Source organism: Camellia sinensis, chromosome 7 (genome assembly GCF_055761805.1).
Source record: "Camellia sinensis isolate YWXY chromosome 7, ASM5576180v1, whole genome shotgun sequence".
Classification (NCBI taxonomy): domain Eukaryota; kingdom Viridiplantae; phylum Streptophyta; class Magnoliopsida; order Ericales; family Theaceae; genus Camellia; species Camellia sinensis.
In genome coordinates, this window is record NC_138967.1 from 195,657,896 (window position 1) to 195,729,984 (window position 72,089).

Here is a 72,089-nt window from a genome sequence, read left to right on the forward strand (position 1 = left end):
TGTTCTTATGAAATTTAATATGTCTGTTGCTTAACAATAATACAATAGGAAGGATGAAACAAACAAGAAAAAAAATGTCAAATAAATTAAAATTAAGGACAAAAATTTTAGAAGCATTTGAGAAATGTTAAAAAGCTTTTAAGTTCACTCTCGAAATCTCAAATCAAACAACGAAATCCCTAATCCTTATATCTTTTAATCAAAATAAGCTTTTAGCAATACCCATTTCAATCTATAAAAATTGAAAAATTGCTTACCCAAATCAAAGTGTGAAATCTTTTCGATTCTCCATCGACTTTCATTCGTCGACTATAAGATATACTCTGAATTTAAAGAGTTTTAGCGGGAGAGAGAGAGAGAAGGGAGAGGTTGAACAGTGATGATTTCACGACTGCAAAATTTGATTCTCCATCGACTTTCACGACTTTTACGAAATCTCTAATCTTCTGAGGGAGATGAATGAGAGGTTGAACATAGATGTGATTGAACGGAGTAATTCTCAGAGAGAGAGAGAGAGAGAAGGATTCGTCATTTTTTTTTTTTGGGTCTCTACCGGAGTAATTTTAGGAAGGCAAAAGGTTTTGGGTTTAAGAAGCGTAAGCAGTGGAGCTATGGTCGTCGCGGGGTTACGAGTGGGTTCGCCGTCTGGGTCGCCGTCGGGACTAGTCGCCGGTTCGTTGGTGAGGATGGGTTCGATGGACGAGCGGTTGAGTGAACTGAGAGTGTATGTGAATTCGTGAATGTATAGCCTCTGATCTGTGTTTTTGTATTGGGTGGAGATGGACGAAATTTCATTTTTGATTTTTTTTTTATAATCTCAGCCGTTGGATGACCAACGGCTCATCTGATGCAAGCAGGGAATGGAGGACCATCCTCAAGGAGAGGATCCGGACTCTATTTTTACACCAACCTCGACAGAATCCTTAAACGTTGATTTTGATTTATTGTTTTTTTTAATTTAGTGAATTCTTTTTATATCTTAATATTTTTTTTGTACATTTTAAATCTATTTAATTTAGATGCACTCAAATAATAATGTGTGTGAGAAAGAATAAAAATACATTTTGGTATTTTTGTATTTAATAAAAAATTATAAATTTTCATAAATATTTTACTTTCTAAATATATCTAAATCAAGTGCATTTAAAAAATATTAAAACATGAGAAAAAAAAATTTAAAATAATTTTTAAAAATGTTTTCTGGGAGAGTAATTATTTGAGTGATATTATATAAAACAACAAATTTTATAATAATAAAATAAAAATCTTGGTGTGCCACCTATTATTATTGAAGTGAGTCATATTTTAAATTTTAATTTTTTTATTGCATGACACAGTAATTAGCAAAAAGGTTTGGCTTTCCTCCACTCTGTGATCGGAATGGGGGGTGTTGTTGGGCTTGTAGGAGCCCACCACGAGATCCGTTTCTATAATCTGAACCATCACTGTGAAGAACTCGTCGAGTATTATATATTAGTAAAAAATTACGTTGATTAGATATCAATAGTTATGTGATCAAATCAATTTTGTATAAAAAAATTTGACGGTGAAAAAATAAATAGTTGACAGAAATCTGATCCGAAAAAGTAGCTATCGATATTCGATCAACGTGATTTTTTATAGACATATAGTACTTAACGAGTTCTACATATTGAACGGTTCGGATTATCAAAACAGGATCTCTGATGAGTCCCTATGAGCCCAACAGCACCCTTCAGTCGGATCACAAACGGGAGGGAAGCCAATTCCTTAGCAAAAAGAATCACCTAATCAAGACAAATGACATTAATTATTTTTGTCCGCTCCCTTAGCGTTTAATATATTTTATGATTACAAAGAAAATATCACATAAATAATATTAAATGATAGAGTTATATTAGGAATCTTAAATAATCTATTAAATTTTATATCAAATCTCTCATATGAGTGTGAGACGCACACATGTAGATTTGTGTAGATTTCATATCCATTTGAGAAGTTTGGTAAAAAATTTATTATATTATTTAGAATTCATAACATTTTCTTAAATGATATTTTGAAATTATTTTTTAAAAAATTCTCTAAAAGGTCATTTGGGAAGTTTAGTTTTGGGCTTTCTTTTAGCTAAAACAACCACAAAAAATAAAATAAATTTTTTATTTCAATTAGACAAAATATCACATCTAATTTATAATTATTATATTTTTTTTTCTTAAAAAAAGTCAAAAAAATTAAAAATCGTTTCTAAACAAAACTTTTTAGTCCCGAATCAAAATAATAAAAAAAAAAAAAAAAATTAAAAAGTTTGCAGACGTTTTTGTTGATGTACTGATAGACCGAGAGAAAATTCGGTGTGACGTAGGGAAAAGGGCCTAAGGGAACAAGTATGGCCCATGCCGTATCCACACCAGCTCACCTTTTTTCCGTGGAAGACAAATGAGTTTATATGAAGATGCACTAATAAATCTCAAATTAATAACTTATGCACTGTTTAGTTTTAAAAGTTTTTTTATAGACTGAAAGGTCCCATTACAATGTTAATAACATCAGATACAATGTTAATAACATCAGAGTCATGTTACAAACATTGGATTTCAAACATCTAATGTTCATCAAATTTCAATAATGTTTGAAAATATAGGATGAAAAACATCTAATGTTCATCAGATTTCAATAAATTTTGAAATTATAGAATGAAACATCAGATCATTTACATCATTCACATCATGTTGATGTAAAAATGGGACTAAATGGAGCATAAGAAAACTTTTAGGACTAAATGGTTCAACGTTTCAAAAACTAGGACTTATGGGTAAATTTTTTAAATTTTTTTTTATTTCTTTTTGTTTTTAACAATATTTAAAAAAAAATTATAAACATTTTAATTTTTTAAATACATTTAGATTACGGGAATAGTTTATCTCTATACACTTGCATCCATACTCCTGTTATAAATAGTTGGGAAAATTTTGGGTAACATTAAAATTTTTTTCTAACTTTGGTTTATTATTTAGAAGGGACCCGAGCGTCAAATTTGGCTGGTCAAAGTGGTAACGCGTTCTATGTCGCGTTGTGATTCGTGTGGTATATTTGGTTGCTCAAAACAATTATCGAGTGAATGGGAAATTAAAACCAAAGTGAACTCTATGGAAATAGAGTTTTGGTGAAAATTCCTTAAGGTTGGAAAATGACTTGTTTCACATTGATTTGGTAGAAAGTTTTGAATGGGTTTATTAGGCATGGGATTGGAACTTGGGGTGTGCCCTAAGGGGTACCCAAGTTTTGTAGAAAGGGAGGTTATGGGCAAAATGGGCTTGACCCATCGGACCCAAAAATCACCACGCGCGCGCGTCCGTCCGGTCGGGCTGGGCTTGGGCTTCGGCGCAGGTGCAGGGTGTATGGTTGGGTTGGGCTTGTTCGGCCCAATACTAATCTTTTTGGGCCATAAACATTTGGATTTAATTTTATTTTTTGAAATAAAATCTGTCCAACTGTCCAGAATTCAAATTAATTCCAGAATTAATCTGTTCCGATTTTTCTTTACACTCAAACAGGTCCCTTCCGGTTTTATCTGTTTGAATTTTGAACCCAACAGATTTAAATCTGTTTAATTCAAAACCAAACAGGTTGCATACCTGTTCAAAACAGGTTAGCACCTGTTTAATTCAAAATCAATATCCACCACTACATCTATAAATAGGTAGCTCTCATTTGATGTTTTAGATTAAAAAATTTTGTACTTCTCATCTGCAAATTTATTCTTTATTTTGTTGCATTTAATTTTTGTGAGAAAGAGTGTAAATATTCAAGATAAATTGTAGTGCTGCATTTATTTGTAAATTTAGTGTGTTCGTTGAACAAATAAATTGTAGTGCTGCATTTATTTGTAATTGATCATTTCATCCTGGAAGATAGACGTCCATATTCTGAAAGTATCGTGGAGAGGACGAATCTGTCTTAAGGAGACAGTATTGAACACTGGACTTGATCAGAATAATATTCAAGATATTAATCAAGTAAGTTATTTATTTATTTTATGTTTTTATTATTTATTTAAATCAGATTTTAATTTTGTTTCTGTAACAAAATAAAATCAGCTTTTATTTATTTAATTCTATTTCTAGTTTGATTTTTGTAATCAAACTTTCTCTCTCATTTCCTATTTTTCTTTTATATTATGTTTGTCGTTTAGTATCCAAACAGAATTAATTAATTTAATTACAGTGAAAATTGTCCAACAACTCCTGCATCCACATTCTTCCATAATTTATTTTGTGAGTTCCACTTTGGATCACAACGATGATTCGGACATTTTTTTTTTTGGGGTAAATTTTGCAATAAACATTATTTGTGCAAAAAAATTAGTTTGATTAAATAGTAATGAAAAATAAATAAATAATATTTTATTTTGTAAAATAAACGGTTTAAGTTTAAATTCATAGTCACTATCTATTTTAAAAAATAAAATATAATTAATGTATTTAATGATGGAAAAATGCTTGGCATCCCCAATTTTGAGGACTCCTACAATTCCAAAGTGATCCACACCACTCATGTATCTGTGGGGCTCACATCATGAGTGATATGAATCACTTTGGCAATTGTGAGGCCCCCAAAATTAGGAGTCTCTATCATTATGGTTCAATGATGTATGATGAATTTTTTTTTTTTTTTTTTTTGACCTTACCGTCAAGGTTATGAGATAAATTGTTCAAATTATCATTGTGAGCTCAAAGTGAGACCCGCAAAATAAATATAAAAGAATATGTAAATTAGTAATAGGGAGTGGAGCCACACATTTTGTATTGTCTTTTAAAATAGGAAAATGTTTGGTAGCTCAAATTTTTGTGGCTCAAATGGCTCAAATCTGTCAAAACGACGTCGTTTTACACTCAAAATCTGTCAAAACGACGTCGTTTTGACAGATTTGAGCCATTTGAGCCACAAAAATTTGAGCTACCTAGCATTGTCGTTTAAAATATTAATGTATAAAGGATTTATTAAATTTTATACTCTTAACTATTACCAAATTGTTTATTTGTGTCTAAACTATCAACTGAGTCTATTAAATCCTTAAATTATATAGATTAAAGTTTATTTAGTCCTTAAACTATTAATTGAATCTATTATGTCCGTAAAGTATTTAAATCAAACTTATTTAGTCCTTGAAATTATTACAAAAATAAAATATAAGTTCATAAGTATTGTAAATTAGTAAAATACCATATCTCATTAAAATTTCATTTTAAAAAAAGTGGGCATTAGTTGCTATGGTGAATTTTTTTTTATGCAGATACGGATAATTAGTTATAGTATTTTTTTACTTATCTTCTATTGCTACGTGTGTTTGCCTTAATCTAATATTATATGTTGGATTTTGTTTATAATTTTTAATTGATTGTTTTTATATTTTTTGCTAAGTTCTTTTTACAATTTGATTAATATATTATTATTATTATTTGTAGCGAAAAGTTATTTTTTAAATTATCTACTTATATTGTTTTTAGTATATTTAATACTCATATAATTTTATTGGCAAGACTGAAAAATCAAAATCTAATACTACTAATTTAATCACACAACAAAATAAAATACTTTTTAAAGACAAAATAAAAATTTAAGATTTTTTTGTAATAAAATTTTAATTAGATAAGGTTTTTTGTAAATTTATAATACTTGTGGGCATATATTTTAATTTTGTAATTTTTCAGGGGCTAAATAGGTTTTAATTAAATATTTTAGGGACTTAATAGATTCAATTGATAGTTTAAGAACTAAATAGATTTTAATTTATATACTTTAGGGATCTATTAGAATCAATTGATATTTATGAACTAAACAGACAATTTCGCGATAGTTCTGGGATAGAAAGTATAATAAACCCATATAAAAATGATAAGTTTATTTGAATAATAATAATTGAATTTTAGTATCATTTGAATTTGTTCAATTTCTTACCATGTTTGGTTTTAAAAACTTGAGTTCATTTTTCAGGAATTTGAATTTTTTATTTTTTGAATTTTTTTGTTCTTATTTTTTTAAAAAATATTTTACGCAATTTTTTTAGATACATCTAATTTAAATATGCTTAAAAATATAATATTTGTGGGAAAAAATTCAACAACTACAAAAAATTCAAAAAAAATATGAAAATTAAATACATTTTCATATTTTGTTGCGTTTAATGAATTTTTAAAAGATTTTTGTACAAATTTTTTACTTTTTAAGTATATTAAGGTTAAATGAATTGAAAATATAAATATTGATTAAGGATTAAAAAATTGTTTTTTGCTTTTTTTACTTTTTTAATCTAAAAGATAAAAAAATGAATGAAAATATTTTAAAAATTATTAAAAATATGAATTAAAATTTAAAAAAATTATTCTCAAAAATTGGAAACGAAGGGTGACAAGTTGGTTAAAAGTTAATTTTTGACTTTTAATCCATTTTAAGTCACATCATCTCTTACATTTTTTATTCATAAAATAAAAAAAAATAAAAAAATTAACTTTTAATTAATTTCTTAAAACATGGCTAAACTATGTAATTTTGAATTCAATTTCTCTCTCATCCATAAGTGGACAAGATATCTTCATTTTCAATTCTAGAAAGACATAAGCGTGTTCCACGCACATCCTCAATGCAACATGACAGGCGGGGCATGCTCGCTTCCTTTTATCTTGGTGGTTGTTTGAAATAATTTAAATTTGTATTTTTTATTTTTTATAAAAATGTATCAAAAAATTAAAAGATAATGTAATATTAAAAAAATAAAAAAATAAAAATATATTTATATAATAAATTCCAAACTAATTAATCTCAACATTAAAAAAATAAAAAAATATATTTATATAATACATCCCAAACTAATTAATCTCATCTCTAATTGTGTATTTTTTTTTTTTTTTTTTCTTTTTGAGTAACAAGACAAGAAGGGGGACAAACCACCCAATTTACGGGAAAAGACCCTCGCAGTCGAGCTCAAGCTGTCCAATGTGCCGTCCCGTTGGTACATCTTGAACGCCACCTAGGCGTTGAGCCAAAGTTGATATCCGCAAAAAATTATTGTACTTTACACGAGCCTTTTATAATTTTTTTTTTCTTTTCTTAAATGTTTTGTTATTTGTTTAGTACCGTATAAAAAATTCTCCACAATTTTTAGTACTGAAATAGAAATGGAGTTGTGATAGCATGGGGATTAAATCAATTTGTTTGGTTTTAATTTTTAAAAAATAATTTTTAAAAAAAATTATATTTTTATTTTTCAAATTTTAATATTTTCAATGAATTTTTTTAATATTTTAAATAATTTTTTAAAATTTTTAAACACACGTAATATAAATACACTTAAAAAGTATAATATTTGTAAAAAAAATCTTTAAAAAATACACTAAATACCTAAAAATATAAGAAAATAAAAATTTAGTACATTTTTCTTATTTTTGTATATTTATTAATTTTTAAAAATATTTTTTTTACAAATATTTTACTATTTCGATACATCTAAGTAAGGTGCATCTAAAAAAATAGAAAATTTGCTTAAAAATTTAAAAATATTCACTAAAATTTTTAAAAAATAAAAACAAAAACAAAAAATTCAGTTTTCAAAAAATTGAAACCAAACACACTAAATATTTTTGTCCTAAGGTTTTTACGGATCGGGTTTAAGCGGGTGACTTATTATTTATTATCTATTTGAATTTAGGCTGATTGAAAAAAATTATTTGCATCTGTCTATTTAGCTAATGGGTGCGGGTTGGTGGGTAGATGCAAAGGTTAAGTATTTGTATCTGTCTATTTACTATTTTGGAATTTTTTTTGTCACGACTCGCTCTCCATACCCAAAAGTTAAGTATCATGATGGCTAGTAACTGAAATTATCTACAACTAATTCTTGAACAAATTAATAAACGTGAGCGAAAATAATATTTAATTGAAGGTACTAAAATAGTCATCGGAGCTTCTAAGACTCTCCAAAAGTTATTTCTGAATTGTATTGTTTCCTGAAAATTAATAAACAGCTATAAGCACATGGCACAATGAGAAATATAATACTGAGAGCATAATTATCACGGATAAGCTTTAGGCTTAAAATGGATAAAATAGCATACTTTTCTATTAGAGTAAATAAGTTGCTTATATTATAACAGAAATCCGTTTCAGAAATCATATGATATTACACGAAAATATATAATCATAACCATGGTGCAGAACATAACAGAGGTCAATGAATTCATGACAATACAGAGGTATGGACTCAAGAGGTGGCTCGTACAGATTCTAGAGGTGGCTCCCACAATAGTGTAGCACTTAATTCCGTACAACACTTTGCTCCATGCAAAACAGAGGTCAATAGATCCATGACAACAGATGGTCATTAAAGTGACTAATCAGAGGTCGATGGTTATTTAAGTCTCTCATGGCATGTGATTCCTTTGGTGGTACTAACAGAAAATAATTATTTATAAAACACTAAAAAAAAAATTACTTTTTTGTGACGGCAAAACGTCGTCGCAAATACCCCAAACGCCGTCTCAAAAGGTTTTTTGCGACGGCATGTGGGGGGTCGCAACAAAGGGGGTTGCAAAAGGGTTTTAGCGACGGCATAACACTGTCGCCTTTTGTTTGCGACGTCAAAATGCCTTTTTTGCGACGGAAAAATTCTGTCGTAAATAACGCGTGAAAATTTGAATTTTTTTGAGACGACACTGTGTTGCTGTCGCTAAAAAGGTTTTTGCGACGGCAAAAATACCGTCGTTAAAAGTTTATTTGAGACAGCACCTAATGCCGTCGCTAAAGGACTATTGGCGACGGCAATAACACCGTCGCTAAAGGCCCTACTTTTCAACCAATTCCCCTATCTTTTGCGACAGTAAAGCTGCCGTCGCAAAAAATCCTGGTTCAATTTTCTTTTTGAGACGGTGTGTGTCCTGCCGTCTCAAAAAAAAAAAAAAAACTGTATTAAAATTATTAAAAATATGAAAATAACCTGTATTAAATGAAAAATAACTAAAAAAACAACTAATAATTACATAATAATATAAATACATACATAAACAAAAGTTGGCACATAATGAAAATTCATAATGTTGTTTCATTCATAACAATATATAAATAAAAATTCATAACAATAAAAATTATCCCACTACATAATGTTGCATAATACATACATAATGTTGTTCAGTAATCTAAATAACGTAAATCAAAACCAAAAGTTTTCGTCATGATTCTTCCGTGGGTTACAAAAATAAAAGTTGGTCATAATCTTTACACGCTTGCATTCCACAAGAAGCAAACTGCTACTCAGGAAATATCTGAAAATAACAAAATAAAAATAATTAATGACAATATAATGGTATTAATATTTTAATTACAGAAAAACATAAAAAATTAACTACTATATAATTACAAAGATAGTTTAGTAAATAATTTTGGCTAGACAGAAATCCGACCCTAACTCCCAAACCGGAAACCCGATTGGAGTCCCGTCTTCTCCCACAAGTCTCTTGTGCCTAGGGGGTCGTGTGTGCCAAGTTTCGTGCTAAACCGACGTCGTTTGGTGATTTTGGGGGGTCAACACCTCGAATTCAAGTTTCTTAAGGAACTAGTTTGCCTAGACCGAAATCCGACTTTAACTCCCAAACCGGGAACCCGATTGGAGTCCCTTCTTCTCCCACAAGTCTCTCGTTCCTAGGCGTTCATGTGTGCCAAGTTTCATGCTAAACCGACGCCGTTTGGTGATTTTGGGGCATCAACACCTCGAATTCAAGTTTCTTAAGGAACTAGTTTGCCTAGACCGAAATCCGACTCTAACTCCCAAACCGGGAACCCGATTCGAGCCCCGTCTTCTCCCACAAGTCTCTCATGCCTAGGCGGTCGTGTGTGTCAAGTTTCGTGCTAAACCGACGCCGTTTGGTGATTTTGAGGCGTCAACACCTCGAATTCAAGTTTCTTAAGGAACTAGTTTGCCTAGACCGAAATCCAACTCTAACTCCCAAACTGGGAACCCGATTCGAGCCCGTCTTCTCCCACAAGTCTCTTGTTCCTAGGCGGTTATGTGTGCCAATTTTCGTGCTAAACCGACGCCGTTTGGTGATTTTGCGGTGTTAACACCTCAAATTCAAGTTTCTTAAGGAACTAGTTTGCCTAAAGTGAAATCTAGCTCTAACTCCCAATCCGGGAACCCGATTCGAGTCCCGTCGTCTTCCACAAGTCTCTCGTGTTTAGGCGGTCGTGTGTGCCAAGTTTCGTGCTAAACTGATGCTCTTTGGTGATTTTGGGGCGTCAACACCTCGAATTCAAGTTTCTTAAGGAATTGGTTTGCCTAGACCGAAATCCGACTCTAACTCCCAAACCGGGAATCCGATTAAAGCCCCGTCTTCTCCTGCAAGTCTCTCGTGCCTAGGCGGTCGTGTGTGCCAAGTTTTTGCTAAACCGATGCCGTTTGGTGATTTTGGGGCATCAACACCTCGAATTCAAGTTTCTTAAGGAACTAGTTTGCCTAGACCGAAATCCGACTCTAACTCCCAAACCAGGTACCTAATTCGAGCCCCGTCTTCTCCCACAAGTCTCTCGTGCCTAGGCGGTCGTGTGTACCAAGTTTCGTGCTAAACCGACACCGTTTGGTGATTTTGGGGCTTCAACACCTCGAATTCATGTTTCTTAAGGAACTAGTTTGCCTAGACCGAAATTCGGCTCTAACTCCCCAACCGGGAACCCGATTGGAGTCCCGTCTTCTCCTGCAAGTCTTTTGTGCTTAGGCAGTCGTGTGTGCCAAGTTTCGTACTAAACCGATGCCGTTTGGTGATTTTGGGGCGTCAACACCTCGAATTCAAGTTTCTTAAGGAACTAGTTTGCCTAGACCAAAATCTGGCTCTAACCGCGAACCCGATTCGAGTCCCGTCTTCTCCCACAAGTCTCTCGTGCCTAAGCGGTCGTGTGTGCCAAGTTTCATGCTAAACCGCCGCCGTTTGGTGATTTTGGGGCGTTAACACCTCGAATTCAAGTTTCTTAAGGAACTAGTTTTTCTAAAGTGAAATCCGGTTCTAACTCCCAATCCGAGAACCCGATTCGAGTCCCGTCTTCTCCCACAAGTCTCTCATGCTTAGGCGGTCGTGTGTGCCAAGTTTCGTGCTAAACTAACGCCGTTTGGTGATCTTGGGGCGTTGTAGACACCCCATTTTTGACCGTCCTCAAAACTTGGACGTCATCGTTTGAACACTCGATGATCATCCGTGCCTGTGTTCGTTTTGAGTTCCTGGAGGCCTCGGTCGCACGCCTTGCCTCAAGATCTCTCAGCTTGCCTGTTTTGTGCTTGGTTGTGGACCAATCACTTGTGTTTTTGCTTCTGAGGGAAGTGGGTGGCTTGTTTGCCATCCCCTTAACCCATCGGCTAAGGCATGAAGCCATCGGCCTTGTTTTCTTGCCATCGGCCAAAAGCGTTGGCCGATCAGCACTCTTTTTAGTCGATCGACCCTTGTGTTGGTCGATCGGCCATGTTTTCTGGCTGAACCCTGTTCATCTACTTTATGTAGATATTTTATGCCAGCTGTCACAGTTGGCATGCACAATTCACCCCATCTATACACGTGTATGGAGGGATTTGCCCCTTGGCTTAGCTTCCTCAAGAAGCTTTGCTTTTGGTTCTCTATAAGAGAGAACCATCTCCTCCTTCCGCAAGGGTTCAGAAAATTTAGGGTTGAGTGATACATTTAGTTTTGTATCTATATTCTCTTTTTTGTCCTTATTTTGTGTTCAAAAGTGTAGTATTGTCTTACTATTGTACACAAACACACACTAGAACACCCTTCTCTTGGAGCTGAGGTCCCTTGAGGTTGATTTCAGAGTTCTTGGAGTGGTTTAAGCTTGGAAAAGTTACTGGAGCCTTGTTCTTGAAAGTGTTCTTCAAGGGTGAGCATTTTTGCTTTTAATACCCGTTTCTTACTTAAGATTTTAGACCTTCTTGCTTATTGTTTTAAGCTTAAGTCTAAACTACAATAAGTTCTGATTTTTGATGCTTTAGATCTTTGTTTAAGATCACTTTTTGGTTTGGGGTTGTTTCCCCCCTCTTAGGCCTTGTTTTAGGCCATCTCTTTTGGCCCTTGTTCTTGGCTTTGCATGACCTCCCTACCACTGAAATCCAGAGAATTTTCAGTGGTGGGAAGGTGGTTTTGGAATCCTAAATAGAAGAGGGTCATCCCCTCTCCTTATTGTCATGAATGCTAGTATAAATGGCTTATATTGGTAGCATGTTTGCTTGGCTTGTTTTAGTTTCATTTCAGTATGTATTAGGCTTTGTTTTGCCATGATATAATACTGTTTTGACTTGGTTTGAACATACCATGTACGCTTCATGTACTTGCCTTGCAATCCTTTCATTTGCCTTAACATGCATCATGCTTTAAGCCATGTTTCTAGCATGATTTTGGCTCGACCCTATGAAGCTTTTAGCCTTATTGTAACATGCTTAAGCTCTTATTTGAGTTGTTTTGACCATCTATGCCATGCTTTGTATAGCCATAAGGCATTCTAGCTTGTTAGCCTTAAGTGTCCAAGTCACTAGCATGCTTTACTTGGACCATTTCAATGATTTGGCATCATTTGTTATACTATTTTAGTCCATGTTTCATGCTCAAACACTTGCACTTGTCACTCCTTTAATGCTTTAAAGAGTTGATGTTTTATGCCTCATGAATGAGTCATTGTGTGTGCCATCATGTTTAGGTCTTTGGGATGCCATCTAAGTGGATTTTTGGTCATGTTTTACCATGCCATAACTCTGTTTTTCATTGCGTAAGTCATGCCATGTTTGGTTTTGATAGGTGTAGTGTAACACCTCTTTTGTAGTCTTGCATGCCTCATGCTTTCGGCCCTTTGTTCTAGCTTATTTTGGCTTTGGTCCTTGCATGTTTTAGGCTCATTTTGGCATGATCTAGGACTATTTTGGATTATACTTGTCATTTGCTTCAGATTTTACATAGCCTTGGTTTGAGTCCTTTGGCTAGTTTCAAGCTTTAAGCCTTTTTGCATGACTTGCTTGCTTTGTTTGGTTGGTTTGGCACCTTTCCTAACATGATTTCAGAGCTTACAATGTATGTCACATGCCCATATTTGTCCACTTTTAAGTGTTTTTGAAAGTTGCTCTCCTATGCTTAGGTGATAGGCCAATTGGCATGCATGTTTGTATGTACTTTGGTCTTCATTTCCATAGCATTTTGCCCACTGATTTTGGGCATGGCTGAGGTCTATCCATCTTTAGTTTAAGTCCATTTTACCATGTTGTCGCATGCTTGTCTCATTTTGTATGTTGTTGCATACTTGTCCACCTTTACATGCCTTACATGTTTGCATGTTCATGTTGCATCTTACCATGTTGTTCAAAGTTGTTACTTTACATCATGTTTATATGTTTGTCGCGTACTTGGTCCATTGCATGTTGTCACATGCTTGCTAATTGACATGTTGTTGCATGCTCACCCATCTTGCATACTTGTTGAATTATATGTTGTTACATGCTTGTTGTTGGTATTGTTGTCACATATCTATGCCATGCATCTTTACATGTTTAGGTTGTATGCCTATTGCATATTAGTTGCATTGCATGATATTGTTGCATGTTGTTGCATGCTTGAGTTGTTTGCATGTTTGCTTGCATGCTTAGGTTGCATTGCATTGTGTGTGCATTGCCTTGCCTCTTGATCAGCCATGATAGAGGTTGGGCCACCCCTTTATGTGTTCTTTTGTACATTTCATTTGATATTGAATTGCACACTTGGCTCCTTTGGCCATCATGCATTGAAATGTGTGATTGGTGGTTCGAGGGTCGAGAACTACATACATTCGAGTCTTAAACATGATAAGGGATGTAGTTGTGCAGACATTGTCTTGTAAATGTATTACCATGCTCTGTTTGTCCTCTGCTGCAGCAACAAGAGCTTTTCACAGGAAGAGATGGTCGATCGACCATATTCAGTGCTGATCGCAACAAACACTTGGCCGAGAGCCTTATATTTGGTCGATGACCTTTCTATCTTGGTCGATGGCATCATCTCTTGGTCGATGACCTCCCACAGTGTACACAAGATGGTTCATAAGTGTCACAGAAGTTGGCACAATTTTCAGAGGTACAGAGCAATGTAAACAGAGGCAACATGAAGCATGGCGATGGATTTCCGAGCGAAACCGTCTGAGCATGCATTCATCCCTCGTCTCGAGGCCATTTCAGTGTTTTAATAACTTAGAATAGTTATTTATTTCGATTTGGTTGTGTAATTAATTAATTAGCTTGCTAATTAGTTAATTAGATGATTTGTATTATTCTTTTGGTCCCTCCGCCGAGAGGGCGCAATTATGTAATAAGAGTGCGTGTGTGTGATGCATGTCTTTTAACCCCCACTTCTTTCTCCCTTTTACTTACCTGCTTTCAGTGGTTAGTTCTAGGGCATATTTCAATTAGCATCCTTATGCTATGCATGTTTGCACCATTCATCTATATGTACCGGGTTCGGCGCATCATACTAACTGCATTGTATTTTAATTCTAAGTTGAATACATGTATCGAATTGTCTCATCTCATATGCCATTTTAGATTAGCCAAGCCTATTCTAGTTGCACTTTGCATGCGATGCATTAGCCATTTTAACATAAACTAGGATCATGCATGATTTCTAACTAATTTCTTTGTTTTGGCTCGGAGTACACTATAAATGTTTATGCTTTAACATCTTGCACGTGTGAGTGTTAACATGACAGCATGCTTGCCATGAGGCTAATTGCTTATATGATATAACTGCCTGAATGCCTGTGGGTGAAGGTTGGATTACTTGAATTGGGACAATTCATTGAAATCCGCATTTTAGCCTACTCGTGAGTAGCAAACTTCAAACCATTTCCAAATAAACGGATATGCGATGCTTTGTTTCAAATTAGGCGATCTAGTCTATACTTGTGCGTTGTGCGCATCACATAATAAGACTAGCTAATTAATCAGAATAAGAACACATGTGTTTTCAAAAACAAGATATCATGTTTAGCACAGGCCAATCTTTGATCGGACGAGTGGGGGTTCTTATTGCATGACCTTCCCCAATCGTACCCAAGTTCCCAAGCTGAGGCAACTTTGATGATAACGGACACGTGGCCTTAGGCACGAGTCAGGATTTCCTAAATCCCCCCAAAATAAAATATTTAGGTGGCGACTCTGTATCTGGCAAAGCAGTCCATGTTTGACACTTCTTTATAAAAATCAGTTTTTCAAAACGATTTACCGAATTTGGACTCTTTGGTGATTTTTTAATCTCACATCGCACATTATGAGATCAGATTAAGAACCGTAACATTTGAGTCCGAACTGTAGCATGAAGCCCAAGGGCGCGTCTACAGGCGTCAACACCTCGAATTCAAGTTTCTTAAGGAACTAGTTTGCCTAGACCGAAATCCGACTCTAACTCCCAAACCGGAAACCCAATTCGAGCCCCGTCTTCTCCTACAAGTCTCTCGTGCCTAGGTGGTCGTGTGTGCCAAGTTTCGTGCTAAACCGACGCCATTTGGTGATTTTGGGGCGTTAACACCTCGAATTCAAGTTTCTTAAGGAACTAGTTTGCCTGAAGTGAAATCCGGCTCTAACTCCCATTCCGGGAACCTGATTCCAGTCCCGTTTTCTTCCATAAATCTCTCGTGCTTAGGCGGTCATGTGTGCCAAGTTTCGTGCTAAACTGACGCCGTTTGGTGATTTTGGGGCGTCAACACCTTGAATTCATGTTTCTTAAGGAACTAGTTTGCCTAGACCGAAATCCGGCTCTAACTCCCCAACCGGGAACCCAATTGGAGTCCCATTTTTTCCCACAAGTCTCTCGTGCTTAGGCGGTCGTGTGTGCCAAGTTTCGTGCTAAACCGATGCCGTTTAGTGATTTTGGGGCGTCAACACCTCGAATTCAAGTTTCTTAAGGAACTAGTTTGCCTATACCAAAATCCGGCTCTAACTCCCAAATCGAGAACCCAATTCGAGTCCTGTCTTCTCTCATAAGTCTCTCGTGCCTAGGCAGTCGTGTGTGCCAAGTTTCGTGCTAAACCGACACCGTTTGGTGATTTTGGGGCGTTAACACATCGAATTCAAGTTTCTTAAGGAACTAGTTTGCCTAAAGTGAAATCCGGCTCTAACTCCCAATCCAGGAACCCGATTTGAGTCCCATTTTCTCCCACAAGTCTCTCGTGCCTAGGCGGTCGTGTGTGCCAAGTTTCGTGCTAAATCCGGCTCTAACTCGCAATTCAAGAACCCGATTTGAGTCCTGTCTTCTCCCACAAGTCTCTTAACTTAGAATGTAAAGAATGCAAAGATACATTTTAGCTTAGAATGCAAAGATACGTTTTATACCTGATCTTCTGGTGGTGGTGTATATGGATTCTCAGCTTCTGTAGATTTCCTAAATGCCTGGTGGCTACTCGATGCATCAGGAACCTATGATAGCATCAGGAACCTATGATAATCAATGCATAATGTGTTAATTATATTCGAATTTTATATATAATGTTGTGTGAAAATTGAACTATCAAACAATTTAATTTATATCGAACCTATCTGTTGGGATCCACACTCGCCCCCTATGACATAAAGGCCATCATCTCAGCTCTCATCTGTTATAAATGTGTAGAGAACTCTGCTCGCAGCTCCTCCATCAACTTATTCCTTAGCTCCGCACGAACCTGCTGGGTGATCTGAACAATAGTCGATGGCTGGGGTGTTGACTGTAATGGCCCAGCACCATCTTTATACACCACTCTCCGAGGCGCAGTTCTCCCGTATGTGCGACAATATCCATGTTCGTCATGACCTATCAACTCATGGAAAATGGCATTCCTAGCCTCCAAAGTCCGACAATCCTCAGGTAGCATAGAGAGTTGACGATTAAACTCATCTTGTATTGAATAAGACATACAAGTATATGCCAAATTAAGATGGTTGACACACAAAAAATAAAAAATAAACTTTAAATACAATCAAAGGTGTTTGGAAACTACCAAGGTCTGGATAACCTCTAGGTCATCTGCTCTACGTGTCATAAGCCAAACATTCATCTTATCAGTAGACTTCCCGTTATTGGTCATCTATATTTTTTTAGAAATATGAAAATTAGAATCCAAATAATTTGCAAATATACAATGTTTATTTATATACAAAAATGAAACAATAAAATATAAATCTCATGTCGTATCTGAACGAAAGTAGTACGCCCTGTGGTATGAGCTATGCCGTGAGATCGCCGATTTTTAGTGTTCCTAGTTACAATTTTCTATAACAGATTCAACAAATGTAAGTATATAAATATGATTTGTATGTTTACATATCATACATATAACTTATTTGTATACCTCTGCATCGGAAGTACGCAAATACTCCACAAGTTCTTCCCACTGGCTTGGCACAATGTGCAAAGGAACATCATCCTTCAGATCAGGATCAGAACTTCTAGGCTTGAAATACTTAGCCTTAATCTTGTTCTTGTGATCCTTCCATATGCTGTTGCAGTTTTTCATGCAAATTGACTTGTACTCCTCTGGACATATATTCAAATTGTCCTATAAAACATAATTTCAAAGTTTAAATAATAATAACACAATTTTAGAATTTGAATTTTTAGACAAAAATATACTTTTACTTTCACATCCTTCTAGATAGCATCAACAATATCATCAGGCACATTGTTCCAATCAAGAAAAGTAAGAGGAACAATGTTACCATTCTGCACAATAATGCCAAGTTGAGTAGTTAACTTAGACACGTTATCCCCTATTAGGTAGTAATTTTCATCAAATTGTATGTCCAGTTTTGTACTAGTACCTCACTCCCTAATGCCCTTGGCACATCCTCTACCACGCCTAGTCGAGGTTGATGAAGAACTAACATGACCTACGAGATACAATAACAATAAACAATATGCAATGATAATAAATAAATGCAAATTTAAATAATGTGAATACAAATCGAATTCTTATACCTGAGGTGGGTTGTGAAGAAGTCGAAGGGTCTACAAAATACAATGAGAAAAAACAAGTTATATATAATGAGAATAAATAAATGAATGTTTAAATAATTTTCATACAAATCAAAGCAAATTTATATACCTGCGGATGGCTCATAAGCTGATGACTCTAGTCGAGATGATAGCTGCTGTGGTGCCACTGATGGTGGACGCACCGATGGTAGGCGTGGAGGCTGAGTACATGGTAGCTGCTGTGGTGCCACTGATGGTGGTCGATGCGGTGGTACTAATGGCCCCTTTGATGGTGGTCGCTGGGATGCCTCCTCTAATGGTGGTGCCAGTAATAGTGGTCGCTGCGATGGTTGGTCAGATGGTGGTGGCACTAATGGCCCCTCCGATGGTGGCCGATGTGATGCCTCCTCTGATGGTGGTGCTATTGATGTCCTGTTATGTAGCACATTAGACATCATGCGCCGGGGATGATCAGGCTTCCTCTTCCTTCCCATAATAATCTGCAAGCAATATAACATTAATTGACATTAGAAACATAGACAATGGTTTGTCATCAACTATAATATGACATTAATTGAACTAATACAATTACAAAGACAAAGTAAATTAAGAAACTGATGATTAACTACAACCCTGGCCTTAATTGAATTACTGATGTTAATTAAATATCAGCCTATTTGAACATCAACTGTTTCCTCTTCTGCGGCTTCCCTCACCCAACCAACTTCTTCATCACGAAGCATTATATTTTCTTCCAATTGTTGGCTCATATATGGCTCGATTTGTGGATCAGTTGAACTCATATCAAATAAACCTCTTTGAGACATCTTCACCACCACTTGCCAGTCTGGTTGTAACGGGTCTGCAACATAGCAAACTTGCTCTGCTTGGAACGCCAAGATGAAATGTTCATTGGTAATTCAATCATCTCGGTACAACAACTGATTGAAGTTCACCAACGTGAAATTGAAGACATCTTCTTTCTTTCCGTGAATGTTGTCAATCTAATCACACTTAAACAACACATGTTTCTTCTCATTGGAATATCGAATCTCAATAATATCTGTCAATTGTTCATAATAGTACACAGACCCCACATGAGGATTCTTGTCTTTCCGACTAGCATAACTTATGGCATCTGCCTTCAAAGCTACACCACAATTTTGTGTGGCTCGACGATCATCCATGGCCTTTACTCGATACCGAAACCCATTCAGTATATACCCGTTGAACTTCCTTGCCAGGTTATGAGGACCATTTGCCAATAGAATAATCTCTTCAGAAAATATGACATCAGTAGTCCTTCGCAAAGTTTGGACCTGTTTAAAACGAAAATATAAAATTTAAAATGTAGTTCGACTTAAGTAACTAGAATCTATAGACTTAAATACATACATGTTCCTTGAACCAAATGTGAAAACTTTCAAAATGTTCACGCCAAAGATGATGATCGTCGACACGAGGCATTTTGAACTTAAGTACTTCAAGGTGTCTGCTGTGTAGATTGAAATTTTATCAATACAAAAAATTTGGTTGAAAATTCAATAAAACATAATAAAATATTGAGTGAGTGACTTAACCTACTTTATGAATGGTTGAACCGTGCTTGTATTGAATAAGATATACCGATGAGCTTGTACCCAAGAAGTATTTTCAAGATAAAAGCTTGTGTTTTCACCAATAGCATGACCCAGATTATCAGCACCACTATAGTTCCTCACGGTTTGACTAGATTTGGTTTCCACATCATTGAGATATTGTGCACAAAAATTCATGCAATCTTCCAAAAGTTATCCTTTAACAATTGATCCTTCAGGATGAGCTCTATTACGCACGTATTGCTTCAAAGTAAGAAGATACCTCTCAATTGGATACATCCATTGAAACTGAATCGCTCCACCCAATAATGCTTTATCAGCTAGATGTATAGGCAAGTGCTCCATTATATCAAAAAAACTTGGAGGAAATATTTTCTCTAGATGACAAAGTGTTACAGCGATACGATCTTGAATATATTGCAAATCCGTCGCACGATTCACTTTGGAACACAATTGTCTAAAGAAATTGCTCAATTCAATCAAGGGTTCAATTACATTCTTCGGTAATGATCTTCGAATAGCCAATGGAATAAATTGTTGCATCAGAATATGACTACCATGGCTCTTAAGACCCCCAATACTTCTATCATGTGAGCGCACATGACGTGATATATTGGATGAATACCCGTCGGGAACTCTTACTTCCTTCAACACTTTCAAGAATAAATCTTTCTCATCCTTGGTCATCGTGAATTGTGCTAGTGGTAAATAGGCTTTATTCGACCCTTTTAACTGTAAATGTAGGGGTTTTCTAATATTCATATCTTGCAAATCACGCCGAGCATTAACACCATCCTTCGATTTTCCTGCAACCCCTAATATTGTCCACAACACATTGTCACAAACATTATTCTCTATATGCATCACATTGAGGTTGTGTCTTATTAGATTGTGCTCCCAATATGGCAGTTCATAAAAGATACTCTTTTTCTTCCAATTATGGGTGCGATGTCCAGCTTTCTCCTTCTCTACCTGTCTCCTATGCTCTCCTTAAGGTCATCCCTCTTGTATTGGGTTAAAATACCCTCAAATTCTAATTGTAGCAACATCTCAGTTCCAGACAACAATTTTGGTTTGAGTCTGACTTCCCGACTACCATCAAATGATACTTTATTGTGACAACCCTCACCACTGATTAGTGCTAATCTATGATTAAGCATGTTAAGTGACTGATTGACTGAAATTCTGAACTGATTGATTGAGTGCATTAGTTTAAATGCAAATCTATTTGTTTGACTGTTAATTGATCTGTTCATGTTTTAAGTTTGAATTGTAAATTGAAGGCCTTATTGGCGGCCGAATCCGGAACTGATTAGTGTTTTGTGTTAATGAGAATTTATGTGATTTTATGGTATGTTTAATTGAAATTTGATTTGGTATGATTAAATTAGATTAAATAGTGTTGAATCACATTAGTTGCCTTAACTACCATTTTGCCATCTAGTGGGCCACCTCACACTTCTTGTTTAGAGCCTAGTCTTGCATCATTTTGTGTTCACTTCCTAGACCAAAAACGTGAGAGAGAGCTAGAGAGTTGGAAGAGAAGCTTGAGTTCATCAAATTGGCTTGAAACTTAGGAGATTTGATGGATAATTGCAGATTGAGCTTGTACATCTTGAATTGAGACCTAAGGTAGGAGAATCATCTTCTTGAATTTGTATTGAAGTTGTGTCTTGCATGATTCATGGAAATTTGGAGATTAATGTCAAGAATTAGCTTAATATGTTGAATTGAGAGCTAGATCATGCATGCATAGGAACGAACTGATGATGGTGTCTTTAGGCATCCTGCTGACTCCCTTGCATGGAAAGATTTTGATCGTTAGAATATTGACTTTAGTAATGATTGCCGAAGTGTAAGGTTTGGCTTAGCATCTGATGGTTTTAACCCATTCAGGGCGATAAACATAGTTTATAGCATTTGGCCTGTTGTGCTCATTACATACAACTTGCTGCCATGGATGTGCATGAAACAACCATTTCTAATTTTATCCGTGCTTATTGACGGCCCAAAAGAACCTGGTGACAAGATTGATGTGTATATGCAACCGTTGATTGAGGAGTTGAAAGAACTATGGAATGAGGGTGTGTCAATATTTGATGCATCAACAAATCAAATGTTTCAAATGTATGCAGCTTTACTGTGGACAATTAGTGATTTTCCTACATACGCAAACTTGTCAGGATGGAGCACTAAAGGCGAATATACATGTCCTTGTTGCAATAAGGAAACTACATTGTGTTGGTTAAAGTATAGTAAGAAACAATCATACTTGGGTCATCGTAGATTTTTACCTACTGGTCATAAATTCCGGAAGGATAAATGTCACGATCCAAACCCGCCCCTATGGGTTTATCCTTCCGGAATTTATGGCCAGTAGGTAAAAATCTGCGATGACCCAAGTGTGATTGTTTCCTACTATGCTTCAACCAACACAATGTAGTTTCCTTATTGCAACAAGGACATGTATATTCGCCTTTAGTGTTCCATCCTGACAAGTTTGCGTATGCAGGAAAATCACTAATTGTCCACAGTAAAGCTGCATACATTTGAAACATTTGATTTGTTGATGCATCAAATATTGACACACCCTCATTCCAAAGTTCTTTCAACTCCTCAATCAATGGTTGCATATACACATCAATCTTGTCATCAGGTCCTTTTGGGCCGTCAATAAGCACGGATAAAATTAGAAATGGTTGTTTCATGCACATCCATGGCGGCAAGTTGTATGGAATGAGCACAACAGGCCAAGTGCTATGAACTATGTTCATCGCCCTGAATGGGTTAGAACCATCAGATGCTAAGCCAAGCCTTACACTTCGGTAATCATTACTAAAGTCAATATTCCGATAGTCAAAATCTTTCCATGCAAGGGAGTCAGCAGGATGCCTAAAGACACCATCATCAGTTCATTCTTATGCATGCCATCTCATTAACTTGGCCATCTTGGATGACATAAACAACCTCTGCAACCTTGGCTTTAAAGGAAAATACCTCATCTATTTTGCAGCTATTCGTTTGCCACCTTTGTTAGGACCATTTAAACCACCATCACCATTTGATTTCCATCTAGAGCTGTTGCATATGACACATTTATCAAGATTGGCGTCCTCGTTTTGAAACAACATGCAACTGTTGGGACATGCATCCCACGTCTCATACGTGAAGCCCAAATCTGTTGTGACCTTTTGAGCTTTATAATACGAGTCTAGGAGTTTCACACCCAACGAGAACGCCTGATTCAATAACTCAAGCAACATGTCAACAGACTTGTCTGTCCATTGATTAAGCACCTACAAATGTAGAAGTTGAACAATGAATGACAAAGATGTGAACTTCTGACAACTCGGATACAATTCACTTTGTGCATCTTGAAGAAGTTTCAAAATACTTTGCAGTCTCTGCATTTGGACCAAGCTGGGGTTCAGATGCATGGGGATCAGGCCCCTGTGGTTCATTACCCTCAACACTTGTACCGGCACGTGGATTTCCCATAGCCCTTTGTATCATTCCAATCATATCATCCCCAATGTCTAAATTAGCTAATGTTTCATTCTCTCGATTACCATGCAGAGATACGTAAGATTCCCCATGGTTAATCCAATGTTTGTATTTTTTTAAAAAATCATTCAAAATCAGATGCTCCCGTACACCTTCTCATACAAGATGGTATCAATTCTCACACTTCCTACACGGACAACTGATCATCGAACCTTCAACCCTATTAGTGTAGGCAAACACAAGGAATTCATCAATCCCATTAATGTATTCACTCGACATCTTATTTGCCAAATCAATCCAACTCTTATCCATCATCTGTACACATCCACAAAAATATCTCATCAAAGTAACTCTAAATATAATACCGACGTATTCATGTACCATGATACCTATCCGTCCAATTTTTCTCAAATAGATAGGTGGTCTTATCCCAGTTAGTTATTTACCGATTTGATGGGAGAACATAAAAAATGAAATACTTATACAACAACACGTGAGATCAATTAATTAAACAGCAGAGATCTAACAAAATCAATTAAACAGAAGAGATCTAAACAAATTATGAATTCCACTTTCACTAAAAAGAAATGATTTTGTTAACGTGTGCCTTCAAAGCACATGTTAAAATACTTTATACGATATATACATTCTGCACGATAGAAGAAAAGAAAATGAGAGAAAAAAAAAAAAAGGTAATGTCTAATTCATTCACTTTATTTTTTTTCCATTTTCTTTGCCCTTCATTACAACTTAGGGTCTTAAGTTTGAACTTAGGGTCATAAGTTGCATCAAGCACATACATGAATGATTTTACACCATATACACAAGAAAGTTACGCCACCATAAAAATGCAATTTTTTTTTTTCATTACTCCACTAAATTGCATTTTTCCCTGAAAATTTCATACATAATACAACATGTCATTTATATTCATTCATTAAAAATTAAAAGATTCATCATTTTATAGTTGATAATTGCAACAATTTACTGTTATATCATTTTTTTTTGAATAAAAATCATATTTGTTTAGCATTTTCCTATCAAATTATATGAATTTACTGCCCCTTTTTTTTTTTGGAAAATTTAATATACATGCATTAATACATCTACCTTTAAGTTTAGAATCCTACGATGAAGTTGTATCCATCTATGTATGTATATAAGGTCCCCCACTAATTAAACTGTGGGACTTTGAAGGGTTCCACAAAACAATTTGCCCAGTTGGTTTTTGCTGGGGGTGGGGATGTCAATATGCTTCATCATGAGTTTTTTTCTTCACAGTTACATATCAAAATAAGTTCAAAAAAGAAAGTCACTAACTCATGGTTTTAACTCTTGCTTTTATTAGTTCAAAGAAATTCGTGACTTAAAATTGATTTCCCACAAGTCTATATTATTATGAATCACTGCTGAAATAATTTTTGTGCATGAGAGAAATAGTTTTAAAGATAAAAATTTAATTTCTCCCACTATTTTCAAATTTAAAAATAGTTTTTCACAACATCATCTAATTTAAAAATAAAAAATTGTCACACTCCATCACTTACACATCTCATACCCGCAAGTATATGGCCACCGATGACAAGGAAGACCATCGTTGAGCATCAACCATGGTCTAGCAGTCTCCAATTCGTCCAGTTTCTTTGAAAAATTCAGCCTCCAGCGGCCAAGAAGCAACTGATTCGAGGTATTGCTTCAAACACATTATTTGCTTTACCTTGGTTGAAATTTTCTTGGTCCATGATTTTGTTTGATACATGAAATTTTCTTGGTCCATGAAATTTTCTTTGCTTTAATTTGTTTGATACATGATTTTGGGGTTTTGTATTCATGCATTCTAGATGTTTGTTGAAAGTCCACATAGAAATATTTTGTTTGGTTATCACCAAGCTCTTTACATTGTTTGTTAGCAACATGTGAGCATGCTTCTATGATAAATCAGCAGCAGATGCAATAGCTAGTGAGTTAGCAGCAGATGCCTAAACTTAGCAACGGGAAATTACAAATGCACATACCCATTGAATTAGTTCCTATGATGAATTCTTGACAAGAGAATGAACTTGTGACAAAAAATTATTTTTAATTTCCTAAGGAAAATAAATGTTGAAACTTTTATCATGGACATACATACTACCCTGTCCAATTTTTGGTTTGATTAATTTCTTTTTTTAACATTTTTTGGTTTTGTTTTGGCCTCAGTTTCCTGTTAAGTTTGGGTTAGAAATGAGTTATGATAATTATTTTTCTTAGGCTTGTATATATGATGTGAATTTTTAAAACAGAAAAAATTGTAAAAGAAGATGATAAAAAAAAGTACAGTCCTAGCATTGAATAGGACTTGTAAATAAGGGTAGTTTGCTTCAATCTGCAGTAATGGTGGGATAATGCTGATCAATTGTTGGTTTCTTCTTGGTTTCTTTTTTGGTTTATACATATATTGTTTTTGAACATTATAATAACCGTGATTGTTTTTTCTTCAGGATATTGCAAGTGCAGAACTTGCTCCAACACATCCAACGCAAATGGTGGATAATATTGGAAGTGCATCTCTTAGTCATTCAGGAATGGTGAACAATATAACCAATCAAAGTTCTTCAAAATTTGTTGACTTTAATATAGAGGATGTGGATCCAAATGCCCCATTTTATTTTTAGTTTTGCAGTAGTAATTTTATGACTTTGTTTTGTGAGCTTTGGATACTTTGGTTTGATTATGTAGAAATGTTAATGGTTGGAAGGTGACTTATTATTCGAATGGTTAGAATGTGACTTATTATTGGAATGGGTTTTGGCTTCATTCAATTTTGGTTCAAATTGTAGTGTAATGCTTTAAATTGGTTTGTTCATGATTATGAATGAGGGTACTTGAATTAGTTTGTTCAGATTGTATGACTAATGCTAAATGTTCCGAATGCTGATACTGAATGTTCCAAATGCTGAATGGGTTTTGGCTTCATTAAATTTTGGTTACAGTTGTTTGTCAAGAAATATGGTGAATGTTGAGAGTTAGTTTTGGTTCAAATTGTGTAATGCTTTAAACTGGTTTGTTCATGAAGGAGTGATCTTGAATTAGTTTGTTCAAATTGTATGACTGATCTTGAATGAACAAACCAGCACAAAACTATTTTGAGAGTGATCTTGAGAGTCCAATACTATTTTCAAATTGTATGAGTGATTTTGAGAGTCCAATACTATTTTCCTGGAAGCATACAGTTTACAACATAAAACTTTTTATTCCAGAAAACCCCACTATTCCTAGAAGCATACATTTTTTTTTCCACCAACAAAAACATTTATAAATTCATGCATATAATGGTTGTTCAATTGCTAGCATTCATTCAGCACCCTGTTCATTTACTATACAAAAACATTTATTCATTCATTCACAAGAAAAGGACTATTCAACAAGAAGGAAAAGCTAAAACATTCATTCATTTTAAAGCTAAACCAGCACAATAACATCTAAGTTTACAACATACATTTTAACATTAAACATATTAACACCATTAGGAAGCTAAAAATAGTACACACTACGGTTTCCATTGAAAGCAATTTCATAGCTTCTGCGTTTGCCTCAAGCCGCTCCAATCTTCGCTCAAATTTCTGCAAAGCTTCATTGTTTCTTTCAGAATCATTCTTCTCCAATCTTAATGGCTATTTTTTTTCCACATTTGCAATCTCGATTTTCGAAAAGGCGACCATCGTTGGTTGAACTAGTGGAGGTGTAAGCCATTGACATGTTACTCCTAATAGTGGCATTTTATCACGTAATTAGTACATTATTCAGCAAAAAAAATAAAAAAAACGTCTCCATTAATAATGTCAAATAGCCCATGGAATTAGTAAATTATTCAGCACAAAAAAAAAAAAAATGTCTCCATTAATAATGTCAAATGGCCCATGGAAGCACAAAGCATAATTTATGGTTGCACATAATTTTGAATTTACTGAAACCAATCTGGTTATTAGCTTGAGATTTGGTGTAAATATACTTAAGTTACTGCACATAATATGGTTACTGCACATGATATGGTTAAACCAAATATACTTAAGTATACATAATATGGTTAAACCAAATATACTTAAGTTACTGCACATAATATGGTTAAACCAACCTGCACATAATATGGTTGCACATAATTTTGAAGTTACTGCAAAATCCAATTTACTTTTCCAATCAAAGTCCCCCCAATGCAAATTGGGGGGCGCACTTCAAATCAAGAACATAATTCTCAATAAGGATGGTATTGTTAAATAAGTCTCAATGCAATCATGTATTTTACTTGAAAGAGCAGTAGGCGGGAAGGAAGCAATCATCTATCTTAATTTTGCACAACATATTGGCACTGTTATGGTGTTATATCTACACCTAGAATTGTATCCCAATTTATCTGTCTCTTAAAGCTCTAGAGGATATAAGTAGAGTAATAGGGAAGCAGGCGTGATTGTATTGTTATAGGAGAAAGAGAGGTAAGGAAAGCACTCACCTATTATACATTTGACAACATGTACTATTAAACCTTCAATATTAACTACTTCATCTATTTAGCAATGCTTTGGTGTTATAAAGTTCCATTTGATATATATTGGAAAAATTATACTCAATGGAGATTAGCTGCTGCTGCTTCTTTTTTTTCTTTTATGTTAGAGACTTATATATTAAGTATTCATGGCAAGGCGACGATTCTTCATATAAAATGGCCCATGGAAGCACAAAACATTTCATTGAGGCATTTTATCATACACTTGCAATGCAAAATGTAAGTCTAGAGAGAATCACACTTACTTTCAATTCTTTTGGCACTTGACAATTGGCACTCCAGAAAAACAACAACAACAAACAACAACAACAAACAAGAACTTTTGAAATATCACACAGCTTTTCATTATGGGGATTAAATGGAAAGGATTTATAAAATTAAAAAAAAAATACAAAAATAAAAGCAAAAATCGGTGGCACTCGACGGTTGGCACTCTAGAAAAACAAGAATAACAAACAAAAACTTTTGAAAAATCACACAGCTTTTCATCATGGGGATTAAATGGAAAAAAAAAAAACTGACCTTTTGTTGGTTGTCAATGAAGGAGATTTGAGGATCTAGGGCTTGGGTTGGGTAAACAAAGCAATGTGGCCAGAAGCCCTCCACTGCCGGACTGATTCACTTTGGTTTGCTTGCTGAACTGAATCACTTTTGCTGTTTCAGTAGAGAGAAGACCTAGAGGATGTGAGAGAGAGGCTGAGAGTTTTTGGGAATGGGTTTGGGTCAGTAAGTAAAGTGCAAGTGAGGAATGAGAATAGAGAGTGAATTACACGCGTCGAGGCAATCGCGCCGCACTTTGTCGAGGCACGAATCACTTTCCAATTTTTTATTCGTCAATCAAGATTTAAGATAAAATTGGTGGGAGAGACTTATACATCAAATCATAGAACTGTATGAATAGTCATAAGATTCTACCTACAAAATTATTGATAATGATAATGGTTGTATGTTAATTAATTTTAAAATTATTATGGGTGCAATGGCATAACATAATTTGCTTTCTTTTTAATTAATTAATTTATTATTTAGAAAAGAACCCCACCGTCCCATAAAAAAAAAAAGAAATGTAACCCATGAAAAATTATCCGTGGGTCCTGGACACATGTAGGGCTGAGCAAGGAATCCGTGAAATCCGTAATCCGATCCAGTCCAGTCCAATCCGATAGGTTTGGATTGGTTTTTTGAATCCGTGGTTCGGTTCCGGATTGAATAATTAAAAATCCGTAGTTCACGGATTGGTTCCGGATTGAATCCCACGGTTCCGGATTGGAACCGATCCGGACCGTATACAAATAGTCTATATTTTTATTATACATCCTCCCCCATAGTATCTTTTCTTATTCTATGTAAAATCTAAACTCAAACCTAAAATCGTATAATATCTTCTTTTATTACTTTTGTTTGTTAGTTTTAAGTTTTAATTTGCAATGGTCTAAATACTTATGGTGAAACCAGTTTCCTTATGGTTGTTTAAATTCTAGAACAGTATGTCGTTATTATAGAAAAACATGTTGCTATTATGGAACTAATATAGCGCTATGTTTATATTTTTATGAAATTCAAGTGTTATATATATATTTTTGTTATTTAATTATGTGAATCTGTGGTCCTAAACCGATTCAATCCGTATTTAAATGGATTGGTTCGGATTGGTTCCATGATTTAAACGGATTGGATTGGTTCCAATTTTTTAGGAACCGTAAATAACGGATTGGTCCTGGTTTTATCCCAATCCGGTCCAATCCGGACCATGCTCACCCCTAGACACATGCGGTACTTCAATATTATAGCAGTCATTGATACTATTAATTTAGTACCATTAAATCACTACTAATAAGGTAGAAAATTTTAAAAAAAAAATACAAAAGTAAAACATCCCACTATGTGAGATTCATACCAACATTAGAGTTATTAATACTTCTCTTTTAGTAGTCTCACTTATTTTTCTTCAATATTATTGTGATTGATGAAAGAGATAAAATTTATAATTTTATATTATTTTGATATAATTGATAAGAAATATCGTTATGTAGGGGTCTTTTAGGAGGAGGATTAGTTAGTTTTTAATTTTTTACACATTTTTAGTCACATTACCTCTTATATTTTTTATTCACAAAAAAATAAAATAGATTAAAAAAGTCAAAATTAACTTTTTACTAATTTTTCAAAACACTCCATAGTATTCCAAGAACACTAACAGGCAATTTGAGAAAGAAAAAAAGAAGAAATTAATTTTTAGTTTTTAATTTATTTTGAATCATATTATTTCTCATATTATTTATACGTAAAAAGACAAAAAACTAAAAAAAGTTAAAAAAAATTAATTTTTAACCAACTTTTCAAATCACTACTAAATAATTTTTTGTACCCCATGTCATCATACTAAGGCCTCTTTTAAGAAGTGACTTAAAAGTCCACTTATCAGTTTTTAATCCATTTTAAATCATATCATCTTTCACATTTTTTACATATTTTTTAAAAAAATATTAAAAATTAAAAAAATTAACTTTTATCTATCTTCTCAAAACATCTTATTGAGCTTTTTTTAATGCTTTGATATAAATAAATTTTATAATTTTCTAAATAATAAATAAATTAATGATAAGCAATAAATGAATAAATTTGCTTTCATTTATTTATCTTACTCAAAAAAAGATCCTGTCTAAAAAAAAAAAAAAAAAAGATAAGCAATAAATGATTACAATAATGATAAATATCATTTTCATATCAATGCGTGGGGGTGCGTCAGTGCTTAGGGGCATCCAATCGTTATCTTCCATATTTGTTTTATGGTTTTCAAAATGGGAGTCCGATATAAAAAGGTGCTGTTAAGTCCTGAAGGGTTCATCACAGATTTTGTTTTTGATAGTTTGAATGGTTTAATATGTAAAATTTATTAAATATTACTTGTAAAAAATCATACTGATTAAATATTGATAGTTATTTTATCGGATTAGATTTCTATTAACTATTTATTTTTTTATCGTCCATTTTTTTTTACAAAATTGATTTGATTACGTAACTATCGATATCTAATTAATATAATTTTTTACAAATATATAGTACTTGTAAAATTATATATATGAACGATTTAATTTATTAAAATAAGAGCTGTGCTGAGTCATTAGGAATCCAACAGCACCCTGCCAAACCCTTTGAAAATCTGATGAGTTAAAGAAGTGTGGCAGTATACTTTGGGCGTGGGTCACGAGGACCTAAAGACTATTAATTAATAAATTTTAAAATAATTAGAATGTATAATTATTGGATAAATTATAGCGAAATTTCTTAGGGTTTGAAAAATATATAATAAGTTTTATAATTTTGATATAATTATACCAATCTCACTTAATGGGATTAATGAACGATATAAATTATGATTTAGTTTCTGTCAAATGTAGATTTGAAATTGAGAAATCTACCGGCAGGTTCCGTTTTGATTATCCAAATAGTTCATTTTGTAGAGCACTCCGTGTATATCATTTATGAAAAAAATTTGGTTAATTCAATAATCTTAATTTTTTCATTTTATTATATTTGTCTCTGAAATAATAGATGACAAATATATTTTTAAAAATGAATCATTTATTGTTTTTTGAAATAAACATAATAAAATGAAAATATTACAATTATTAGAACAATTTAATTTTTTTTCATATATAAAATACACGAAAAAAACTAAACCTATGAAATTACTTTATACCCTTCTTCATCCTTGTGAAATTACTTTTGGCCTTCGAGTCATCACTATCAATCAACTCTAAGAGCATCCCCAGTAGTTTTCTTAAATTTTACCCTAAAATATTATTAAAAAATTTATTCTCTATTTTAGAAATCAGTTTTTCATTTACTGTCCCCATCATACTCTTTATTCTTTCTCTATTCTATTAAAATAATCTTTTTAATTACTTTTAAATTTAAATATTTTTTTAATAATAAAATAATAGAAACACATGCCAACCAACTCTACAATTTCAGGCAGTGGGCTCCTGCTCAAATTGTGGAATTTTTCAAATAACAACATCATTAATTTCAGTTGAAGCAATTGGGCAGCTACTCAAATGGTAGAATTTTTCAAATAACAAGGGTCATTTTTTCAATAGCCCAACCGTCATTTTGTGAAACCATTTGGTATGAGCAACAATTCAATGGGAACATAAGAAAAGTGAGTGTCACAGTGATTATATCAGATAGCATAAGATAACAATTATTTAGTGCAGACAGTGATTATATTAGATAAAGGGCATGAAGTTCAAACAAATTCAATGGGAACATGAGTATATTTATCCTCATAAGATATTGTAAGCTAACCATGTTCCATTTTTGAATTTTTACCTCTATTATTGGCATTACCAAATGAAGCAATGGGGATGTAACTATCAATACAAACACTATTTGCAAACAGTTAACAAAGTAGTAATTGCAACTTTTATCTATCAGAAAAACAAATTTATTTGTGCCAAGATGATTAGCATTTTTGTATAAACCGAACCATATAAACAGAGTAATTTCTTTTTCTTTCTTTCTTTGCTCAGTCTTTTACATCTAACAGTACAAGTGTGTATATAGACCATGCAAACCTGAAGCTCAGCTAAGATGAAAAACCATTAGCATTGACGAACATGTAGAGCAACACTACATGCTCTTGTCACCACCATAGGCATTCAATTAAACAGAGGTGAGGTCATCCGCCCGGATGTACAGCCGGCCAACCCCCTGGACGTCCGGCCCCTAGGCTGTTGTGTTCCGCTACTCTGTTGCTACTGTTCTACTTTGTTGCTGTTATTTTGCTTGTGGTTCTTCCCTTTTGCTGAAATAAAATAACAATTTAATAGATATGATGGAGCTACAGTGACTCGCTACAAATTAGAAGTCACTGTAGCAATCTTAAATTTAAGGGATCATATAAGGGATCTGACGGGGTTGGATTTTTGAAGAATCAACCCCTTATAATAGCAAAAAGCTAGTTTAAGGCATCTGCTGGGGATGCTCTAATCCCTTTCTGAATAATTATTAGATTGTCTTGGACTAACATGCCGCATTACCTACATTGTACTCTTCACAAATAAGAAATCATAACTATTTAGGCATTATTTAGGATACACTATATAAGTATATATATTTTTTGGATCATATCACTTTTTATTTTTATTTTTTGGTTGTAAAAAGTCAAAAAATATACTTATTTAGATCCTTCCAAATAATCTCTTAATAAAAGTGAGTTATTATGGATTCGTTTGGTTAAGTTGATTGGGACTAAAAAAGTATAAAAAACAAAATAAACTAAATAAGTTAATAAAACAAAATGTTATATTTAAACCATAATTATTTCATTTTTTCTCTCACAAAAATAAAATCAAAAAAAAAAAAAAAAATGTCAAGCGAATTTTTTAATGTCAAACTAAAAAAGTCTTAACACCAAAAAAACTAACTAAATTTTTTTTGCCAAACGGTGACTATGTTTCACCAACATATTTTTCTAATACGTCATTAATTTAGACTATCAAATTAATAAGGTGCAGTGATACCCTAAGAATTACGTAACAAGTACCCCTCTAGGAATGACAATTTGAACCCGGCCCAACAGGGACCCGGGCCAACGGGGACCCGACCCCCCAACCTCGATTAGAACGGGTTTTCCTCGAAAATTACCCCCATAGGGCGGGCGGGGGATGGTATTGAAAATTAAATCCCCGATGGTTTTCGGGCCGAGGACGGTGATAGGTTCCCCCGGCCCCGCCCCGCCCCGTCCCGTCCCATCTCGTCCCTTTTCCACCTCGAATAATCTCCGAATATTCCCTATATATATATATATATGTTTAGGGTTATTTGAGTCTCATTTTCAGCCTCTCTGTCTCTCTCTCTCTTCCTCTCTCTCTATTGTAGGTGCCCTTCACGACATCGTCGTCAGTGGTAGCTCCTCTACTGTCCTCCTCTCCTTCCTCCCATTACTACCGATCTCCCTCCTCATCCGTTGTCTTCGACAAGAGAGAGCTACTAGGGTTTCTGATCTCGCTGATCTCCCTCCTCAAGAACATTATGACGACTCTGATGCCTTTTCCTTCGCTGCTGTCAACGTCGTTGTCTCCGATCATCGAGCTAGCGGCCTCGCCACTGAGACCATCTCTCTGAATTCTTTTTTTTTGATCTCTTGCAGATCTTGCGAGTTGATTGTGAAGATCGGATCACAGAGATAGGCGGAGAAAGAAAATGAAGGTTGGCTAGTGAGAGATCTCAGATCTGTGTTGATCTATTGTGTATGATGTTGTTTGTCTCCATTTTTTGTGCTGTGTTGATCTCCATCTCTTTATCTATCTCCATTTTTTTTTGGTAGTTGATCTGTTGTGTATGATGTTGTTGATCTGTTGTGTAAGTTATTAGTTATTTTATTTTTATTTTTTTTTGTATTTGATGTATTGAATTAGAGCTTAAACACACTCAGGAACACACTAAATTTTTTTTTTTTTTTGGTATTTGATGTTTTCGATCTGTAAGTTTAGTTATACACACTCAGACTTCCGTATTACTTCTTTTTTTTTTTTGGACTGGGAAATTTTCGAGATCAGGGAAACCCAATCCCTGTTAGGGGCCGGAGGCGGGGACGGTGATAAGTTCCCCATTGGGAATCAAGGGCCGGAACGGAAGAATTTTCACCATCGAGGATCGGGGAAGGGAAGTGTGATCCCCAACCCCGCCCCAATCCATTGCCATTCCTATACCCCTTTTTTCCTAAACCACTCACTTCACATTCTCCTTTTTCTCTTTCTACAGCCTCATTCCTGGCCAACTAAATATTAGTCTCGAAAAGTTCGTAGTTTGGGGAGTAAGGTTTGGGATTTTGGCTACTAAAATCTTTTAGTGGCCAAAATATATTTTTTTGCGATTAAAATCAAATTTTGATCCGCAAAAGTTGAAGTAGAAAGATGGAAAAAAAAATGGCAGTGGTAAACTTTTAAGATCGAATTATATTAACCATTTTTGTAATTTGGAACTTGTAATATTTTGATTATTGAATTTTTTATTATGATATATCTGATTTTAAATTTTGTTTCAAATAATGATAATAAAAAATATTTACTTTTTAAAAGATCTATTTGCAGGGCAAAATCGTCATATAGCTTATTTTATATTAGTTAACTTGTATGTTATTTGAAATATAATGACATTTTTTTTAGTGAATAATGTAGGAACTTTCTTGGTTATAAAGTTCTATTTAGTTTAATTTTTAGAATCTATTTTTAATTTTGTTATTTTAGAAACTAGAAATTAAATACATATTATTTTATCTTTTGGGAGGATAGATAAATATTTTAAAATAATTTTTTTAATATTTATTTTCGTTAAATTAGTTTCTATTTTTTAAATAGTCAAACTTTGATGTCATTATTAAACTAATCAATTAAATTCAAAATTCAAAATATTTTATATATTAAACATATCAATTATACATTAAAAACTTAATAATCATCTATTACATGATAATCATCCAAAAATATATGTTAATAACAAATACAACCATCTATTATATGATAATCATCAAAAAAATATCAACAAAAACAACCACGTATTACATGATCGTCATCCAAACATATACTAAAAATTAATTTGATAAAAAAATAAAAACGTAAAAGGTTTATCATTTTTATATAATTTTATTTTTGATGGGTAGAAATAATTTTTAAAAATTAAAAAATATTTTTTTGACATTTATTTTTGTTAAATTAGTTTATATTTTATTAAATTTACAATTTTGCCTTTGAAATTGAGTAATGTTGTCTTCAATTATCCTTATTTGAAACGAGTTTTAAAATTTATAATAAAATGTATTATAATTGAAAGGTCAAAGACCAAAATCACATAAATTCCAACCAGGGATGAGTTATGTATTAAAACATTTCTCAAAAAAATGGGGAAGGAAAAATATGATAATCTTAGTTTTCGCATTAATTATATTCTAAGACTGATAGCAAATCGATGTCTAGAAGTAAATGCGAAAAAACAAATAAAAAATCAAATTTCCAACTCACAATATGGTCCAAAATGTTGTGATAAAATTTTGAAAGAAAATTGAAAAATTGGTTGTGATACATTTCCCAAGCGAAAATGATTTTTCAAAAAATGCAGAAAATATAAATGGAAACCTTGGAAAAAGAACAAAACTTTTTCAAAAAAAAAAAAGTATATTAAAAAAAAAAACAACAAATGTTTCAAAAAAGAAAACTTGTAAATGTTACATCTGTAACGAAGAGGGTCACTATGCACCCGAATGCCCAAAAAGGGAAAAAAGTGCAAAGAAATGATCAAAATTCTTGAAGAACAAGATTTTGAAATAATATATGGCGAAGAAATTTATGATGAAGAAGAAATCTTATACGAAATTTTTAGTAATGAAGAAAGTTCAAATGAAGAACTAATCTTTATGATGACTAATACAGATAGTCAAGAAATATCTTAAAAAGTAGATAGTATATCTCAAGCAGAATTACAGGCAATTCGACTTGGAGATGTAATCGGAGAAGAAAAACTTTTACCGACGAAGAATTAACAAAATTCGAAAAAATGCAAGAAATTGTTGTGCCAGAAATTTGTAAACTTTCAAAATTCAACTTCTTTTCAGCAAGAGTGTTTGAACAATATAGTGGGAACACTCAAGCAAAATGGTCAGAAGGAAGAACTATTGACATTCCTTTTTTTGATAAGAAAAAGGTAGCAACATAGAAAAAAAAATATCCTGAGATTCAATATATTTGCATTGGATTAATACAGGTAACCATAACAGCCTTATTTCTCCAAGGGATAGATACTCCTATTTTGGTAGTAATTTTTGATAAAAGATTTTCTGACCCAATGAAAGCAATCATTGGAGGAATTCAATCTAATTTGGTTAATGGAGTAGTTTGGTTTAATGTTAGACCAAATTTCTTAATTTCCATAAATGATCCTAATCTTTAAGACACAGTCAGAATAAGAATTAAAACACAAGGATTAGGAATAAAATCTAATTCACATGATTTGACTATTCATTGGAAAACAATTCACGAATTGACCAAATTTCTTGAAATAAAAACAAGAACAAATGATAATAAAATCGTTGAAATCTTTGAACCAAGACAATTTGATACGGTAATCCAACCCTGTCTAATGAATTGTAGTGATTTAGAAGTCCCTCAACAATGGTTAATCCATGACCTAGTGGAACAGGGAGAATCTTCTAAAACAAAAAAATCCTGCACAAATACAAATGCAAGCATCAGGAAAAAAATTATATATTGAAAATACAGTTCAAAAAATTAAAAGATAAACTTGTATATTTGAAAAAGATTTTCCTAACAAATCGTTTTGAAAATTAAGCATTGGTAAATCAAGTAATAATTCTAATCAAGATTTTATTACTTCAACAAATGTTCAGGTTCCTATTTTTCCAGGAATAAGAAGACAATCTGAACATATTAAGTCTGCATATATGTATCATTTTCAAGCAAAAAATGATGATATTAATTTTTCTCCTAGCCAAGGAAAAAGAAGATACACATATGTATTGGGAACATTTAATTTTGCAGGTTATAAACCCCATAGCCTCAGTGTTCTCATAGACACAGGAGCTACAATCATCTCATGTAAATGGAATGCCATACCAAAAGAAAAATGAACATTAATGAAACATCTAATTTTGGTTACTGGAATTGATGGCAATCATACTTCCATATAATTCAAGCCTAAAAATATAGCTATTTGGTTAAATCATAGCAAGTTCATTATACCGAAAATTTTATGTTTTCTGTATATGCATGGAGATTTTCTTCTAGGAAATAATTTTATATATAAATACCTTCCAATGCAAATACAGAAAAAAGTAATTTCATTAGGTATAAATAATGTCTTAATTCATATTTCATTATTAGAACAACATAAATATATTTGTGATAAAGAGTTTGTGGCTGTTCCGCATAGTGATTTAACTCCCATCATCAAAAGTATTGGTGAATCACATTGGATTTATAAAATTCTAGAAGAAAATTTTAGTGAAAATCCATTAAAACTATGGCAACGTAATCCGCATTATTATAGTTTGAAATTAAAAGACCCAAATGTTATTGTGTGGGTGATTTTCTGACCACACTGCCCGCTTAGTAACCAGCTGGAGAGCACTGGCAGAATAGATGACACCTGACGGACCTGCAACAGAAATATAAGAATCCCGCGGTGGTTTCGACCACCCGGGGGCACTCCGACGATCAAGTCAGTATATCTCTCAAAGATAAATCAAGTACTAAACTCACAAGCTTGAGTATCAAAAGCATACCTTAGACCCATGGGGGTGCCTCTCTTTTATAGCCAATACAATCCTAGTCCCAAAAGGAGCCTGGCCCTAATGGACTTAGGATTACTGCTAATCTGGGACTCCTAGTGGGATTAGGATAAACTCTCTAAGAGTCTTATCTTTACCCAAACTGAAGTCTTCTCCCAATCTAGGACTCTTGTCCATATCCAAGTTGAGTTCCCTCTTCATTCTAGGACTCTTGTCCCTTATCCGCTTATCTCGGTTTTCGATATCTTCGAAGATAACCTCGGCCTTGCCGAGATCACTTCGGCATCACGACCAGGACACGTGGCACCTCGGCTGACACGTCGGCGTCACCTTGCCACGTGTTGGTATTCAGAAAATATATCCTCACAACTGCCCCCTAGGTTCTATTGCCTCGGCATTCTGAGGTGATGGAACCTACACTGTTCGTTCACCTGTGCCTCTCTGTCCGAGATCAAACTCGCCGACCTCAAAGTTCCCTGGACTTTACTGTCCACTGGTGTCAAGAGTCAAGTTTCATGCTTTCCAAGCTGCTTGAAATCGTACCTCCTAGCCGAGATTCTGGTTCCATTAATTCGTAAACTCCAAGAGTTTTGCAACTGCTCCACTCACACTCTCTGGTGAGTTCCCGATTTCCAGTCACCTATTTGACTCCGACGATTTTCATATCGGCGTTCATTTCACTTTTGTAGGTTCAAAAACTCTTACTTTTTTATTAAGCTCAATCTTTCATAACTCTTATGATTTACTTTGAATCTGTTTATTTGCCATCTGTGGCCTTCTATTCTCGTCTGTCTTCAAGTTTTTGATTTCTTATTTGCTAAAATGCCTGGAACTGTTCTTTGTCATATCCACTTTCTATTGCGAGCATCATGTCTGGTTCATTACTTTCTTGTTCTTCACATACTTACTTAGTGCCTGTGCACTTGGCTTTATTCTTTGAACTTTGTCATCTTCTTGACTTCTGTTTTTCTCTTTTTTCATTTAATCCTCTGGCTTCTTCGCTTTCTAGCTCTTTTGCTTGAATCCGCCATTTGTTCCAAGCTTTCAAGCTTCTGCAACTGTCTTCGTTTCTCTCCTCCGATGAAGCTTTACGTCATTCTGTCATTGTCGTCAGACTTCGGCAATTCTCATTCCGGCTTCCCTCTTTCTGGTAAGCCACTGATCCTCCTGGTTTTATTTCTTGTTGCTTTCCAAGAAGCTCTGCTTCATTGTTAATCACCATTGCTTGTTTTACCCGTTATTTCCAAATCATCTTCTTAAATACACACTGTTCACACATCTGTTGATTTCTACCACTGTTCTTGGCTTGACACACTTGTGCAATCTTTTTGCCTTGATTTCTTGATAGCTTCATCATCATTCTTGATTACGAATTACATTCATGTTTTTGTTTTCTGTGTCTTTTTCCAGATTCTTGCTTTCAATCTTTGCCTTCAAACTCTGAGGTGCCAATCGCCAAGAAGAGCTTTGATCAAACTCTTCAGGAGGTCGATGCTGAGCTCGTGGCTGAGAAAGCTGCCGAGAAGTTCTTTCCAACTGTCTTCTGGGGGTGAGACACAACCTACCGCTGATGCCGAGTAGTTTGCTTCCTTCTTGAAATTGATGCCGAGGTAGCGGTAGAGAAGCTCCTCCAACTTACTGCCGAGGCTGAACCATTGTCGTCCGTCGAAGCAGATTAGTCCGACGTTCTTGCTTTCAGTCCCTAGTTCTTTAAGGTCTTCATTTTTGTACTTGCCAACCTTCTCAGCTCTTAACAAGCTAGTTGGTCATCCCGGTTGACCATATCTCGGAAACGTCTTTCAGTGTTTATCTCGGCTATACCAAACTTGTAAATTGCTACAAATTTCAACAAGTGGTAGACTTCATAATCTTTGGTTAACTCATTTTGTAATTTTGCTCAAAAATTTCAACAAGTGTTAACATTTCTTGCTCCTTAATTATCACTCCTTCCCCCTGCACCTTCTCCCTGCCCCCTAATGTGAACGTTAGGATCACATTAGGGAAGTGGGCTTCGTGCTGTAGTCACAGACCTGATGTGTTCTTCTTTCGCCAATGTATTAAAACTTCTGGTATTTAATTCACCCCCTTTAGACCCTCTTTCTCTTGGCCTTTGCAAACTATCATCGCTGTTTCCTGAAGCATTTATTCCGTTCAAAATGAGATAAAATATTCCAATCAAAATCAAATAATAATGATAATTACTATTAAAAAAAGAAAAGAGCGATTACCAAGTTGTGCTTTCTTAGATGTAGTAATGGCAAGCTCTCTTCCAAAACTATCTTGTCGATCTCGAAACAATCTAAGTTCATTCATAAGCTCCGTTTTACTTGATGTGGCTTTAGTTTCAATCACATCAAGTACACTATTCATAACCTTTAGCTTTTTACAAAATGATGCTTGATCATATTGAAAAGCTGGGTTCAACCAATAAGTTGCCGCATGTATATTCTTTCGCAATTGATTATCCCAACGATTTTTAATGATTGTTGTGTAAGGCCTATACAACCTCTTATTTCTCTTGAAAATATCTTTAATACCTTTGATTGCCCTATACATGCCTTCATAAACATATCCCATGGATGGTTTCTCATTTCCATCAACAATACGCAAAAGACGCATAAGTGGCTCAACAATCTTAACAGTGATGAAGCAATCCTTCCAAAATAGTTTATCTAAAATGATATTAATGGCATCCTTTCCTTTCTTCTCTTTGGCAAACCTTGAACTTGCAAACTCCTTACTTGTCACCAAAGCTTGCAAATCATGTATATGATCATGAATGCTATTCAATGCAAGGAAAGTAGTGGCAAAGCGCGTTGCTCCTGGGCGCACAATTTCAGTCCAACTCTTCTTATTTCTCAACCGAGCTAATAACCATGAACGGTTCTATATGTACCTTGTCACCGTTGATGCCTTAATAGCAAGCTCATGCACATGATTCATCTTGGAAATTTCACTTAAGATTAAGTTCAAGCAATGAGCTGCACATGGAGACCAATTTATTGATTTGTAAGTTGCATTTACAAGTCCTCCAGTAGCTTTATAATTTGCTCCATTATTTGTCACCATATGAACAACATTCGACACTCCTACCCACTCAATAACCTCTAGAAACAATTTAGAAAGAAGAGTAGCATCTTTGACAGCATTAAAGGCATCAATTGATTTCACAAAAGCAATTCCCATAGGGCTATACACAAGAAAATTTATTAGATTTCTTTGTCTTCCATCAGTCCAACCATCACTCATAATAGTACATCCACACGTAGCCCATGAACTCTTTAAAGTGTCAATATACAATTCAAGCTCTTTTTTTAAGTCTCTTAATAAAGGAACTCGAAGTTGATGGTAAGTAGGGACCTTATATCCTGGACTAATGGCAATTGCGGCATCAAACATGGGTTGAAAATAAATGGAGTTCACAGCATTGATTGGAATACAAATATCATAAAAGAATTTGCCAACAATCATATGTGCTCTATGTATGACTTCTTTAGTTTGGAGGGCACTTTTGATAGTTGGTTGAGAACCCGAAGTGGTCCTTGGTGCAAAATAATCACCGATTTTTGTTGGTTCATGTTTCTTCCCCTTCCTCTATGTGTCATTGGTGCTCTACTCTTATTCCCACTTCCAGCTCCTTCATTGATTGAAATGCCCTTATTGTTCCGAGGAATTGTTTCCACAACCTCATCAGCCTCATCATCAACATTAACGTAAACATCATCACCCTCAAATTGAAAACCACCTGGACCATAAGGATTTAATTCATCATAATTTTCTGCACTTTGCTTCTTCTTTTCATCAAATGCTTTCAAAGACTCATGCATTTGATACTGAATATCTGGGGGAACTTTTTTACATGGCCCAACCTCACCCGACTTCTTTGCAAGATGTTGCTTCATTCAATTAATCCCTCCACCTTTAATAGTTTTCCCACAATACATACATGAGTAAGTCTTCTTCCCATTGACATCTCGTCCCTCGATAACATGTGCCTATGCAATATCATATTTTCCCCTTGTGGCTTGGGTGGAATTAGCTGTTGAATTTTGGCCAGATAACATTCCTCACAATTACCAGGTAGAATAAGAACAAATGAAAAAAAGAAAAATGAAAAAGCAATACTCCTATTCAAATTAAAATTCCAGAAAGTAAGATTCATTACAATACAATACAATAATCATAATAAAAAAAATACTCATATTCTGGCCAGAGACAATTATTATAAAAAAAAAATCAAATTCAATACAATAATTAAATTAAGTGTAGTTGAAAATTTTAAAGTTAATTTTCTTCTAATTATTAGATGCATGCAGTAAAATAGGTCATAAGAAAATGAAATAATCATAATTATTCATGGCTATCTGTAGACGTCCCCGAACGTCTCGGGGAGGGGAAGGGGGAACCCTGTTCTGTTCATATTGGGCTCACTACAATTCGGACTCAAATTGTCACGGTTCTTAATCTGAACCAAAGAGTCCAAATCCGGCAAATCGTTTTGAGAAGAACAGATTTTTGTAAAGAAGTGCCAAACATGAACTGCTTTGCCAGATACAGAGTCGCCACCTAAATATTTTATTTTGAGAGAATTTAGGAAACCCTGACTCGTTTGCCTAAGGCCACGTGTCCGTCATCACCAGAGTTGCCTCGGCTCGGGAATTTGGGTACGATTGGGAAAGGTCAGCTATTAGCACCCCCTCTCGTCCGATCCGCAGATCGGCCTCTACTAACCATGATATCTTGTTTTGAAAACATTATGCGTTCTTATTCCGGTTATTAGCCTAGATTTACTATATTATGCGCACAGCAAACAAGTATAGACTAAATCGCCTAATTCAGAACAAAGCATTGCGCATCCGTTTGTTTGGAAATGGTTTGAAGTTTGCTACTCGCAAGTAGGCTAAAACACAGATTCCAACGGATTGTTCCAATTCAAGCAATCCAACCTTCACCCACAGGCATTCAGGCAGTTATATCACATAAGCAATTAGCCTCATGGCAAGCATGCTGTCATGGCAACACTCACACGCATGCAAGGATGCTAAAGCATAAACACTCACAGTGTACTCCGAGCCAAAACAAGAAACTAGTTAGTAATCATGCATGATCCTAGTTTATGTTAAAATGGCTAATGCATCACATACAGAATGTCACTAGAATAGGCTCGGCTAATCTATGGATGGCATGTGAAATGCAAAGATAACATGTATTCAAGTTAGATTTGAGATACTATGCAATTAGTATGATGCGCTGAGCCCGGTGCATGCAATACAAATGAATGGATGCACGCATGCATAGCATAAGGATGCTAATTGAAATATGTCCTAATATTAACCATCAAAAGCAGGTAAGTAAAAGGGAGAAAGAAGTGGGGATTGGAAAACATGCATCACACACACGCACGCTTATTACAAATTCGCCCTCGCTCGGAGGGACCAAAAGAATAATACAATTTAATTAACCTACAAGCTAATTAAATAATTTACAGACCACCTAATTAATTAACAAATCAATTAAGCTAAGGAAAATGGGAAAAGGCCTCGGGAAGAGGGATGCATGCATGCTCGGATTGACTTCGCCCGGAAATCTAATGTCATGCCATTGTTGCCTCTGTTTACACTGTTTTGCACCTCTGAAAACTGCATAAGTCTCCAGGATGCTTCTGAACCACCTTCTGAGCACTGTGGAAGGTCACCTGACAAGGGTAAAGGCCACCGGCCATCCATCGACCATGGATATTGATATCGGCCACAAATATTTGGTCGATCGGCACTGTAGATGGCCGACCGGCCATATCTTCCTGCAGAAACCTGTTTTGACAGCAGCAGAGGGCAAAACAAGGCATGGCAATGCATTTCAAGCAAATGTGTGCACCGACACACCCCTTATCATGTTTATGACTCAAAGGGGGATGGTACTCAATTCTCGGACCACCAATCGCGCATTTCAATGCGTGATGGCCCAAGAAACCAAGTTGTGCATTTTGATTTCAAATGACATGCAAACCAAATAAACACATAAAGCCCAACCTCTATCATTCTCAATTCAAGAGGCAAAGCATGCATGCTCTATGCAATGCAACCTAGGCATGGAGGCTAAGTATGCAACATGAACATGAGGGCAAGTATGCAAGTTAGCAGACATGCAAAGTGCAATCTTAACCATGCACGCATGCAAGGCATGTAACATGTTAGGCAACTTAGCAAGAAATGCACGCCAAATGCAACACCATTTAAACATGCAACAAAGTGTCATGAGCCAAGTACCTAAGCATACAAACATGCATGCAAACATGGTTGAATACCTAAGCATATAGAAGCAACTTTCAAGAACACTTAAAAGGGGCAAACATTGGCACATAGCATACATGATAAGCTTTGAAAAACATGTAGAAGATGAGGCCAAATCGACCTACCAATGCAAGCAAAGCATGCATCCAAGCCCAAGGACTTAAACTATGATCATATGACACATGAAGCAAATGATCAAAGTGAATCAAAAGAGCCCCAAATCATGCCAAATTAAGCCCCAAAAACCACTTAGATGGCATCTAAATGATCTAATCCTAGAGGCATACACAATAGCACAAACATGGAGCATGAGACACGAACCTTGTAAAGCATAGGGGCATCAAATGCAAGCATACAAGCATACCACAAGGACTGAAATGACATGACAAGTGGTTCTAAACCACTGAAATGATACAAGGATAGCATGCTAGAGGGTCCGATACTTAAGGCCTACAAAAGGGATTACATGGTAGCTATACAAAGCAAAGCATGGATGACCCAAATGACCAAAAATAGTCCTCAAGAACATCAAAACAAGTATAAAATCTTCACAAAGCTAAGCCAAAAACATGCTAGAAACAAGGCTCAAAGCATAAAGCATGTTAAGGCAAATCATGGCATTACAAGACAAGTATGCAAAGCAAGCATGGTGTGTCTAAACCAAGTAAAAAAAGTTTTATATCATGGCAAAATAAGCACAAATAACACTTAAGACATGGCCAACATGAACTCAAGAATGGTGCTCACACATGAGGCTAAAATGGCACATTTTGAAGACAACAAGGAGAGGGGTGTAGACACCCCATTTTTGACCGACCTTAAGACTCAGACGTCACCGATTGAGCGCTTGGTGATGTTGCATAATGTGCTTGTTCAGAAGCTTCAGAGTTGCGGCCGTGAGCCCTGCCTCCGGACTTCCGAACCCTCTTCTGTGCCTTGTCTCGGTTTACGAACCAGACTCGGTTTTCTCTGTTTCTTTTCCTGAGGGGAGGGAGAGGTCTCGTAGACCATTTCTCAATGTCCGTAGGCTACATTTGGTGGCCGTAGGCCATTTTGCCCATTTCGGAGTCCGGTTCCCGGTTTTCGGAGCCGTCAGGCCGTGTGCCTCGGTTCGGGACCGCTTAACCATCTCCTATTGCTCTGATTTTTGGCATACATCTTATTTTCTCCCTTTTGAGGGACACTGGGGGCTGAGAAACCCACTTCGAGGTCGAATACCATTTTCGGTGCTTAACAGCCCATTTTCGGGACCCCGAACTGCGTGTTTTGGCCCCGAAACATTTCGTTTTGCAACGGTTTTCGTTCATTTTTGGCAGGTACCTCTGTTTTATCCCGAGGAAGGTCACTGAAGGGTGGGAGGCCAGCAATTGTTGCAGCAACCAGTTATCTCTCCTCTGGGGCCTCCCGGCGCCCGTTTTTGCAACTTCCGGGCTAATGTTGAATACCTTAGGGGTAGTGTTGCCAACTTTGAACCACATATCTGTGATCTACACATCTGGGAGGCCACTAAAAGTTGGTGGCCGGCCATTAAGGTCACCTGACCCTTTTGACCCCTTTCTTCCGGGCTAATGTTGAACCCCTTGGACCTTTTTTCTTGAACTTTGAACCACATATCTGTGATGTACACACCTGAGAGGCCCCTAAAAGTTCATGGCCGGCCAATAAGTCAACTTGACCCTTTTGACCCCCTCTTTCCGAGCCATTGTTGAACCCCTTGGGCCCACTTTCTTGGAATTTCAATTACATGGTTGTGTTGTACACACATAGGGCTACCTCCCCAATATCTGGCCGGCCAGAAAAGCTTGTTGACCCTTTTGACCCCTAGCCGGCCGGCTAGGGGGTGTGGCCGGCCGGCCACCTCCAGCCAAAGTGAGAGGCCGGCCGTGTTCTTCTCATTGTACCCTTTCCAGCTGTGGGGCAATATCCCCCAGATATTTTCTGTATCCGGGGGATATTTTGGGAGAGAGTTATGCTCTCCAATTCACCCCCCTTTTACACCCCTTTCTTGACCTTATAGCCAGCTGAGGGTCTTCTTCTTGAGGGTTAGAAAAATTTCTCTCCAAGCACAAACCCTAAACTCCATTGTCATCCTTCTCAATTCTCCAAAAAACCCTAACTTCTTAACCTTCATTCCTTCTACACCACCAAGCTCTACCACCACCATCTCATTTCCAGCAGCAAGGGAGGATTCTTGAAGGCTAAAGAAGCTGCAAATCAACCCAAGAGGCAACAAAAGCTTGGATCTTCAAGGGTAAGTTACACTTTGATCCTTTTGACCCTTTTCCTTTATCTATTTCTAAGCCTCATTTCTTTTTGGTTTCAAGCTTCGGACCTAACTGAAAAGGGCCATATTTTGAGCTCATATTCACTTCTCATTAAGGGCTCAACCTTGTTTGAGGCCTCCATAATATACTTGCTTCATTGACCATGTTGTATGTCATGATTTTGCATGCTATTTTTGACCCATGAGCAATTTATTTTCGAGCATGTTATAAACTGATATGAGGCATATTTTGAGCCCCTCTTCAACATTGGAGAAGGGCTCAACATTGTTTGGTATTTCCATATGTCACTTGTAGTTATATCCCCTATTTGGCCCCATTTTTGCATAAATTAGTAGCCCTCTTTTCTTCTGTTTTTGGACCTTGGTCCGAACTGAAAGTGGTCTTATTTTGGCCTATACTTCATGTTTCATTCACACTTTTTTTCTGTTTGGTGATTATTTTATATACTTCATGTTATAGCACCTTTTGGGCCTTGTTTTGCATCCCATTTTTAGCATATTTGTATACTGATTTTTAGGCTGCCATATACTGTAAATGTTCATATTTTTGGTCCATCTTCAGTGTTGTAAAAGGAAATTTTTCAGTTTGGGTTTAGCTTATACCACTTGCTTCATTACCCCTATCTTGGCCCCTATTCTTGTATGCTATTTTTGCCATACCTATATTTGCTGTTTGGCCATGTTTATAACTGGAAAAGTGCTTATCTTGGGGCTGTCTAGCTTCTGTCTTTGCATTGCATGTCCATGTTGTGCATATTTAGCATGGCTATAGGCCATTTCGGGTGCCTAATGTTGCATTTCGGGACATTTCCTTGCATTTCATATCATTTCGCTCCATTTCGGGACTGTTTTCCCCATATTTTGTTGCTGAAATTCCATTAGCATGCTTGCATATCATTTCTGCCATGTTTCATCGCATTCCATCATCGCCTCGGTTTGCGTGCCCGTGTGCACGCATTTCGAGGCACTCCATTTTTTATCCGACGGCATCCGATGTGAGTGTGGCTGAGGCTCACTCATGTTGGTATAAGCCCATTTGTCATTTCCATGTCATTTTAGCATCGCCTCGGTTTGCGTGCCCGTGTGCACGCATTTCAAGGCACTCCATTTTTATCCAACGGCATCCGATGTGAGTGTGGCTGAGGCTCACTCATGTTGGTATAAGCCCATTTGTCATTTCCATGTCATTTTATTACATTTTATCATTGCATCGGTTTGCGTGCCCGTGTGCACGCATTTCGAGGCACTCCGTTTTCATCATCCGGCATCCGATGTGAGTGTGGCTGAGGCTCACTCATGTTAGTATAAGCCCATTTGTCATTTCCATGTCATTTCATTACATTTTATCATCGCCTTGGTTTGCGTGCCCGCGTGCACGCATTTCGAGACACCTCTTTTTCATTGCATTCTGCCATTTTCTCAGTTTGCGTGCCCGTATGCACGCATTTTGAGGCATCTCATTTTCAGCATTCCGTCATTTTCTCCGTTCGCGTGCCCGTGTGCACGCATTTCGAGGCACGTCATTCCATAGCATTGTGTATGTTAGGATTGTATATTAGTTGCATTTCATGCATATCATGCATATTGCATCATGTCCGGAATAGGAGTTAACCCGGGCACGGGAAACGAGGTACATTTCGTACTCCGAGTGACGGAATGTGTCTCAATTCCCCAGTCACCGACACTCCGGATTATCCATGATGGAGTTAGGTTTTAGCTGTAGTTTCATGTGCATTCATCCTATATTGAGTGGTGCATTTCGACTCTTCGGCCATCATGCCTCGGTATGCGTAATTGGTGGCACGAGGATCGAGACATGCATATATCTGTGCAAATACATTGCTGTGCCCCTTTCCTGCTCTCTGTTGCAGCAAAATCGGGAATCAGCAATTTTTCGGGATTCGGTACGCATTTCGAGGATAACTGCTAAACAGAGGCTAATTGGGGCATTCCGGTGGATTTCCGCGCAAGACGATCCGGACATGCATCATCCATCAGAAGCAAGACAGTCCCTGGCTTGCACGCCAGTTTTATTTGCTTTCTTAGTCAATTCATTAATTAATTAGAAATCTGTAATATTCTTTTATTCGGGACTGTAATATTTAGACTGTATTATTTATTCGGACCCTCCGAGTGAGGGCACAACTGTAATAAGTGTGGGTGAGTGTGATGTATGTCTTCCAATCCCACGTCTTTCTCCCTTTTATTTACTCGCTTTTGTTGGTTAGATTAGGGCATATTTAAATTAGCATACAGTATGATAGCATGTTTGCATTCATTCATCTGTTTTGCATACATCGGGCTCGGCGCATCATGCTAACTGCATTTGTATTTCAATTCCAAGTTGAATACATGATAGTTGTAGCATTTCACATGCCACCTTAGAATAGCCGAGCCTACTATAAATTGCATTTTGCATGTGTCGCATTAGGCATTTCTGTATATTTAAGATCATGCATGATTTCTAACAAAATTTCTATTTTGGCTTGGAGTACTCGGTGAGTTTTTATGCTTTAGCATCCTTGCATGCGTGTGAGTGAATGCCATGATAGCATGCTTACCATGAGGCTATTTGCTTATCTGACATAACTGCCTGAATGCCTGTGGGTGAAGGTTGAGTTATCTGAATTGGAATGAATCATCAAAATGTTTCAAACCTACCTGCGGTTAGCAAACCATTTTCAAAAAACAAACATAAAATGTTTTGTTCCAATTCGGGCGACCCGGTCTATACTTATATGCTGTGAGCATCACATAGTAACCTAGGCTAATAACCGGAATAAGAACTCATAATGTTTTCAAAAATTGATAGCATGGTTAGTAGAGGCCGGTCTATGACCGGGCGAGCGGGGGTGCTCACGAAGTGACCTTCCCCAATCGTACCCAAGTTCCCGAGCCGAGGCAACTTTGGTGATGACGGACACGTGGCCTTTTGGCACCGAGTCAGGGTTTCCTAAATTTCCCAAAATAAAATATTTAGGTGGCGACTCTGTATCTGGCAAAGCAGTCCATGTTTGGCACTACTTTTTTCAAAAATCAGTTTTCTTAAAACGATTTGCCAGATTTGGACTCTTTGGTTCAGATTAGGAACCGTGACGACTTTGAGAGTCCGAGCTGTAGCGAGGTCCCCCGCGGGCTTGTTACAAGGGGATGGCCCTCTCCTTGTTAGGACCTTAAGACACCATCCTCACCACTGAAATCCCTCAAGATTTCAGTGGTGAGGAGGCCCAAACAAGGTGGTCCCGAAGCTCACCAAAAATAGCACAAAATGGGACCAAACAAGGCCTAAGAGGGGGTAAACGACCCCAAACACAAAAGTAATCTTAAACAAACTTCAAAATGAGCTCAAAATAAGACTTTTTTCAGTTTATTACAAAGCCAAAATATGCTTGCAAGTAAGGCTAAAAGTGTGTACAAAAACAGGGAATAAAGAGGGTAAGAAGTGTTACCCTTGAAGACCAGCAAGAACTAGCAGCCTTTAGACCCAAAAATGCAACCCTCAACCTTTGAAAACAAGCTCCAAGAACCTCCAAGTGATGATGGAAGTGTGTGGCTATGAAGTGGTGTGCAATAGGCCAAGAACAAGACCCTTTTGAACCCTCTAACACACCCAAATGTAGAGAGAGAGGGAGATATAGAGAGAGAGTGATATATATATATATATATCTTATATATCAGATTTTTTTTCAACCCTTGAAATGAGAGGAGAGGCCCTCTATTTATAAAGCAAGGCAAAAGGCCTAAGCTTCTTGGAGAAGCTAAGGCAAAAGGGTCAAAGGGGGCAAGCTTCTAAGGGAAGCTAAAGTAAAGAGACCAAGCTTCTTCAAGAAGCTTAGAACAAAAGGGTTAAGCTTCTTGGAGAAGCTAGACAAGGGTTCAAGCTTCTTGGAGAAGCTAAAACAAAGGTGCAAAAGGTGCAAGCTTCTCTTGGAAGCTTAGAAGGGTTCAAACTTCTTGGAGAAGCTTGGGAAAAAGGTGCAAGCTTCTTGGAGAAGCTTGGAGCAAAGGGTTCAAGCTTCTTGGAGAAGCTAGAACAAAGGTTCAAAAGGTTCAAGCTTCCCCCAAGAAGCTAAAACCAAGGATTTGAAAGGTTCAAGCTTCCTCAAGAAGCTAAAACTAAGGGTTCAAAAGGTTCAAGCTTTCTCAAGAAGCTAAAACTAAGGGTTCAAAAGGTTCAAACCCCCTCAAGAAAAGGTCTCGGTCATAAAAAGTGTCCGATTGACCAAAATCAGTGACCGGCTAACCAAATAAAGTGCCGACCGGCCAAACATTTGGCCGATGGCAACAAAACACAGCTGGTAGCCCCAAGCCATGGTTGGTGATGTGTAGGGATGGCCATCAAGCCACCCCCTGCCCCTCAAAGGCAAAACACAAGTGTTTGGTGCAAGACCAAACACAGAACAGTCGAGTTGAGAGATCCTGAGGCAAGGCGCGTGGCCGAGACCTCCGGGAACTCAAGACGAACACAAACATGGATGATCACCGAGTGTTCAAACGGTGATGTCCAAGCCTTGAGGACGGTCAAAAATGGGGTGTCTACACTATCCAAAACAAGAAAAAAGAAATCAAACAATTAATATAGTATATCATTTGACAAAAATTTTCAATCTATATACAGCAACAACAGCAACAGCAGGACAATTAATGTTTAATTGTATCTATCTACACCAACAATTAATTTAGTGCATATAATCTAAACAACAGGGGTTGGAGGAGTTAAGTTAATTATTTGGTGTACAAGAGAGAGAATAGTCAGGAATAATTCTCGTTCTACCAAATAAAGGTGAACCACAAATTTAGCTTAACATCACAGTGTGGTGTGCATTGTGTTTTCACACTGATAGAACACAAGTAATTTGTAATTAATGATTTATTTTATTATTATTATTTTTTATCAAGAGTTGATTTTTCATTCTTTCTTTCATAGGAAACTGAAAGTTCAAAACAAGAAGTACATCAAATCAAATAGACCCAAACAAGAAGAACACAGGAATTTTTTTTATTTTTATTTTTTTGTAATTTTCTGTGAAGGAAAACAAAAAACAGAGCCTTCCTTCAAGTAGACCCAAAATTTCTAAAAAACAAAAAAAGAGATCAAAGATCCATCAAAATAATACCTGGAGGCTAAGATTCTTTGGCAGTAGTGGTGTGCGAATCTGTGTGTAAAGTTGAGAACTTGATTCATTAATGGCGAAAAAAAACAGAGAGACAGATCGACTACTCTTAAAAGAGGGAGAGAGACCTATGTGAAGAAGTGAAGAATGCCCTAGATGGTTGCTCTTTGAAGATCAGTAACGAAAAATAAAGTAGATCTGAATTATTTATTTATTTTTTATATATATACACAAGCAAACCAGCCTGGTTCAATCAGCCCATAAACGGGTCAACCGGTTCATCGGTTGAACCGGGGGTTTCACCAGTTCTCAATAAATACACCGCTTTTTACACTTGACCGAGTTAAGAGGGCCAACCTGACCGGAACCTCACCCGTTCACCGGTTCAACCGGTTAAACCGAATGGTCCGGTTTGGGTTTCAAAACCTTAAGGCAAAAACATCCAATAAGACTATCTTGGATGGGATCAAGAAGAGGCTGGAAGCAGCAAAAGGGAAGTTGGTGGAGGAGTTGCCCAATGTGCTCTGGCCATACCGGACTGCGCTGAGAAGATCGACTGGGGAGTCTCTTTTTGCCTTGGCTTATGGCACAAAAGCAATTGTCCCATTGGAAGTCGGCATCCCTGGAATCAGAACCCAGGGAGTGGAGAATGGAACTAATAAGATATCCTTAGCCCGAGATCTGAATCTTTTGAAAGAAAGGAGAGAGGAAGCAGCAATTCGACTGGGGGCTTACCAGTAGCAACTTGCTAGGGCTTATAACAAGAAGATCAACCTAAGGGAGTTCAAGGTTGGGGACCTCGTCTTTAGAAAAGTTATCGGCAACAAGAAGGATCCTAGAGAGGGCAAGCTTGGCCCAAACTGGGAGGAGCCTTATAGAATCATCTCGGTTGTCGGCAATAGAGCATATCGGCTTGAAGACACTAATGGCAAGGAGTTGCCAAGACCCTAGAACACTTGCAATTTGAAGCTTTTTTATCATTAGTCTTTTGTTTTTTGAAGATCATGTCATGATTTTATTAGCCGAAGTAATAATAAAGTGTTAGTTTGATTTTTATGAATTTGAAATTTATGCGATAGGATTGACTAGTCCTATGACGATGTTGCCAATTGAAACATGACGAATAACTTAGAGTTATTATATAGCAGAGTTGAATTATATTGCATATAATAGAATTGAACTAAGTTAGCGATGTTTCTGATTGAAACATGACGAATAACTTAGACTTATTACATGGTAGAGTTGAATTATACTTGCATATAATAGAGTTGAACTAAGTTGATGATATTTTTGAATGAAACATAACGAGTAACTTAGACTTATTATATGGCAGAGTTGAATTATACTTGCATATAATAAAGTTGAACTAAGTTGAATTTACCTAGACTTGCTATGTCGGCAGAGTTAAACTCAGAATGGAACTAAGTCTGCTTTAGTTAGATTAATAGAGAAAATAAGGTCGAACACCTCGGCTAGTCTTTGCTTGAATCTAACTTCGGCGAAATGCCATAAACACATAATGTGAACGTAAGTGGAACTTAGGTTCACATTAGGGGGGCATGGAGCAAGAATGATAAATAAACTTAAGAGCTTGGCACTTGTTGAAATTTTTAGAAAAATTTACAAGTTAGAATGGGCTTGACACTTGTTGAAATTTCAGAACAGTTTACAAGTTGAAGTTAGACGAGGTAATAAGGAAAAAAGTATCCAAGGTACATATTACCTGAGATGACCAACCAGGTTGTCAAGTTTGGAAAGGTTGGAAGGGTGAAGTCTTGAGAAGATAGCAAGTGGAAGTACAGAAGCAATACTCAACTGAATAAGTTTAAGAAACAGCACTTGTAAAAATATTTTGAAATATTTTTAAGTGTTAGCCGAGGTATTCCAATTGTTGGCCGAGACAAACAGTCAAGGTTTGTACCCGAGGTACTCTATCCTGAAGTGATTACACAATTAAGGTGTACTTGGAAGAAATCGCAATAATATTCTAAATGTGGAAACGTGCAAGAAATAGAAAGCACAAAATGAAGAGAACATTCAAAAGAAAGGAAGGCATGCATTCAAAGAGAACTTGTTCATTTTGAAAGACAAAAGAAGGCACGTTGGCCAAATGAAAACTAACATTGTTTAAAACAAAATAGAAGATTACATTGTTCACGACAGTTCAAAATAACAAGTAAAGGAAAAAATTCTGAATGCTAGGATCATTGGGGATTCTCTACAGACTGCCCTGCCTCGGCAATTGATGGTGTCTCAGCCTTGACAGACAACTGGGTAGCCTTCTTGGCTACCTTCTCAGCCTGGATCTCGGCATCGATCTCAAGAAGAGTCTCATCAAGGCTCTTCTTGGTGGTCTCAACCTCGACTTTAAAAGTGGTCTTGGGAACCTCATCCTCGTCATCCTGAGTCAAGTCCAGGACTTGCTCATTCAGAGTTGGGGACTTGGCCCTAACAGCTTCAACCTTTTGAGCAATATCGGGGATTGTGTCCTTGTTGGCCTCAACTTCTTCTTCCTCTTCAACCTCATCCTCGGATTGGCTTGGAGTGGATGGGAATGGAAGAGCAAGTCAGCTAGCATCGCAGAGAGGCGAGTCATCGGGGACAGCCAATTCCTTCAACGCAGACATCCATCCAAGGGTGTAACCCTTGTTACATGCCCCGTTGACTTGCTTCTTGTATACGTCGTGGACGTCGGTCGCCTCGTCGGCGTATGCCTTCTCGTTGGCCGCCTTTATTTTGGCTGCTTTGGTGGCAAGTGCCATTTGGAGCTCAATCTGGGCTTGAGACTCCTTCTCTTTAGCTTCTTTTGCCTCGACCTCGGTGACATTTTCAGCGACTTTGGCACAATCCTCGGCTTTGCTTTGGGCCAGTTAGGCAGCTTTTGCCTGGTCCTACAAGCTTTGGATGTGGGCCTCGACCTTGTTTAGTGAAGACATGAGCTTACCTTTCTCCTTTGTCTTGTTGGTCAATTCCTTCTTAAAATCCTCGGTTTTGATTGCGAGAGAGTGACCCTACTGGATAGTCTGTAAGAATGGAAAGAAAATTCGTTAAGTATGAGAACCAGAGTTGAAATTGGACAAAAAGTTACAAGTGCTAAAACTTACCAAAACGCAGTGCTGCATCATCAATGCATAGTTTTCGTACTCAGAGAGCTCAGCCATCCGATTGATGTTGGGCGGAAGGAGAACTGTGGTGGAAAGGGCAACACCAACTTCCACACTATTAAGCGCACTGTCCCCGGCTAGAAAAGGTTGGTCTCTGACCTTGACAGATGGGGTTGAGGGCTTATCAGCACGAAAAACATCAGGCTCAGAAGCCCCCTCGGACCTTGGCTTCTTGGATTACGGTTGATCAAACGTCTCGGCCTTAGCAGGCCTCTTCTCAGTGGCAGCAGAGCTCTTCTCTATTTCAGCTAATTTAGAAATTAACACTGTATTTTTTGACTCAACTTCTGTGGCAGTGGCTTTGGCCTTAGCCCTTTTTACCCTCTTTACCTTGGGCTTTGGTTGGGATTGGGATGGGAAAGAAGAATGAACTAATACCACGCCAGGGATATCGGCTAGCAGGTTGTCAAAAACAAATTTTGCGTGACCCATTTTGTCAACAGTAACAGCAATGGTAACTTTAGGACCAAAATGAATGGCTGGCATGGCAATTAAAGGGTTAAAAGGGTCGGTCTCTGAGAAGTCAAGACCTCGGCGTCTTCTACTTCTAGTTCTGCCGGCAGGGACGTTTGGTAGAGCTCGACATCGGTATCGGTGCTTAGATGGTGTAATTAGTTGAGCTGGAGCAGAAGTAGAGGGCTACTCTACTGGGTCTGATGAAGAGGCCTGATCTGGCCTTGGCGATGAAGCAACTATTGGAGTTGTTCCTGATGGTGCAGTCTTGCTTCAGCGAGGAACGTTGGGCAAAGTAGACTTGTAGGTTAGGATATAATTAAGCAGCAAAGGGGCTTTGTGCTTATCAATATCCAAACCTAGAAGCCTTTTTAGATTGGGGCTGGGGAAGAAAGTTTGTCAAAAATCTTTTGCTGGCTGGGAAAGAGTTGCAAAAGAGAACAAGAAAAAAAATATTCAAAAACAGATATATAAGTTGACAAGTCCTAGCAGAAATAGGATTCAGAGGATGACTCAGTTCTTACCGTCACCCTCTTTAAACACTGATCGGTGCAGAGGGAAGAGATGAAGATCATTATCAAGAGCAAACTTCCAGTTTCCTGTGACGATCAGGTAATCATCTCCAGCACCCTTGTTGGAGTCTAGGAGGTCGGCTATGATTTTGTAAGCAGTGGAGCTAGGCTTGAGGTAATAAATGTAGCCTTTTTCAGACTTTAGGCCACACATGGTATAACAAAATTGGATGTCGGCTAATGTTATCCTAGCTTTTTCTCGGCGGGCTACGGCGATTATACCATTGATAACCCTATAGGAATTGATGGCTAGCTGCATACGGTTGTAGCTCGACTTTTTCGCGCCCCCTCTCTGGAGTCGAAATAAGCCTTACAGTATCGAGCTCCCGCGGTTCTGAATCTGATTCCACAAGTGCAATGTAAAATAGATAAACACCAAAGAGTCCCAATCCAGAAATCTGTTGGAAAATTGATTGAATCAAATTGCCAAAAATGGACTTCTTTGCCAGATACAAAGTCGCTACCTAAATATTTTTGGAAAATTTATGAAACCCATGACTCGTGTCAAAGACCACGTGTCCATCATCACCAAGATTGTCGCGGCTTGGGAACTTAAGTATGAGAGAAGAAGGTTATGAATTGAGCACCCCCGCTCGCCCGATCAAAGATCAGCCTCTACTAATCATGATATGAATCTTATCTACATTATATGCTCTTGTTCCGGTTTATTAGGCTAGTATTACTATGTGATGTGCACACACACAAGTATAGACTAACTTGCAAGAATTAGAACGCTTGATTCATGTTTGTTTTTTAAAATTATTTCGAAATATGTACCATTTGAAAAGGTGATCGCATATGAACATTACTTAAATTATTCAAATTCAAGCAACTAGCCTTCATCCACAGGCATTCAAAATAGTTTATCATTTAAGCACTTAGCCTCATGGTAAGCATGCTAGACATGACAACAACAACACACATGCGATGTACTAAAGTGAGTAAAGGCACACCTAGTACTCCAAGCCAAAAGAGAAATGAGTTAGAAAAATACATGATCCTAACTTATACAATATGACTAATGCAACACATGCGATATGCAATTACAAGGCTCAGTTACTATCATGGCATATGAAACAATTAAATAGCATGCGGTCTAAGCACGTATTCAAAGAAGTATTTATCTAACAATGCAAGTTAGAATGATGAACCGAGCCTCGGTGCATGCAATACAAATGGATGCAAACAAGAAGAATGCTAAACAAAACATGATGTCCCAAAACTAACCATCATAAGCAAGTAAATAAAAGGGAGAAAAACGTGGGATTGGAAGACAAACACATTATTACAACATTACGCTTTCACAAAGGAAAGTCCAAATAAACTAACTAACTAACTAGCTAACTAATTAAAGCTACGCTAATTATTACAAAACAAATGAATAAATAGCTAAACTACTTAACTAATTATTACAAACCGAAGTAATTAACTATTCTAGCTAATTAAAATACTTACAAGACGAAATCAAACAACTAGTTAACTAACTAATTAATTACAAAACCACTATTTTAATCACAATACTAATGTATGCAACATGGATCCCAAGGACCGATGAAAGGCTCATGCATGCATGCGGTTTCCTCCGAAAAAGGCACTATTTCTGCTACTGAATGTCTCTGTTGCACAGTAGGACACTTGCACCTTTGTCCACTTTCAAAATAGCTCCACTCTACTCAAAAAACACACTGCTGGATTTTGCATTAGTGGCTGGCCGGCCAGGAGTGAGGGCCTGCTGGCCACTGTTACAGGGTTCATCTTGCTGCAACAGAGAACAAGCAAAGCATGCACAGGGTATTCTCAAGGGTTTTCTGCACAACTTACCCTTCCTTATCATGAATAGATCAAAGGAGAGACAAAACTTGGTCCACAAACCATTAACTCAAGCAATTTCATTGCATGATGGCTTATGAACCAAAGTGTGCAAGTTTAATAAATGCAACAAAACAAGACACAAACCTCTTCCCTTTCATGAATTGGTCAAGGGAAGTGGTGACCTTGGAAACTTGAATCATTTCATCACTAATGAGTATGAAATGCCTCGAGCTTCCATGTGTTCAATTAATATCCGATTGAAAACAAAAGTAAATTCTTATCTTGCACCATTTTTAGCCTCAGTTTTATTACTTCATTTTAGTTTACCAACCATTCCTTAATTCATTGAGTCCAAAGAGTGCATTTAAGTCCTCTAATGGAAAGAGGGCTCAAACCAAGAGTTGCTTTGGGCATGGAAGAGATATCATACCATTAGTAATGAACCCTCAAAGGGATTAAACCATTAAGCATGACATCTCAATCTCATGCTTAAACAAACAAGTAGTTTGAACCACTTAAAAAAAAAAAAAAAAAAAAAAAAAAGCCAAGAAACGAGGGAGATTGCAGAGATGATTAAGAGTGATCACAAGTATGGAAAGCCATAAATAAATGTAATCAACCCAAATAAGATGGTGTCTAAGGCCTAAACCACCAAACTCATGAGGATAATTACACTATAAGTATGCAAAACAAAGCTCAAATGCAACTATTAACCAAAAAAAGTGTTAAAACAGTCTAAAAACAGTTTTAAAATATGCTGGAATTAAGACAAAAAAAAAGCTAGATTAATATGCTAAAACATAGCACAAGCTAAACTAGTAAGCAAAACACAAGGAGATGAGGTTAACCCCTCTAATTTTGAACTTCAAAACATGATTTTGGCCATTGAAATAACTTGAAAAATAGTATTTAAAAGCACAAAAAAATGTGACAACAAGGTGGGAAACACAAGGGTAAATTCCTTAGAAGCTAGGTAGAATGAATGGTGAGCCACATATTTATTGGCCCTAAACCACAAGTTCTAGCCCAAAATTTCAGAGTTTACACAGTCCAAAAACAGCCCAAAAACCGTACAAATGTGCTAGAATGAAGATAAAAGTAGCTAAAACAATAAGTTAAAATATGGAGCAATTTAAGCTAGTAAAAAAGCCAAAGGAGGGGTGGTGTAGACACCCCATTTTTGACCGTCCTTAAGACTTAGGCGCTGCTAATTAATTATTTGGTGATGAAAGGTGTGCAGTGCAAAGCTTCAATTTCTTCGGCAAGAGGTGCTTCAAATCTCAACCTTACACTCCATTTTGGACCAAAACTATTTTGAATGATTTTTGGACCTTAAAACCCTCTCTTTCAAAATATTTTTGAAAAAGTTCCTACAATGTTCCGACGCTCGCATTTTGTTAAATGTTGCGCTTTTCGGTAAACTGAGCAAGGACAAAGTGGAAATGAATGAAAGAGAGGTGAACTCTTTGAAAAAATCTTTAAAACATCTTATTTAAAGGTTTGGATTTTAAGAAAAGAGGAGTGGAGGGAAGAAACCTAGTTGAGGAAGAAGTTGGGCATGAATCGTTAAGAGAAAGATGAGCAGTCCTCGTTAAATCGGGCCTATCCATTTGTATACTTGGATTTTAGCTATGAGGCCACCACCATTGAAAAGAAGACTTCCCGGGCTTCATTTTTCATTTAAGAATCTCCTCAAGCCGAGGCCAGATGAGGTTGGTTGAAGTTAGGCATCAATCTGGTTGGATCGAAATTGAGCAGTCTTCACTAAAAGAAGGCTATCTTTTAGAAATTTTATAATTTTGATGTAAGGCTTCCATCATTAGAAAGAAGACTTCTGGGGCTTCAGTTTAGGCTCAAGAATGACCTGAAAATGAGTCCAAATGAAGGAGTTATGCTTGGTTAAAGTCGGGGACCAGAACCAGATTTTGCCATCGGCCTCTGTGGGAGTGTGCAGGCCACAATTGGAGATTGCCGGCCATAGGTCGGCCAAAAGTGACCCTTATCGGCCAAAATTAGTATCTGGTCAGCCAACAAAGTAGCAGGTCGGCCACCAAGATGGCCGGTTGGCCAAAAATGTCTAAAAAGCTCAGAATTTGCAGATCTTTTGCTCCAGTTGTCTTCCAAATGCTCCAACTGTCTCTATAATCAGATATTTCGACCAAATGCTCTCTTTTTGCTATATATTTAAGCAATATCTATCATTTTGAAAGGTTGGAAGGTTGGAAAGTTTGGGAAGCTCTCTCTCTAAAATCCCTCTCTCTCTACAAAATTTTGTGAACAAAATTTCAGCCTTTCCCTCTCGGAGCCTCTATCTCTTCTTGTTTTGTGCCTTAAGCTTAGAATTCTCTACACTTTTTCAAAGAGACCCTTACTCAAATACCTTCATCTTGGAGCTGAGGTCCTTGGAGGTCCTATTTGAGGTCTAAAGCTTGGTTTTAGCTCACAATTTGGACTGTTTTTCTGCTATGCTTCAAGGGTAAGAACTTGTCCCTTTTAAGCTTTGTTTTGGTTAAGTGTTTGGCCACCTTTGCAAACTATTTTTGGCCTACTTTCCAACTGCAAAACCCCTATTTTTAAGGTTTAAAAATGGTGGTTTAAGGTTTTTTTGAGTTAGGGGGGTGTCTCCTCCATTTTGCTCCTTGGCTTGTAAAGCCTTTTGAGCTATCTTTCATGCTTTTCAAACAATCTCTTTTTGGCCTTAAAATAACTGAATTCTAGAAGAATTTCAGTGGTGAAAAGTTTGTTTTGAGGTCCAAAATGGGAGGGGATGGCCTCCCCTCATTATCTCTCTATGCCATGCCTTGTTAGCTTTACAAAATAGCATGTTTTTATGGCTTATGTTAGCTTAGTTCAAGTATGTTTTTGGCTTTATTTTGACATGCTTAAACTCTGTTTTTGGCTGGTTTGGCCACTTCTTGCTTGCATTTTGTACTTGTAGTGCAATCATGCTTACTAGCTTAATATGCATAATGAGTATGCCTATCATTCTAGTTTATGTTAGCTCAACTCCAGCACATTTTTGCTAATATTTTAGCATGCTTTAACTCTGTTTCAAGGGGTCTTGGTTGCATGTGCTTCGCTTTGTATAGCTATAGTGTAATCGGCTCTTACTAGCTTTGTGGTTTAAGGCTCTTGGCATGCCTTATTTGAGTTGTTTCCATGATATGAGATCATTTAGAATATGATTTTAGAGCATATATCTTTGCCACACTCTCGCATGTGTCACTCCTTCATTGCTTCTAAGAGTTAAGCTTTGTGCCTTGCTTGCGAGCCAACATGTGCGCATGATTTTCTTGCCTTTTGTGCCTAAGTTTTAGCATGATTAGGCCACTGATTTAGCATGTTTTAGGTCTGTCCATAGCTGATTTGGTTATTTGAGCTTTGTATTGCGTACCTCTAGTGTTGTGTCCTTCACTAGTTTCAATGCTTTTGACTCTTAATATGTTATGCATGGTTTATTTGCATGATTTTAAGTCATTTAGCATGTCATTTCAGTGCTGAAATATATACCATTGCACTCCATTGTTTCACTCTTTCATTCGCTTTAAAAGTAGTCTTGAGCCCCTTGATGGCTTGAATGTGGCATTGAGGTTCGCATGCTTAATGGTTTTAATCCTCCGTCGAGGGTTTCTACTAACCAAAAGCATGCGGCTTCTTTCATGCTCAAGGTGCTTGTGGCTTGGGCCATCTCTTTCCAATTAGAGGACTTTTATATTGGACTTAATCGGTTAAGGGATTAATTGGTAAGCTAAAATGTGTAAACAAAAATGAGCTAAGTAAAACATGACTAAGATAAGCATGTTGTTTACATTGCATGTGTTTGGATCGGACATTAATCTAAACACAAGAAATGTGGGACGTTTCATACTCCAAGTGATAAAACATATCACATTTCTTGGTCGCCGTCCCCCTTGATCATGCATGATAGGGTGGAGGCTCTTTGAGTCTTATGTGTGCATTCATTAAGCTTGTACAAGCTTGGTTCTTCGGCCATCATGCATTGAGATGCTTGGTTGGTGGCTTGAGAGCCAAGTGCCAATTTCCTTTGAGCTTGAGACATTATAAGGAGTGTAGTAGTACACACATTTCCTACTAAATACACTGTCGTGCCTCTGTTTGCTCTCTGTTGCAGCAAAAGGAGGAAGTTCAGGAGAGCAGTGGCCGACCGGCCACATGTACTAGCCGACTGGCCACCACCAATTATGGCCGACCAACCCACAGTGTGTTCTTGAGATCAAACAGAAGCAATCTGGAGGTTGGCACAATTTTCAGAGGTCCAAAGATGTGCAAACAGAGGCATTTAGGGGTACGGTAGTGGATTTTCGGGGCGAAGCCAACCAAGCACGCATGTCTCCCTCGCCCGCGAGGCCGTTTACCACTTTACTAGCTAGTTGTAGTTGATTACATGTGTTGTAATTAATTAGTTTAATCTATGTTGTAATATTTTAATTAGCTTCGCATAGCTAGTTATTCAATTCGGTTTGTAATAATTAATTAGTTAGAATAGTTCATTAGTTGATTAGCTTAATTAGCGCAGCTAGTTAGCTTATTTATTCGGACCCTCCTCCGAGAGGGCGCTATATTGTAATAAGTGTGTGTGTGTCTGTGCATGTCTTCCAACCCCACTTCTTTCTCCATTTTACTTAACCACTTATGATGGTTAGTTTTAGGGCATATTTTGATTAGCATACCTTATGCTTTGCATGTTTGCATCATTCATTTGTCTTGCATGCACCGGGCTCGGTGCATCATTCAAACTGCATTGTATTTCAATACCTATTTGAATACGTGTATCAATTGTCGTATTCATATGCCATCTTAGATAGCCGAGCCTTTTTAGTTGCATTATTGCATGTGTTACATTAGGCATTCTATATAGTTAGGATCATGCATTATTTCTAACTAGTTTTCTGTTTTGGCTCGAAGTACACTGTGAGTGTTTACGCTTTAGCATACTTGCATGAGTGTGAGTGTTGCCATGATAGCATGCTTGCCATGAGGCTATTTGCTTAAGTGATTAACTGCTTGAATGCCTGTGGGTGAAGGCTTGATTGCCTGAATTGAGACAACTCGATGATTGCGAGTTTTAAGCCCACTTTACGAAGTGGCAAATCATCATTTTTTTAAGCCCACTTGAGGGTGGTATATCCGCGCTTTAGCCTACTTGCGAGTAGCACTTTCAAACCATTTTCGAAAACAAACATGAGTTGTTTTGTTCCAATTCTCGTGATTAGGTCTATACTTGTATGCTATGCGCATCACATAGTAAGATAGATAATAACCGGAATAAGAACACACGTGTTTTTAAAACAACATATCATGTTAGTAGAGGCCGATCCTTTGATCAGGCGAGTGGGGGTGCTCATTGCATGACCTTCCCCTCTCATACCCAAGTTCCCAAGCTGAGGCAACTTTGGTGATGACAAACACGTGGCCTTTGGCACGAGTCAGGGTTTTCTAAATTTTCCAAAAATAAAATATTTAGGTGGCGACTCTGCAATCTGGAAAAACAGTCCATGTTTGGTGCTTTTTCATTCAAAATTGATTTTTCAAAACCAATTGCCAGATTTGGACTCTTTGGTGTTTATCAGTCTCATATTGCACTTTGTGAGATTAGATTCAGAACTGTGATAGGAGTCCGAACTGTAGTAGTAAGACCAAATTCGTGCCCTCTCCAAAAGGGGAGCGCGCGAAGGAAGTCGGGTCTACAGGTGGCTGACCCCTCCATTTTTTGGATTTCAAAACCACTTTTTTAGCCTCTGAAAACCTCTGAAAACCAGTGGTAAAAGTTCAAAAAAATTTGATGAAGAGATGGGAAATACAAATGTAAAGGCTTAGAGAATAAAGTTCAAAGAAAGGTGATTAACCTCTCTATCTTTAATAGCCTTAAACCACAAGCTTCATCCCATAAAAACAGTTGAAAAACACTTCAAAATTAGAGATAGAAAAGAAGTACTGCAAAGATGCTCAAAATTATATCTCTTGAAGAGGAATAACACTTTTGTTCACAAACTAACAAGTCATCACTCTCAAGGGCTGAAATGTGGACTCAATAATCTCAACAAGGAGAGCTTTAATATTGATTTAGGAAGTGTATATAGAGGGTGTATAGGTTGCAAGATAGAGATAGAGAGAGAATTTCAAGTTTTGGCCCTTAAGGATTTTTTTGTAACCTTAAATCAAGAAGGAAGGCCCCATATATATATATATATAGAAAAACAGCCCCTTAAGTCAAAAATATCAAGCCTGGAACAGCTGGAGCTTTTGGGGGACAGTTGACAAAACATATCTGCGTTTTTCACCAGTAGCCGGCAGGCCAGAAGTGTGAATTGTCAGCCACTTGCTAGCCACCAAAAATCTGCTTCCAGGCCCGACTTCAAACGGGCATATCTCCTTCATCCGGACTCGGTTTTAGGTCATTCTTAAGTCTAAATTGAAGCCCCGGAAGTCTAATTTCCAATGGTGCAACCTCACATCTAAATTCTAAGTGTGCAAAGAGATATGCCTATTTTAGTGAAGGTTACTCATTTTTATCTTAACTAGATTGATACCCAACTTCAAACAACCGTATCTCCCTCATCCGGACTTGGCTTTAGGAGATTCTTGAGTCTAAATTTAAGCTCCAGAAGTCTAATTTTCAATGGTGGTGGCCTCATAACTAAATTATAAGTGTACAAGGAGATAGGCCTGATTTAGTGAAGACAGCTCAGTTCTCTCTTAACGGTTTGATACCCAACTTCTTTCCCAACTAGTTTTCTTCCCTCTCTTCCAATTTTCTTGAACTCCAAACCTCTAAATAAGATGTTTTAAAGATTTTTTCAAAGAGTTCACCCCCTTTTCATTTATCTCCACTTTGTCCTTACTCGATTTACCGAAAAGTGTAACTTTTTAAATAAAATGCGAGTCTTGGAACATCGTAGAAACATTTTCAAAAATATTTTGAAAAAAAAGGGTTTCAAGGTATAAAAAAACTTTTGGTCAAAATAGTTTTGGTCAAAAATGGGGTGTAAGGTTGGGATTCAGAAGTTCTTCTTACTGAAGAAATCAAATGTTTGTACAGCATAACTTTCATCATCGAGTGATCAACCTGAGGCGCCCAAGTCTTAAAGGCAGTCAAAAATGCTACAGTTGCCCCTATTTAACAGAGCTCGAAGTCATGAAATGACGTGAGTGAATGTCAAAGCCCGAAGAAGACCCATTTGACAAGGCCGTAAGACTTGGGAAAACAAACAAAATACAGATGCAGTTGGTTGAACCCGAGGGTTGCCTACGTATCCCGTTGTAAGGAATCAAACCAGCGTAGTTCAAGGGCAAGATACAAATGATACACAATGCAACAAAACAATATAAATGATATACAATGTAACGAAATAATCAAACCACAAGCAGTGCAAAACCACATGAATACCATAAAGGGATGGAGATGTAAAATCAAACTACGTTTTATATAGAAAAGAAGTGGGCACAACCTGACGACGCTTAACACAGGCTAAGTGCCTATATCCTCAATACTGGCCTCAGCGCAGTATTGATACTTACACAAAACAAAACCATGTTTTAACGTGAAAAGAGTGCGAGCACATGCAAAACTATGTTTTTCGTAGAAAGAGAAAGTGCACAAGTAATTAGGTGATATGATATAAGTGAGGAATGATTTACTGGGGAAAGATCATGATCCTAAATGCTGAATGCAACAAGACAAAGTACAATGCAATAGATACAATGGATGTAGTGAATAAGGAGCACAAGCCAAACTACGTCTTACCTAGAAAGGGCATGGACACAAAACATACCACGTTTAACACACGACACCCTCAATACTGGCCTCAGTGCAGCATGGGTACTTACACATGACAGAACTATGTTTCAATGAAGGAAAGATATGAGCACATGCCAAACTAAGCTTAACATGGAAAGGATGTAGGCGAAAAAATGGATAATGATATACTGGATGCGATAGATAATATAGTAGATGCATACGATAGATGTAATAGGTAATAATGGATATGATGTAGCAGCTAGGAAGTGGTGCCTTAGAAAGTACCTGGCAGGGTTAATTGGCGATAACTCATTTTATGCTTGGTGATCTTCTGCTTGTTCTTGGTTTCAAGACTTCTTCCTTCATCTTGCGCTTCCAAACTACAGGTACTACTTTTTTCCTTGGCTATGTTCGCAACTTTCCCTATACTCCAACAGGATGACAGACTAGGTTGGTTCAGTATCAATAATTGAGGCACATACAAGCTACCTCAACTTATGGGGCTGCCATACAGATTTTAAGTCGAGGATACACCCCTGGGTATTTATACCAGACTTTAGTCTTGGAAATCCCGAACATTTACGTTCTAAGCCTCAGCCACTCAAACTCTAATTTTCACCGTCTCATTTGATCTCCTAGGAACTCACCGCAAACACAGGCAGGTGGCTATACCAAACCACCAGAAGTCATTCGGGAACGACAAACACTAAAGGAATTGTACCTTTAGAGGATTTAAGGTCTTCTAGACCAAGGGAGTACACAAGACAGTACGAGTGAAGGTGCACCAGAAAGTGCGATACGGGATGCGCAAGATAGTGCGAACAAAGTGCATAAGATAATGCGTTACAGGATGCGCAAGATAGCGCGATACAAAGGATGCACAAGATAGCGCGATACAAGGGTGCACAAGAGAGCACGATATAAGAGTGCGCCAGATAGCGCGATACAAGGGTACGCAAGATAGCGCGATACAAAAGATGCGCGAGATAGCGAGATACAAAGGATGCACAAGATAGCGTGATAAAAGGGTGCGCAAGATAGCGCGATACAAAGGATAGTGCAATACAAAGTGTATGATTGCGCGATAGATGCACTGAGTGAGATTATTGTGCGATAGATGCACAGAATGATCGTGTGATGGATGCACGATATAGTATGCAATTGTACGGTAGATGCACGAAATGATTGGTTTACAAAGCAATACATTGACAATGCATGTTCCATGCAAGATAGACAACTGATACATCAGGTTAATTGAAAGCATGCTCTTTGCAAGAAGCAAGAAACAAGAGCATATTCTATGCAAAATTGAATGCATATTCTATGCAAAAATTGAAAGCATATTCTATGCAAAATTAAAATCATATTCTGTGCATGAATCATAAACGATGCAAGGCACGCGTGCAACATAAGTATATATGAAAATGCACATTCTGTAATATGTAATTTTGACAAAACGACAGATTGAACAAAAGATGTTGTTCGGCGACAACCTCCGATTTACCCCTTGGAGACTTTGTAACATGCTCAAAAAGGATATATCCTACTCATATTGGCAAGGGGTAACATCTGTAAGCCGCTTTGATCGCCATTCTGACTTGAAGCAGGCTTGAACTCGACGTCGAGGTACACTCATACTCCAGAGAAATGGTGAGGCCTGAGAAGGTGCACCTGGAATGCAGTCTCGGAATTTGCTGAAGTTGAAACACTCTAGGATGCTCCAAATTTTTCCTCTTCTCTTTTGCTTTGCAGTCCAGAACCTATGTAGCTTCAGATAGGTCCTTGTTCTATTCTCTCTCTTGATCGGGGTTGGACCCTACAGTTTATGAAAGAAAAAATCTTGTTTTGTACACTATGTTGGGAATGGCACAGCACTCTAAGCACAAAACGATTTATTTTTGAAATTGAAATTAAGAATGAGTTCTTGACCGAGTACTGAGCCTACGACTGACCACAGTCAAAATGACTCAACAAAGGGAAAATAAAAACAACCTAAACACAAAACGACTCAAAACAAGACTCACAACAAACAAAACCACAAACACAACACTCGGACATTTGCTTTCCATCAGCGGGAAACTTCTCAGTTCACGAGGAGCCTGTTTCTCCGGGGTATTGTTTCCCATCATTTCTCATTTGTGATTCTCATATCACTCTGGTACTTAATCTCTATTTCTCTGACAAGCCCTTTCCTCACTTTTTCTCTCAGCGTACATCTCTCTATTCTTTAATCTCTCTTATTTTTTTTATTCCTCCCCTGGGTGGTTGATGGATAAACAGGAAGTTGTAGGCTCTTGCCCCTGGTATTCTGCTAAATTCTCCTTCTTTTGCTCACAACTAGTGAGCTTTCCCGCAGAGGGGTTATGGTGCGACTGAACGTGTAGCAGATCTACAACTGACATCAGTTGGCAATGCCCTTAGCTTAACTTGATCTAGATAAGTTATAGCATGTCTCACCGGCCAGGTATACAATTGATTGGTCTCACACATTGCATTTTTTAAGTCCTCATTCCGGGTCAGACGCCAATTTGGGTATAATCGAACCCGTCTAGATGAGGGTGTTGAATATCCATCTCCATTTCCAGTTCGTGCTTCGCACTTAGCTTGATACCTTGCTGTTTGGAGAATGAGAAAGCTTTCGGCCCTCTACTATTAGCTTCAGTTATGTCCTTTCTGACGAATACGTTGATAATGGGAAAAAGACAGAAAACCTGACTCAACTGTGCCCCTGGTTCATCACTTTGACCATTTTTGTTTTTGGCTTTCTGCTAAAACAATTTTGAGCAATATGAGAGTTAAATTAACATGCTTGTTTGACTTTCTGCTTTGAAATCATGTAAGTCAAGCTATGAGGACTGAAATTTTTTCTTTTTTGGGTCCAAGAATGGTCTAGTTTTGGAAAAAATGGAATAATTTTCAAGAAAATTAGTCAACCTCATTAAAATTCTCAAAACTGTTTTTGCAAATGGCCACTACTTGACCAACGAGGAATTAACCCTTGAGATGCACAATCTCAGATCTGAACTTGATTTGTCTTGCGGCTGAATCTTCTAACGGAATAGGACACCCGATTTTGAATGAAGATGAGCCGAAGATGAGCCAATTTGTACATGGATAGGATAGCCGAGTTGAGTAAGGATAAGCCAATCAACATGGATGAGACAAGCAAGTTGAATATGGTTGGGGCCAAACTTCAGGATGAAGTTGCTAACGTATCCCAAAGATGGGAATCAGGTTGTATTTAGTTTCGGGTTTGATGTTCACTCGAGTGTTGACACTCTTCTTTTGTGCTTTAACTTTTGCCAAGGCCGCCTGTAGACGTCCCCGAATGCCCTGGGAGGGAATCCCGTTTTGTTCATTGGGGCTCACTACAGTTCAGACTCTCAAATTGTCACGGTTCTTAATCTGATCTTGCAAAGTGCAATACAAGACTGATAAATCACCAAAGAGTCCAGATCCGGCAAATCGTTTTTGAAAAACAGATTTTTTAGAAAGAAGTGCCAAACATGGACTGCTTTGCCAGATACAGAGTCACCACCTAAATATTTATTTTGGGAGAATTTAGAAAACTCTGACTCGTTGCCTAAGTCCACGTGTCCGTCATCACCAAAGTTGCCTCGGCTTGGGAACTTGGGTACAATTGGAGAAGGTCAGCTATGAGAACCCCCGCTCGCCCGATCAAAGATCGGCCTCTACTAACCATGATATCAATTTTTTGAAAACATTATGTGCTCTTATTCCAGTTTATTAGCCTAGAATTACTATGTGATGCGCACAGCATACAAGTATAGACTGGATTGCCTAAGTTGGAACAAAGCATTGTATATCCGTTTGTTTTGAAAAATGGATTGAAGTTTGCTACTCGCAAGTAGGCTAAAATACGGGTTTCGACGAATTATTCCAACTCAACCAACCCAACCTTCACCCACAGACATTCAGGCAGTTATATCACATAAGCACATAGCCTCATGGTAAGCATGCTATCATGGCAATCACTCACACACATGCAAGGATGCTAAAGCATAAAAGCTTACCGAGTACTCCAAGCCAAAAAAGAAGCTAATTAGAAATCATGCATAAATCCTAACTATGCTGAGATGCCTAATGCAACACGTGCAAAAATACAACTTAAGATAGGCTCGGCTACTCTAAGATGGCATATGAGATGCAACAGATAACAGGTATTCAATTTGGAATTGAAATACAATGCAGTTAGTATGATGCGCCGAGCCCGGTGCATGCAAGACGAATGAATGGATGCAAACATGCGAGCCTAAGTATGCTAATTGAAACATGCCCTAATCTAACCATCGAAAGCTGGTAAATAAAAGGGAGAAAGACATGGGGTTGGAAGACATGCACACACGCACGCACACTTATTACAACATTGCCCTCGCTCGGAGGGTCCGAACAAATAATACAAACCGGATAAATAATTAACTACCCTAGCTAATTAAATATTAAATAACACTTAACTAATTAAACAAATTAACTAAGCTACGGAAAGCAGTAAAAGGCCTCGGGAAGAGGGAAACACGCATGCTCAGATTGGCTTCGCCCGGAAACCCGCTGCCATGCCACTGTTGCCTCTGTTTGCGTTGTTCTGCACCTCTGAGGGATGTGAGAATCCTTGGGATGCCTCTGAAATACTCCCTTAGCACTGTGGAATGTCACCGGCCAGAATACAAGTCCACCGACCATATAAAAATGGCCATCGACCAAAAGTTGGATCACCGGCTGGAGTTTGGTAGTCGGTCAGCACTTAATGTATTCGACCAGCCATATGTTGTTGCAGAATACTGGTTTTGCTGCAGCAGAGGACAGACAATGCATGGTAAAGAATTTACAAGACAATGTATGCACAACCATCCTCCCTATCATGTTTAAGACTCAAGGGAGTATGGTACTCGACCCTCGGACCATCAATCGCGCATTTCAATGCGTGATGGCCAAAGAGTCAAGTATGCATTTGATATCGAATGAAATGCACATAAAACAAATAAGAGGCCTCCAACCCCTATCATAATTGATTCAAGAGACTAGAGATGCATGCAATGATATGCAACTTAAACATGCAAGCTAAACATGCAACATGAGCATGTGAACATGCGATATGCATATAGGCATACAACCTAAACATGTGGATGTGTATAGTATGCAACAACATGCGAAATGAAACAAGCATGTGACAACATGGTGAGATGGACTTACACTAACATGGGTAGCTCTCAAGCATGCCAAAATCAGTGGCCAATGGGATGCAACAAAAGCATAAAAACATACATACAAGCATGCATGCACAAAGGCCTATCATCTAAGGCATAAAAGAAGCAACTTTTAAACACATTTAAAAGAGACTATTATGGACAAATGGCAAGCATACTAAGCTCTGAAGTTACATGAAAGATGATGCTAAATCAACTAATCAAGATAAGCAAAGCATGTTAATGGACTTAAAGCTCAAAGCAAGCCACGGGACTTGAACCATGGCCATGTGGACCAAGCCCCAAAGGGCTAAGGTGATCCAAAACAGTCCCAAGGGAGGCCAAAACAAGGCTAGAACATGCATGGAATGAGGCCAAAACATGCTACAAAGGCAAGTACAAAACAAGACGCATACAAGGCCTAAAAGGGGAAATGCACTACACCTCTTACAACCAAACATGGCATGATTTAGGCAAATAAAATTAGAGTTAAAACACATCAAAATAAGCCCCAAAACCCAATGAGAAGGTCTTCCAAAGACCAAATCATGGAGGCGCATGCAATGGTCTATTCTTAAGGCATAACACACAAACTATCCTAAGCATGGAATGGATGATAAATGCAAGTGTGTGGCCCTGGAACATGGACTGAAATGGCATGGGAAGTGATTCCAAATCACTGAAATGGCCTAAATGAAGCATGATAATGACTCACACACCGGAAGCTAACAAGCTAGAATGCAAAAAAGCTATACAAAGCATGGCAAGCATGACCAAATCAACACCAAACAGAACTTAAACATGTTAAAACATGACTAAAAACTTCACAAAGCTAAGTCAAAACATGCAAGCATGGTGGTCCAAATGCAAGATGCCTTTCTAGGCAAAATAGAGAAATGCAAGGCAAGTGCATGGTGCATGCAAGGGGTCAACAAACCAACCTAAAACAGAGGTAAAGCATGCCTAAATAACACCAAATACCCACTGAAATAGAGCCAACACATGTTAGAATGAGGTGCTCCTTTGGAAGGCCATGCAAGGGGTTGTTCTACACATGCAAGATGAACATTAAATATGATAAAACCACCTCTGGACAGAGGTTATATAGGTCCTAAAACTCACCAAAAATGGCCTGAACCAAGCTTGGGATGCATGCAAATATGGGCTCCTTTGTAAGGCCAAAAATGCAAGTAAACAAAACAATAAGGAGAAGGGATGGCCCTCTCCTTCTTAGGACCTAAAAACATCATCCCCACCACTGAAATCCCTACCACTGAAATCCCTCTGGATTTCAGTGGTGAGAAGGCCAATACAAGGTGGTCCCGAAGCTCACAAAAAAAGGCTCAAAAAAGAGGCCAAACAAGGCCTAAGAGGGGGTAAACAACCTCAAACACCAAAGAGACCTTAAACAAACATGTAAAGGACCTCAAAATAAGACTTTTTCAGTTTATGCCAAAGTTCTAAAATGCTTGCAAGTATGGCTAAAAGATGGAGCAAAATAAAGCTTAAAAAGGGAA

General features: G+C 37.1%; 2 protein-coding genes and 2 long non-coding RNA genes across 4 annotated transcripts in view; 1 reads left to right on the forward strand and 3 right to left on the reverse strand.

Annotated features, from left to right (window-relative positions):
* The window catches only part of LOC145794889 (uncharacterized), a 1,271-nt gene extending 531 nt beyond the window's left edge, over window positions 1-740 (reverse strand). The window contains exons 1-2 of the long non-coding RNA XR_014334861.1: window positions 258-740; window positions 1-29 (exon numbers count right to left, since the gene is read on the reverse strand). The exon at window positions 1-29 is cut by the window's left edge and continues 61 nt beyond it. This is a non-coding gene — a long non-coding RNA (uncharacterized LOC145794889). The remainder of the gene's footprint in view (window positions 30-257) is intronic.
* Window positions 741-26,385: 25,645 nt separating this feature from the next.
* Window positions 26,386-28,510, reverse strand: LOC114296071 (uncharacterized). Its single transcript, XR_003641084.2, has 2 exons — window positions 28,134-28,510; window positions 26,386-26,816 (listed from the first exon to the last, which is right to left on the reverse strand). It is a non-coding gene; the product is annotated as an uncharacterized LOC114296071 (long non-coding RNA).
* An 11,591-nt stretch (window positions 28,511-40,101) lies between these two features.
* On the reverse strand, window positions 40,102-41,391 carry LOC145796430 (uncharacterized). The gene is made up of 2 exons (XM_082881539.1): window positions 40,817-41,391; window positions 40,102-40,702 (listed from the first exon to the last, which is right to left on the reverse strand). Exons 1-2 carry the CDS (start codon window positions 41,389-41,391, stop codon window positions 40,102-40,104), a joined length of 1,176 nt encoding a protein of 391 aa, XP_082737665.1.
* Window positions 41,392-52,010: 10,619 nt separating this feature from the next.
* LOC145796431 (uncharacterized) lies at window positions 52,011-52,349 on the forward strand. The gene has a single exon (XM_082881540.1). It carries the CDS (start codon window positions 52,011-52,013, stop codon window positions 52,347-52,349), a length of 339 nt encoding a protein of 112 aa, XP_082737666.1.
* The last annotated feature ends 19,740 nt before the right edge of the window (window positions 52,350-72,089 follow it).

Bases quoted from the DNA above. Each gene is read 5' to 3' on its own strand.
- LOC145796430 (XM_082881539.1), bottom strand. From the start codon at position 41,391: ATGATTGTTGGCAAATTCTTTTATGATATTTGTATTCCAATCAATGCT. The intron at 40,703-40,816 runs GTACATATAGAA...TGCATTGAATAG, and splicing joins AAGGCATCAACGGTGACAAG to CATTCATGATCATATACATG.
- LOC145796431 (XM_082881540.1), top strand. From the start codon at position 52,011: ATGGTCCGGTTTGGGTTTCAAAACCTTAAGGCAAAAACATCCAATAAG.